The following is a 72,089-nucleotide window of genomic DNA, read 5'->3' as shown; positions in this document are numbered from 1 at the left end:
AAAATCATTACACATCCCATGCTCTGCATGACATACATAGGTCTTGTTCAAATTCTTACAATACCGACACGACGGATGAGATCTGTATAAATTCATAACACCGCCGAATCAACAATTCATTGGGTCTATACTTCTGGCAAGAACTATCACCTCATTATGAACCAAACAATGGTCTTAGCCCCTTAATTTACTTCATATACTCAGATTGCACTGATCTCGAATTCAATGATCTCGTCTCACCCATTACGAACTGCTCAGGCAATAAGCCACCCCAGACATATTCAAAAGCCGCATAGGATGCCCTAATATGCCAATAGGCTCCCAATTCGAACGCGATACAAAAAAAACGAACTTTGGAAGGAATTACCAATCCCAGCACTAATACAGACTTTCCTTAGAAAACAGGAAACAAGGCATACAAAATAACATATAGAAAACTATACTCAACATCACACTGTTGCGGCGTGCAACCCGATCCAGATAACATACTCATGGTGGCGTGCCACCCGATCCACACATAGATCTCACATAAGGAGATGCACATCGAGCCAAATTTGCTTATTACAACAAAATACCGAGTATCGGTCGTAAGCATGCTAAGTGCATAATAATATCTCTGAGGGACATATAGCGTTATAAGCTACAAAACTCAAGCACAACTGAGGTGCGATGTACAATCTGAATTTCAAGAGCCAAGATGCTCATATAACGTCATTCCTACACAGATTCTCAACACATAGCAATTTCTCAAGTCGTCTCACAACTCACACGGCGCAATGTATCACTACGCCAAATATCTGACAATGAAACATCAACCTAACTACTCCTCCATGAGGACCGCATTACTAAAATGCACACATCTGGCCTGATATAGAGCCATTATTCACATTAAATCTATCCACCGACTGCAAGCTGATTCTGATCACACTGACTAGTTTGATAACCTTTTAAAGGTCCATAATAACTCCCATTTTTCTCATAACACACAAGAACAACCATCACAATCGGAGTAATCCTCCCCAGTTCACAACCCAATAAGCCAAGTGCCCTCCAGGCATGAATCTTCAATTTAACGACACCATCACAAACTTCATACTTGGTTTACATCTTTAATCAATCAAGTGATCACATGCCACACTTATATAATCTTCCCGTGGGACACACTCCCACAACCTACCACAACAATATCTGGAGCGTACCTCCCAACCACCGGTCGCACTAACGCTGAAGAGGGATCCAGAATCATTAACCAGGACGCAAAACCCTTTTTACAAAACACCGATCTTAGGTGACGCTGAAGACAATACCAACTTACCGTAAACATCAAAACTTATCTCCTGCTCATCTGAGCTCATGACATCTTGTCAAAATTTTCCTTCACTCGTGCCATTCTCGGCCCAATTTCCACAACCAGAACTGATTCACCAGCATGCATCATATCGGAACTAACATAGTACATAACCGCATAATCCGCTAACCAATAGCAAGCTCCCCAACTTGGCTCGAAGCCATAGATCACACCATACTATACTCTTAACGCATATACTCCATTGTTGCCTCAATACCATAGTGAGATTAAACTCGATCCTTCATAAGCTTGTGGAAACACAAATCATTTAGAATTTTTAACTCTTCTGCAAATCTCGCATTCACTCACACAACAGTTAAGCCCACTCTCTAGGCGATCCAATTTAGATTTCAACACATTTTATTTACTTGCAATTGAGGTCTTCTAATAGATAACATAAGGATAACACAACTTTAGAACACCCCGCAGGAGATGACCCACCTGATTTGCCTCCAACTAACATTTTTGCATACCTTCCACCGCCATAAGCATTACGTAGTCACTTGATCTTCCTGAGTCTATACTCATACCGCAACATGAAATTTACTTCACTTCCAACTAGGAGACATGAAAAGATTCTTCACACGCCCATAACTCGGGCTATAACTTGAATCGCAATGGACTTCAAGCATCTATTAGTTCTTCCATCATTCAGTAGACCCTCCTCGTAGCTTCCAAATCATATGGATACACCTCGCAGTACTAACATACTTATCACATAGCCACAACCATCATTTCCTCTAACAGGGGCACTACCGAACATATAAATTCAAAAACACTTGTTCACACAATCAGCACCTCGATGCTCCCGCCATAGGCAAAGATCCAACCTCAAGTCCTCCAGACTGGCCCACCATAAACTCACAGGGATAACACATCGCCCCTCGATCAGGGATTCACAAGCCATCAAGGCACATCTGATACTGAGCGCTCATGCGCGCGTACGAACACGTGGAAGGAATTTCAAGAGTTTCTTTTCAAGCTGACACAGGGACGCACGATAAGAAACCAAGAATGTGAAGTTTTCCTAAAGGTTCTGCAGCCTCTCGAAGATAAATACAGACGTCTCTGTACCGATCCGCGAGACTCTACTAAACATGCTCATGACTCGTGAGACCTAAGTAACCTAGGCTCTGATACCAACTTGTCACGAACCAATTCCCGAACCTGGTCGTGATGGAGCCTCTCATGAAGACAAGGCCAGCCATTCAACCCAATTCATCCTTTTAAGACAATTAATTAACACAATTATAGTATAAACATGGTTTAATAATATCCAATAGCAGAAAGTATAGATAAAATACGGAAAATCCAACCCAACTCAGCCCTAACCGGGGTGTCACAAGTCATGAGCTACTACAGAATCTGCTATAGGTCTACACAGTGCGAAATCCGATACAACAGTTTGAAGAAAACATAAATGATAGAGGATAAGAGAGACAAGGGGCTGCGGACGTCAACAGCTACCTCGTAACTCCAAATCACTGCCAAGCCTGGAAGGAATCAGCACTCAGGTGCGGACTCTGCTATACCTGAATCTGCACACATGGTGTAGGGAGTAATGTGAGTACTCCGACTCAGTGAGTAACAACAATAAATAATGGCTGACAGTATGAAATCACGTAAAGGCACTAAGCAGTTCTATATCAAAACAGTAAAATCATTTAAACATCTGTGGATAAGGAAATCATGTGAAATTCTTTAAACCAGGTAAAACAGATATAATCAGTATAAATCAGCTCCTCAAGCATTTCAGTTCATTTATTCGTTCTTATCCTCAGTTGTCAATTCATATACTTCTCACGATAACCGAATCAATATATATATATATATACTGTTGCGGCGTGCAGCCCGATCCGCATATCGCTGTGGCGTACAGCCCGATCCATAATAATAATAGTCGACTGTGCTCACTGGGGGTGTGCAGATTCCGGAGGGGCTCCTTCAGCCCAAGCGCTATATAATTGTTGCGGCGTACAGCCCAATCCATATAAGTAATTGTTGCGGCATGCAGCCCGATCCATAATCTGTATAATATATATATCTGCTGCGGCGCGCAGCCCGATCCATATCATATAAAATATCCTCACTAGTGGGTCCTCGACCCCTCTCAGTCATTTAAAATCACAGCCTCTCGGGCATAATGTACGGTCGGGATCTAAGCCCTCATATCTCTTTCTATTTATGTTTAAAATTTCAAAAATCTGGTTCATATCATTCTTAAGAAGTTGGAAACATGACTGAGGATATAAATTCTTTAACAAAGTAAGTGAGGAAAACCAGTCAAAAATCCCCTAAGGGTTCTACAGGTCGGCACCAGGCCCCAAGCATGGCAACAAGCCCAATTCACAACAATAAAGTATATATCTCAATCAAAAATGTAGTAAAATATCATTCGGGATGGACCAAGTCCCAATCCTCATAGCGTTGAACCTCACGCTGGTCACACAGCGTGTATCTCAACTTAGTATAGCACTACGTTGTGCAAATCCGGGGTTTCAAACCCTCAGGACATCATTTAAAATCATTACTCACCTCAAACTGGCCAAAACTCTAGTTCGCTATGCCCTTGCCTCTCAAATTGGCCTCCACGCGCGTCGAATCTATCAAAAATCAGAACGAATAGGTCACAATATGTTAAGGGAACAAAGCCCAAGCGAAAACATTCGAAAAATATCGAGAATCTCTAAATTAGCAAAACCCGAGCCCCGGGCCCACATCTCGGAATCGGGTAAAATTTAAATTTTCAGAACCCTCATACCCTCACGAGTCTAACCATACCAAAATTATCCAATTCCGATACCATTTGGTCCTTCAAATCATCATTTTACATTTTTGAAAGGTTCCACAATTTTCTTCCCAAATTTCATCTCAAATCACGAATTAAATGATGAATTCAGTGATAGATTCATGTATTCTAGCCAAATCTGAGTTAAAATCACTTACCCCGATGAATTTCTTGAGAAACCTTTGAAAAATTGCCAAAATCCGAGCTCTCTAGGTCAAAATATCAAATAAAACCCAAAACCTCGTATTTATAGAGTACCCTTCGGATTCCGACACCGCTGACCACACAAAAATGACCGCGGTCCGCGCAAAATCAGCGGGGTCCATGCAGAAATGTCCGCGGCCGCGCAGGCCTTGCTCTGCAGGGACAGACTTTAGTATTTTGGCCATAACTTTCGCTACAGATGTCCAAATTGCGATATATTTACCTTTCTGGAAACTAGACACGAAGGGCTACAACTTTCGTTTATTGAATCACCTCAAAATTTCTTGTGGAACAAATGATATGATCTTCCGAAGCTGGACCAGCAACCTGCAGTCTTGAGTGACCGCGGCCGCGGCCACTTTGGCGCTAGGCCAGCGCGTCCCAGCGCGAAAAAGAGCGCGGTCCGCGCCACAACTGCTGCCCCCTCCATTTTCTAAGTTCTGGGGTGTCCGTACTCGCTCAAAACTCACCCGAAACACACCCGAGGGCCCCGGGACCTCAACCAAAAGCACCAACGCATCCTAAAATTATTCAACCTCGTTCCAATCATCAAAACACCTCGACTAACACCAAAAATCATCAAGTCACATCGAATTCAAGCCTATGAATCTCAAGAACTTCCAAATTCCATTTTTGATCAAAAACCCAACCAAACCACGTCCGAATGGCCTCAAATTTTGCAGATAAGTCCAAAATGACATAACGAAGCTACAGAAACTCTCGGAATTCCATTTCCAACCCTCAGATCAAAATCTCACCTATCAACCGGAATTCGCCAAAATACTAACTTCGCCAATTCAAGCCTAATTCTATATCGTACCTCCAAAACCACTTCCGATCACTCTCCTAAGTCACAAATCACCTCCCGAAGCTAACCGAACCATTGAAACTCACATCCGAACCCTCTAACCCATAAGTCAACATCCGGTTGACTTTTCCAACTTAAGCCTTCATAAAAGAGACTAAGTGTCTTATTTCTTATTAAAACCAATCTGATTTAACTCTAACACTCCGAATACCGATAACGAAACATGAAGAAGCATAAAATGGGGGAAACGGGGCGGTAACTCAATGTGACGACGGGTCGGGTCGTCACATTAAACCTTAAAACTCAACATCATCAAGAACTCTCAAAGTACATAACTTTTCAACCGGAAGTCCAATTCACGTCAAATAAACTTCGTTTTTCACCAAATTTCACAATTATATTTCAAATACTATAACAAGTTTGTACCGGGCTCCGAAACCAAGATACGGGTCCGATAACAATGGTTTTAAACATTAATTCTTTTCTTTATTTCTTAGATAATTCAGTAAAATAATTTCTTTCAAAATTGATTTCTAAGGCTTGGGACCTCGGAATTCATTTCCGGGCATACGCCCAAGACCCATATTTTACTACGGACCTCCCGAGATCGTCGGAACACAGATTTGGTCCGTTTGCTCAAAATATTAACCAAAATCAACCATAATTAAATTTTAACTTTAGAATTTCTATTTCTCATATTTTCACATAGAAGGCTTTCCGGATATAGGTCCGGACCATGCACGTAAATCAAGGCAAGGTAAAAGGAGGTTTTTAGGCCTCGGAATACTGAATTCACTTGCAACACAAGTGATGACCTTTTGGGTCATCACATTAAAAAGTAAGTGTGTGTATGTGTGTGCGTATTATATATATATATATATATATACGAACATATTATATATATATATATGAACATGAACATACATATTAACAGAAGTGTAAACATAAAAAATAGAACCAATTAAGAAATTGAAAATAGTAAAATAATAAAAAACATACCATGATGAAATAGAAAGATGAACGAATAAAAATTTAACAAAAACATACATGAATGAGCACCATCTGGTGAAACACTGTGTTGTTGCTTTTCCAAAGAGCCGTTACATTTTTTTAATGGTTTTACAGTTACTTCTTCAGTCATATAACCTTCAAAAAAGAGGTGTAAGACTGTAAGTTCAATGTGTGTACTTTTTTTAAAAATAAGATTAAAAGGAAAAAATGAAAGCAAAAGTAAAAAAAAAGGAGAATAAAGATAAATAGAATCCCTACCAAACGAAAGATACTACATCATCTTTCTCATTCCCAACTTTATATATAGAGAGAGACTATATCTCACTAAATTAAAGGAAGGAGCTAGAAAAAGGACAAAAAGGGCAAGCCGCCAGCGGCCAGCCAACACCAAACTAAACGGGCGAAAAACATAAATAGACAAAATTTAAGAATTTTTTTTACAAATATAGCAGCAACAGGTATTTTACATACAAGGCAACTAAATAATTATATTTCTAGCAGAAAGCTTTAAACCCTTACCTACAATCACGCATCTAAAGTGTTTATTTCCTTAAATATAAAACCAAAGGGTTTCAGTTTCCCATCTAATAATGGAATTGCTTTTAATTATGGTTTTATTGGTACTTTCTCTCTCTCTATTTTAATCATGGTAACGTTTTATTTGGTGGTATAAATGTGAATGCTTGTATAATAGTGCATACTTCGATGAATAAGTGATCTTTATACTATTTAGCTATTATACATATTATATAATTTGTATAATACATTAATATTTATTTTTTTAATAAATATATTATGAAGTATAAATTAAACATTATTAGTATAAAATATTATTTATTTGGAAATACATAGTATATAATTCTTTTTCAAATATGATAAATATATACCATGTATATTCGGAATACTAAATTTTATAATATAAAATATACCACATATTTATTGTATAAATATTATATAAAATACTATTATCATATATAAAGTATAAAAATGACTCATGAATGCTTCACGTTTAAAGCCTTTCATTTTATTTAGTGATTGAATTTTGTGCCGCGGGAGAAAATAGTGAAAAGGAAGAGAAAATCATGGCATAAAGTACATATTAAAGGGGGGATTACTTTTTAGATATTTTTTTCAGAATCTTTGATATATTTGGATAAGTGTTATTTATGGAGGAGAAGAAAAAAAAATTATGAAAGAGAGAGGGAAAAGGAAATGTAATAAAAGTGTATTGATGTAGAGGGATCCCTTAATTAATGAGTTACCAACGTGAAAGTGCTAAAAAGGTAAAAAAGAATTGCTAGTTTTGGAATAAACAAAGTTTACTATCATTTATGAGAATAATTTTTTAAAAATGAGCAGCCATGTAAAAATCTCAAACCAAATCAGCTCAACTTTATGAAAATCCAAGTTTTAAGCTCAACATAGATCAAAACTCAACTGAGAAAGTAGATAAGTTATGGGAAACTACCAGTTATGTCTATTTATAAGTAACTTATTATAAAAATTGATCAATTCATAAAATATTACTAATATTAGCCAATTAGCTATTTGTAGCAAAAAAATATCAAATTTTTGTTTTTTCTTTTATGTGAGTGTTATTAGAATAGATTGGGTACATCTTAAAGAGTTTGAATCTCACTTTTTTTTCCGAATGATTTGGTGGAGTTTGAGGAGGTTTGAATTGAAAATTCAAAGTAAAAGGCGAACATGAAAAAAATGATATGTGTATCACATGTATATCCATGTACACTGTTAAAAATTTGGCTAAAACCGATCGATTTTGGTCGGTCAAAAAACCAACCGAATAACCGAACGAAGTCAGTCGGTTTTCAAAATATTTTATTTTTTAATTTTTTTTACAAAACCGACCGACTTCGATCGATTTTTTTGGGTGCAAAAATGCGGGAAATTATTTTAGCATCCTGCGAAATTTATTTTTTAAGAAACCGACCGAAGTCGGTCGGTTATTTTCGCGCGAAAATGCAACTAAAGAGTACAAATAAATTAAAACAAAGTCTTAAACTAATAGTCTAGTGGTAGAATAGTATCATGCCACAGTACAGAGCCTGGTTCGAGTCCCAGATGGTTTATTTTTTAATTGCATAATTAAAAATATTGATTGACTTCGGTCGATTTTTTTGATAGATTTTTTCTTTTTGGGTCGTTTGTGAAAATTAATTTACCAACCGAAATTGTTCGGAAATTGCGACCGACTGCGGTCGCTATTTTGTACCAACCAACCTAATTTCGACGAATTAAAGTTGGTTAGAAATCTATCGATTTTTTCAGTTTTCCGACCGATTTCAATCAGTATTTCTGGACGGTTTTAGGTAGTTTTCTAGTAGTGGTATACCTATGTGTGTATGATACATGTGTGATACATGTTTGATACATGTATCGCATAAGTATTTTTGAACTCGATTTAACTATGAATTTTGATACCAAATCAGTTCAAATAACCTTCAATCTTCCTCAAATTTTGTATATTAACTCATCTATATGTTTTCAATAAATTTCATCCATACTCATTGAAAAGGGTCCTTTTTTGCTTAGATTTTTGGAATCTTGTACATATTTTTTTTTTGTATTTCATCACCTTCTTTGCCACCTTATCCATGAATTTCCTTACCGACTTGCTTCTAATGTTGCTGATCACGTTTAAAAATATGGAAGGAGATCTTTGTATGTGATTCTCGAATAAAAACAATCTTATGTATTTGGGTTTTCAATTTTTAGATGTGCTTAACTAGTTTTGATAAGTTTATAATTAATGGCTTGAGATTGATAACTTGGTACATTAGGACTTATTTGGGACATTTACGTCAGATTCCCAAAAATAAAAGATAATGGATTACACATTGTGGAGGATTAGTATTTTCAGACTGAATGCTCAAATCTTGTAAAAAGACATTACCGAAGATTTTGAAGTTTTATATACTAGCAGTGCATAAATAATTACACAATTATATTATTTAACAAGATATTTTTAATTAGCAGTAATTGGTATACTAAATAATGAGTAACTTACAATAAAAAGGTTAAGAGTGAAAATTCATTACATTATAGGTGTATATAACTTATATGCATGGGCTAAGCTCCATAATACTTACATCTCACAAGGATTTCCTGATTAGCTATAATTAATGGTATAGTTGTTCCCTTATCGACCAGTATAAAGGCAGTCCGGTGTACTAAGCTTCTGCTATACGCGGGGTCTGGGGAAAGGCCGGATCACAAGGGTCTATTGTACGCAGTCTTACCCTGCATTTCTGCAAAAGATTATTTCTGCGGCTTGAGACCCATAACTTCCTGATCGCGCGACAACAACTTTACCATTTACGCCAAGGTTCTTTTTTTTTACAGCAACTAGTTGACCAGTATGTTTAGTGAACTACTATTGAAATCGACGTTTATCTCTTATAGGCATGGCTGAATTTAGCACTAGTCATTAATACCCAGTTCCATGTGTTGGACTTTAAGTCATTGGGCTTTAAAGATTAGAAGTGTGAATTGGGAAATGATGGGAAATAAAAAATTTGGAAAATTTGAATCAAGTGAACTTTGTCAAATGAACTTTGTCCCTCATTGGTGAGGGACAACTACACTTGTGTGTATAAATATAGGATCACTTTTTAGAGCTCTTAAAAGAAGTTGTAGAGAATAAAGTCACGCGTCATCGTCGTCGCTCGGCTCGACTTCGGATTTGGATTTGATCGATTGATGAGATTAATTTTTTGACAAAGTTTATTTAATTAATTATTTAAGAATTAATTAAGTGCCAGTCAGTTCATTAACGGAATTAACTGAAATCCAAAACGCAGAACTGGTTTTCCCTTTTGTACACATTATGAACAGACACCTCTTTCTTTCAAATATCTGTTCACACCTCTTCCGACAATTGCCTATAAATTCTAAGGCATGGCTTCATTTTCACACACTGGAAAAAATATAGAACTTCCTTCTGAAAAACCTGCATTCTACTTCGCAGTTTCTCTTTCAAATTTGTAAGTGTGATTTTGTTTCGTTTTTTGAGTTCATTGGTATCCTGCAGTTTGTATTGTCACTGTTGTAGGAAGGTTTATTCCGTTTCATCCTGGGAGGATTTAATCTATTACCTTGACAACTTGTGAGGGGGGTTAAAATTCCTTAAGGACACACAAGGAAATTGTGGACTCGAAATATTTCTTATAGTTTACTATTTTTCCCGTTTCTTCTAACGGTTTTTTTTTTCTAATTTCTGTTTTAACACAGTAGCGACAACACTATGGTTAATTAATGCCTTACATCCATTGCTACCAAAGATATTGTTAATTATTACAATTTCTAATTATTGGATAGTTGAGATTTTTCGGGGTTGGTGGGAATTAAATTAGTTGGATAAACAATATTTTATGTAAAGCGAATCCACATTTCTATCTACTTCAACTGCTTGTGGTATGTGTTCGCAGTTTCCATAATAATTCAGCCGTTCCTCTCTTCTTTCCTTGTGAGAAAAATATGTGTAATATTTTTGCGCTTAATATTGTGAACAACAATTTTTTGCTCTTTTTATTTTCCTTTTCTTTCTTCAAGTTTTTATCTCAGCAAATGGAATATAACTTGTATAGTTGTATCTTTCTCTGGAAAGAAATTGAAAAAATTTAGAGACTGGATCATGATTTCAAGCTTTTGAGTTTATGATTATAATTAAGTTATTGTATTTTAAATTAATAATTTGGAACTTTTTGTTTTGTCTGAGAGTTAATATCTTAGATTAGCTCAATATTTTAAAGTTAAAATTTAGATATTCAAAATTTATACGAAGAATATTATAAGTTACAATTCTTCTTATAGTAATATAATGAAAAATGCATTTTAAAATTATTTACACGTAAAACGATACAGTTTGAATTTATACGTGATTTCTAGACAAGTGAATTAATTTCATCCTGAAATAATAAAATAATTGAAGAAATACGCGATACTTAGCCTTGAAATGAAGACGAAATAGCAGAAACAGTAATTCTGAGAGCAGGGCTTGCGTGTCCGGGATCCGATCAGATCTACCAGCGACCGATTTACGGAACAAAGATCTAAGCAAGGAAATCAAGGAGTAAGAAGATAAAATTGTATAAAGCTTTGAATTGACTATAACATAAGTTTGCCAAAAAATCCGTGTCCTTTACAATGATAACAGAGCTCACTATTTATAGTTGCACCTAGGGAACAAGGTCATAGGATCATGCGCTTCTTTAATGTCAATTATGAGGCCATTGAAGAATGTGTAACGTTGAGCATAAATGATAAATTCTTTGTAATGAGCAGTGGACTAAATGCTGTAGAATATTCTCCATTAAATGTTACAGGCAGCATGTATTTATTACATTTTTACGAGCGTCATTCTTTTCGATAATAAATGGAACAGTTGTCTTCGGTTTTAACTATCCTCCGCCTTCGGCTCCACGTGTCTCTCTCTTACGCAACCACTTAGCATAACATATTTTACCCTATGCAGATAGTCCTTCTGTTTTCCGGTGGCATAACTTTGTATCATTGGAAAGTTGGTAGAAACATTCTTTTTGGCGGGAATTACTCTGATCCCTCAGAAAAGCTTCTAACGATTGATTATACGCACGTCTCTCCGTATTTAATGCCCCGAACGCGCGTCATCCCATGATTCAACACAATTTTTGTCGATTATCGAGGTAATTATGGCCACGAATTTAGTCGCCTAAACCTTTACTTATACGCATCAACCTCCTTCATTCATACTCTATAATTCTCCAAACTCTCTCAAACTGTCTTCATTCAACTTGTACTCTGTTCTTCAACCTTTCTTTAACTCTCTTCAAACGAGAAAAGCTTTTCCCTCTTCCATAACGTAAAATGGCTTCTTCTTCAAAAAATACCAGTTCCTCAAAGAACAAAAACAAAGCCGAGGATGCCACTCCTCGAATAGTGATCTCTATCATCCCTAGAAGTCTTGTTACAACAAAAGACTTCGAAGAGAATTTTTCTTCTGTTAGCCCTCATACATGGGCTGTTAGCAAATATCCTTCTTCTATCCGTCCTTCCAGCATTCCTGCTGTGAAGGAAGATTGTCATCGTTAGGATTTAGACATTATCGCTCCTGACCTAGCTGAGTGGGTAAGCTTATCCAAGAAAGGTTTTACGTACTTCTATACGTATCCTTTCACTTTGGGGACATTTTCTTTGAGTGGAGAGCTTGACTCCGTCGCTGAGGAGTTTTGCCTCCGCTATCAAGTGTGTTTGGCACAGATGAGTCCCTCCGTGTGGAGGACGATTGCTTGCCTTTGCCGTTTATGCCAGAAAATGGGGGAGGAGCTATCTTTAGCTCATGTGATGAACATTTATTCCCCCATGATCTTCCGTGGGGAGATGATCAACTTCAGCAAGCGAGTCCACCATGCATTGCTATCCAGCATGAATGATGATAACGATCGTGGGTGGATGGAAAGGTTTGTCTCAATTGCCACCAGTGACATCATCCCGGCCTCGGCACCTTCCTTTCCGGAATTGTGGAACTGCACTCGTAAGTATATAATTTGCTTTTACTCTTATAAAAGATCTTTTTCTCATCATTATTAACCTTTTTTTCCTTTACCTACCTCAGCAATGTCATGCCCCAAACCTGGGCCTGGACATAACATGGCACTTGGTGCCTGACAACATGTGACCGAGCGAACCAACTAGCTGGCTGAATCAACAGGCGATATCATAACATACTGAATACGGAAGATAAACTAACACATGCTGATATACTAAAAGTCTGGATGATATAAATCAAAGTGCGAAAATACTAAAACAAGTCTGAAACATATATATAGCCAACATTGCTTAACATGAAAAGTCTGAGACTCTGTCTAACTGTTCCTCTAGATTATGAAGCCTCTATTGAAGTACTAAAAACACTGTCTATTTGTAAATACTGAAAGACTATAAAGTAATGATAATGCCCTGAAAGAATTGGGGATCACCAAATAGCTGGTACGAGACTCCTAGCGCTCTAAATCGTCAACCTGTAAATCAGTACCTGCATCGTGAGATGTAGGCCCCGGGCAAAAGGGACATCAGTACATTTGAATTGCACTGGTATGTAAAGCAACTGAAAGAAAGAATTAAAAATGCTGAAACTGAAACTAAGCTGATAACTGAGAATTTATAATTGATAACTGAAATGATAACTATTGAAACTAAAACTGAAATGATAACTGGTAACTGATAACTTAACTGATAACTGATAACCGATAACTGATAACTGAACTGATAACTGATAACTGATAATTGAACTGAAAGGAAGTAAGGATATGAATACTCCCTCTTCTGAATGATGAACAACCTGTTTATCTGAATAGTAAACTGCGGCATCAGGCCCAATATATATATGTGCAAAAACTACAACCTCGGGCCCAAGTATACATATACATAACTGCGAACTCGGGTCCAAAATATATAAAGCATAAACTGCGGCCTCAGGGCCAAAGATGCATAAAGCATAAACTGCGGCCTCAAGCCCAAATACAGGTGTTCAACAATCAGGGATTTAAAATCAGGAACTGAGAATCATATTGCAATACATGATAATGAAATATTGAATCACACTGAGTCACATGATACTGGAATACTGGATCATACTGAGTTACATAATACTGGAATACTAAATAGGACTAGACTGAGACATGTATTCTTGAACTGATTATGAACACTAAACTTCAACTGTTTATGACATGTTGAGTAAGCTATACTGAGACTTAGGACATCAAACCCAAGTCTATATTGAATACGAACTGAGCTCACAACATTTAGAATGAAAGTCATGAACGAGTTATGAAGCTAGAGAATAGAAGTTCTACAACTATTCAAGGAACTACGCTTAACTATATTTCAGAGACAATTGGTACGTCGTAAAAGAAATGTAGTGTAGGGAGAATCATTAACATTCCCAAACATGGAGAGTTAGCCTCACATACCTTAACTTCCTGCTCTTGAGCGTAATACAACATTCGTCAATCCTTTCAACTTTAATCTATATCAATACAAGTCAAAGGGATTCCATATTAGCAATAATACTCATGTTTTGGTTACTTAGGCATTTTCTCAAACACTTGGTTAGAATAAAGTTTCATAGTCCTTATTAATGGTGTCTCTACACCTAATAAGCCATTCTGTTGATCCTAGATAAATTCTAAAGTCTCAAATGGTTATAATCAACATTATTCTTTATCACCCATAAGGTAACAACATCTTTAACCAATAATCAAAAATCAACATTCCAAACCTATAATCGTTCATACTTTTCTATCAAACCCATCAACTCATATTTCATGAACTAGAGTCTATAATTATTAATCCAATGCTAGAATCAATTAGAGGGTGAAGACATTACCTTTTTGAAATTCAATCCCCTTGAATTTGAGTTCTAGGGTTCCTTCTCCCAACAGCGATGTCCCAATCGAATATCTAATGAGATGGAGGGTTACCCATATTAATAAGATGTTAGGAAATTGAAATTAACTTAGAATCACCATTAGAACTTACCTTGGGTGGTGGAAGGACCCTTAAGGAATTAGGTTTTTGAGAGTTACCCTTTCTAAAGCAAATTTTTATGTTTTGGGGCTGTGGGGGATGAAATATGGCTTTAAAATGACCCCTACAAGCGCGCTCGCACACCTGAATACCTGACCCCGCTACTGAGCGTGCAAAACGGCAGTAACACTGCCTCAAAAGAAGCGCGGTTGTGCTAGGGGCGCGCTATAGGGCGTGCATATCGCATACTATTCTGTAAAATGCGCATAACCTTCTGTACAGAGATCCGTTAAAGCTGTATAATATATCGTTGGAAAGCTATTTCAAAGTATTAAAATTTTTGTGTTTTGAGTTTTCCTAAATTTCTTACACATTTTTAATAAAACTTGCTTGAAGACGGACCTTTTGCAAACTTAGTCGATTTTGTCAAATCTTATGCACCTTACTTTCCATCTTGATTTTGAAACAACTATTTTCACCCATAATCATCCCGATGAGACTTCACATGTTCAAAATATAACTTTACTACTCTTTTAACTCATTCATACCTAAATCGAATTTACGGTGTGTTACATTTTCTCCCCTTTGGGATCATTCATCCTCGAATGATTGTCCTGACTGTAACTTCTACTAACTCCGGACCTTAAACGGGTCTGGTGGAAACATGAACTTTCATTAACACTCGTATACTAAACTGAATGAATACATGATTACTGAACTGTTGTGATACTGAACTAAACGACTACTGCATTGACTGAATATTGGTCTGCCATAGATACGTGAATACTGAACTAACATGGATATATGAATATTGAACTGGCACAAATATTTGAGTAATCTGAGTACTAAGCTGGCATAAATGTCTAAGTATTAGACTAACATGAGCAGCTGAGTATTGAGCTGGCATGAGTATCTGAGTACTGAACTGACGTAAGTATATGAGTACTGAACTGACATGAGTATCTAAGTACTGGACTGACATGAGTATCTGAGTACTGAACTGACATGAGTATCTGAGTACTGGAAACTTGAACGTTATAACATGATACGTGAAATACTGGTTGTACCACCGCTAATTCTGGTGGCAACTCCAACTCATAATCTATTTGACCGATCTTTTATAGGATCATATACGACGTTATATATTTGGGACCGAGCTTTTCCTTCTTCCTAAATCTCATAACGCCTTTCATAGGCGAAACTTTCAAAAACACCCAATCATCAACTTGGAACTATAACATTTTCAAATGCTCTAGAATCAACTTGACTTTCTCCATAGTCTGATAGACTAAATTTGGTCCCAACAACTCCTCTTCACCAACTTTGGACCAACCAATTGGCGATCTACACCTTTGCACATACAGAGTCTCGCACGTGCCATTTTGATACTAGAATGGTAGGTGTTATTATAAGCAAACTCAATGAGAAATATGTGATCATCCCAAATACTTTTAACATCAAGGACATATCCTAAACTGTTTGAATATTGCGCTCTGCCTGGCCATCTTTTTAAGGATGAAAAACTTGTGCCTAATCCTTTCTGAAAGAACTTCTAAAAGTTCATTTTAGACTGAGCACCACAATCCGAAATGACGAACAACTGAGTCATATACATCAGACGATTTCCTGAATGTACAACTTGGTATAATCTTCTACCGAATCTGTAGTTTTTTATTGGCAAGAAGTGTTCTGACTTGGTAAGTCGAGTTACAATCACCTAATCAAATGTTACTTTCAAGATGAGTAAGACAATACTGTTATAAATTCCATATTTACCATCTCTACTCAAAATATGTATATTCTATGATAAAAACAGTAGACTTTCTACTGCTTACTTTCACTTGCTAGCAATTCGGACAATTGGCCACAAAGTCTGCAACGTCCTTTTTTCATGTCGTTCAACTAATAAATCTCCTTGGTCGTGATGCATGTTTGGGGAACCTGGATGGAAATAATACCTGAAATTATGAGCTTCTAACATGATCTTCCCTCTTTAAGTCCATCTATGTCTGGAACACACAATCTGTCCCAGTACCTCAAAGTACCATCATCTCCCCCTTATTCAAAAGCCATCATCTTATACTTATGAATCTCCTCTTTCAACTGCAACACATAGGGACCATCAAATTGTTTCTCCTTCTCTTCGGCTACTAAGGGGGAACAAGTTCTGTTCTAGACAACAACCCCATCATCTTCGAAGTCCGAAGTCAAACTCATATCTTGGCTGGTGAACTTCCTTCACCAGAGTTCTCTTATCTACCTCAATCATGAGTTATACTTCCCAAACTTTATCTTCTTAAGCACTTACTGAAAATACTTATAGAATTGTTGTGAGCTAAGTCTTTGACCAGTATTCCAAAATTAGAGTCTTGTGCAATGGCATTACCCTCATAACACATAAATAGTCATGATTTTATAGCTTTTTTGTGATCAATTTATCATCAATAACTAAGCTCAGTGATCATTCTACTCACTTTGTGTTTCTTACACATGCTAGACATAATCCCCATGGTAATTATACAATTTTCCCTCATTACCGAACTGATTTTCTTTTCATATCCCATGCTAACTATTCTGGTTTCAAATCTCTAACTGGACTTACTGAAAATTTTCACATCATCCCTTAGACCAAAGGTCTTATACTTGTGGATCCTTCTCTTTTTGTTGATATCCCAATAACTTTCCTTATTTTCTGCAATTCTTTGCACTTTACGTCAATGACGACTCATCTTCCAACTAACTTCTGAGAAATCCTTCTTACTAGGAAAGACTATATTACCTATATAAATGGAAAGCTAATGTATTCACAACTATCATACACAATCTTAATGATTTAACTCTGCTCACTCTGGCACTCCTGGAGAAACCACATTTCGATAATTCCTAAAGTCTATTCTTCTATAGTTTGCTCTCTTACTGCTAGCTGATTGCTTTTCCCACTATCACTGTACTTCGGATTTAACTTAAATTTTTTGGGTTCTAATACACGTTTGGTATTTCAAATTGTCATCCACTCATAGAGTTAACCTGGCTAAGTGAATCAAATTGTACCTCTACTAGTTCTGCTAAAAATTTTAATCCACTGTATCAACTCAAAACTTAATTATTATTCTTTTACTAAACACCTGCTAGAATCACATTTTCTTGTTCTACTTTGGATGACTAGATCGAGGAATAAAGTTATTTCTAACTTCCCTCATCATCTGACCCTATTCTATGGTCGCATACTATCCTTTTTTTTCTAAACTATGTGCATAGATAACACTTAGGGAATTCATCTATCTTAAATAAAATTAGAATATATAACCCCAAACTTTCTATATAATACAAAATCATATCATACTACAAACATCCTCGATAATCACTTAGTCACATAACCTAAGGGGGAACTGTCATATCTTTTATCTTACATCAATAGCTGCTTCTTATAGTAGCCTACTAGCGTGGTACTTTCTAGTTCTAATACGAATAAATCTAAACAACTTAAAATCATTCACTGAAATTCGTTATTGGCTGCTTTTGGTTCTCATTGCATACATCATATCTTCTAGTCATTTGCATGAGTTGTATGAATCACATCTTTGGTAATAACAAGCCTTTCTAACTCCTAGGTATTTTACCCTTAGGCTCTTTTCTGTCCAAAGCTATAGTGACCAATGTTAGGGTCTGACATCTGAACTATCATCATCCAACTTGTGGCTCCATTTCCAAGAATTAAAAGAAATTGTTCTCTAAGGTAAAACACATACGATTACCATACACAAACTTATCCTTCAGAGTATATCATTATCTGATAAATCACTTACTACACCATCCGGCGATTCTTGGGTCTTAATTCGAACCTAAAATATGAGAAGATTTCGCTATGATCACTATTACTTACATTTTCTTTTAGCATCCATAGGCATCACTATATACTCACCAGTCACCAGAATTTTAATACACTGAAAATTGGAGATCTGGTAATTGAATAACTGATAACTGGCATCCTGAATAACCATAAACTTGCTAACTGAAAGATTGTATAACTGGTAACTGAGGGAAACTGATAAACATAAGACATCGTAACTGTTTTTGTACTTTCTGATAAGGTTATGCTTTAATCTGTACTACTATCCATTGCATCCCACTTTTAACGTCCTCTCAAGTCTCATATTTACCAACCTGTACTCCATAATTATACCCCAATGGGAAATTATCCTCTCTAGGACCTTAGGTTTCTCCCGCGTGTCGCTTGGGCATCCAATACGTTTGGAATTCGATAGGAAGAGGAAATTACCTATTGCTCTAAGTTTCATGGCATGATCTAGAGTAGAAAGAAATGAGACAATCCTTGATGTCTTGGTAGTTAACAGTTTATATGAGTGGCCGACACACACATATAAAGGAAACTCCACTAGACATGGCTTTATAGACTCCCTATGACTCTTAAACCTAGTGCTCTGATACCAAGCTTTGTCACGCCCCGAACCTGGGCCTGGACGTAACACGACACTCGGTGCCTGACTACATGTGACCGAGCGAATCAACTGGCTGGCTGAATCAACAGGTGATATCATAACATATTGAATGCGAAAGATAAACTAACACATGCTGATATACTGAAAGTCTGGATGATATAAATCAAAGTGCGGAAATACTAAAACAAGTCTGAAACATATATGCAGCCAACATTGCTTAACATGAAAAGCCTAAGACTCTGTCTAACTGTTACTCTAGTCTATGAAGCCTCTATTGAAGTACTAAAAACACAGTCTATCTGTAAACACTTAAATACTGTAAAGTAATGATAATGCCCCAAAAGAATTGGGGATCACCAAATAGCTGGCACGAGACTCCTAGCGCTCTAAATCGTCAACCTGTAAATCAGTACCTGCATCGTGAGATGCAGGCCCCGGGCAAAAGGGACATCAGTATATTTGAATTGCACTGGTATGTAAAGCAACTGAAAGAAAGAATTAAAAATGCTGAAACTGAAACTAAGCTGATAACTGAGAATTTATAATTGATAACTAAAATGATAACTATTGAAACTAAAACTGAAATGATAACTGCTAACTGATAACTTAACTGATAACTGATAATCGATAACTTATAACTGATAACTGATAATTGAACTGATAATTGATAATTAAACTGAAAGGAAGTAAGGATATGAATACTCCCTCTTCTGAATGATGAACAACTTGTTTATTTGAATATTAAACTGCGACCTCAGGCCCAATATATATATGTGCACAAACTGCGGCCTCGGGCCCAAGTATACATAAACATAACTGCGACATTAGGTCCAAAATGCATAAAGCATAAGTTGCAGCCTCAGGCCCAAAAATGCATAAATTGCGGCCTCAGGCCCAAATACATGTGTTCAACAATCAGGGATTTAAAATTAGGAATTGAGAATCATATAGCAATACATGATAATGAAATACTGAGTCACATGATACTGGAATACTGGATCATACTGAGTTACATAATACTAGAATACTGAAAAGGACTAGACTGAGACATGTATTCTTGAACTGATTATGAACACTGAAACTTCAACTGTTTATGACATGCTGAGTAAGCTATATTGAGACTTAGGGACATCAAACCCAAGTCTATATTGAATACGAACTAAGCTCACAACGTTTAGAATGAAAGTCATGAACGAGTTATGAAGCTAGAGCATAGAAGTTCTACAACTATTCAAGGAACTAGGCTTAACTATATTTTAGAGGCAATTGGTACGTCGTAAAAGAAACGTAGTGTAGGGAGAATCATTAACATTCCCAAACATAGAGAGTTAGCCTCACATACCATAACTTCCTGCTCTTGAGCGTAATACAACATTCGTCAACCCTTTCAACTTTAATCTATATCAATACTAGTCAAAGGGATTCCATATTAGCAATAATACTCATGTTTGGTTAATTAGGCATTTTCTCAAACACTTGGTTAGAATAAAGTTTCATAGTCCTTATTAATGGTGTCTCTACACCCAATAAGCCATTCTGTTGATCCTAGATAAATTCTAAAGTCTCAAATGGTTATAATCAACATTATTCTTTATCACCCATAAGGTAAACAACATCTTTAACCAATAATCAATAATCAACACTCCAAACCTATAATCGTTCATACTTTTCTATCAAACCCGTCAACTCATATTTCATGAACTAGAGTCTATAATTATTAATCCAATTCTAGAATCAATTAGAGGGTGAAGACATTACCTTTTTGAAGTTCAATCCCCTTGAATTCGAGTTCTAGGGTTCCTTCTCCCAACAACGATGTCCCAATAGAATATCTAATGAGATGGAGGGTTTACCCATGTTAATAAGATGTTAAGAAATTGAAATTAACTTAGAATTACCATTAGACCTTACCTTGGGTGGTGGAAGGACCCTTAAGGAGTTAGGTTTTTGAGAGTTCCCCTTTCTAGAGCAAGTTTTTATGTTTTGGGGATGTGGGGGATGAAATACGGCTTTAAAACGACCCCCCACGAGCGCGCCCATGCACCTGAAGACTTGACTACGCTACTGACCGTGCAAAACCGCAGTAACACTGCCTCAAAAGAAGTGTGGCCGCGCTAGGGGCGCGCTACAGGGCGCGCATATCGCATATTATTCTGTAAAATGCATATAACTTTTTGCACATAGATCCTTTCGAGCTATATAATATATCGTTGGAAAGCTATTGAAAAGGCATACCATTTTTGTGTTTTGAGTTTTCCTAAATTCCTTACATATTTTCACTAAAATCTGCTGGAATACAGATTTTCTGCAAACTTAGTCGATTTTGTCAAATCTTATGCACCTTACTTTCCATATTGATTTTGAAAGAACTATTTTTACCCCTAATCATCCCGATGGGACTTCACATGTTCAAAATATAACCTTACTACTCCTTTAAATTATTCATACCTAAGCAGAATTTACGGGGTATTACAAGCAACTCGGTGGGTTCCCCCTAGGGTTGAGGGCTTGGACCAATGGGTTCAGAAAATTTTGAACGCTTCTATGCTCAAAACCCGCTCATGGAAAGAGCTATCCCTGAAGTATGGGTGGAAGGCCAAAAATCATGGTAAGTTTTAACTTATCACGTCTTTACCTTTTCTTATGACAAAGTTATCTGATTCTTCTCTCCTGTTGAATATAGGTCTACCTTAGGGCTCAGTTGTCATCCCCGATGAGGAAATTTTGGTTGATTTTGCTGATGCGGCAAGGCTGCTGCAGAAAGATTTTTCACAAACAAGAGTCTCCGGACATGCTTCTAGTGCAAGTACTTCTTCTCGGAGTCCCCGGCCGGAGAATAAGCAACCAAAAAGAAGGCATTCCTGCGCGGTCGGTGAAAAGAATAAGAGGGCAAATAATGTTGCCCCCGAGTTGTCTCTGGAAGTCATGATAACGAGCCCTCCGCCCGGGCCGACCATAGACACCGTGTGATTGACGATGGTGGAGAAGCTAGCAAGAAAGGAGCTTTTTTTAGAAGACGATGACCTTCCTCAACTCAAAAGACCGCTCAATATGTTGAGTTAGTTACACCAACCGAGGACGACATCTCAGCACTCTAGGGGAGTATGAAATGGTAGAAAATGCCAACTCCCACTTCCGAATACCAGTCGCTGCACCCGGTATTTTGGGGATGAGTACCGGTTCCCTTCGGTCTTTGATTGACCAGCAACCATTAACCAGCACTGTATTTGTCGCAGCTGCTTCTCACCTTTGAACACCATCAGCTTCATCTCCATCTTCACCAACACCAGCAACTGCTACATCATCTCCACCTCACCAACTCTTCCACCAGCAGCTGCTACATCATCTCCACCGGCCGCATCTATCCGAGAAAAGGGTTTTCTTCTCCGACAATCCCCAGTTCATGGTGGAAAAACTATGCTCCCTTATCAGAAGATCCACAAAGGAGGAGGATCGTTACTCTCTCGGTCTCCACCAGATGTAATTTGTTGTCCCGGTCGGTGGAACTTGCTAGCTATTTTAAGCCTTTGGCTTCAAAAAAAGACTAGAAAAAGATAAGGCTCTCTCGGGAGAGTGTTTGTTGAACAATGCCATGCACAGTGCCGCATCGGTACATTCTTCACTTCTTTTGTCATTTCTTTTGTCTTTGACAGAAAATATCCTGAGTTTGTATTTCTTGTTTTGTAGACCAATTTCCTTGCTTCTGAGAGTCTCTAGAGGTTGATTCAGTAAAAAGAAGAACTTACCCCCGCACGGGATCAACTTTTGGCCGAGCGGGAGCAAACTGTTGCTCGTCTCTCAAAATTGGAAGCCAAAGCTGCTGAGGATGTTGTGTTGGAGACCCAATTGCAGCAAAGCGAGCAAGAAGTGAAAATCCTCAGCCAAGAGATTGGTCCGTTGAGGGTTCAATTTGATGAGGCCAAGGCCAAATGGGCCGAAGTCCACAGTGTCATTCTTGTTGCAACCGATCGTGAGACTGCCTCCGCTGAAAGATTGACCAACTTAGAGGCAGCCTTGAACTCCAAAACTGAAGAACATACTGCTGCGGGGGTGAAACATGCCTAATTGAAGGAGAAGTATAGGAAAACTATTGAGCATAATAGGATTTTTAGCTCAACTCTCCATGACCTCAATGTTTGCCTCAAATCCATTAGATTCGCCTGGGAAAACCTTTCTGCCGAGGTTACCCAACTCAAAATAAAAAACTTAAGCGCCAAGCGGCTTCCCTCATTGTTGAGAAAACTTATGTTATGTGTACAACATGAGGAGAACAACCTTGGAAGAGGCTTAAGCGGGTATCATTGACTTTGATGCTGAAATCACTAAGGCCCGTAAGCTTGAGTCAGCTGCTAAAAGAGGTCTCCCGGCTGAGCCTGATGCTTTAGGTTCTTCTTGTTTCAGTTCCGAAACTTGGAGAACTGAAGAGGAACTGGAAGGCGAAGATGTTGAAGGCCAAACTGATGAGGGCCAAGATGTTGAGCCATCAGTGGATCTACCCACTTCCCCTGGGGGCGCGGACACTTCTCTTCCTCTGAGTTTCAGAGATGCAACAGTTTAGCTTCTTTGTGAATAAAAACTTCTTTTGCTCAAGTATTGCATGAGAGCTTTTCCTCTGAGTTTCAGAGCTTTTATCATTACAGCACTAGCATTTGAAGTATTTGTTTAACTTTCAAATAAAAAAATCAATTCATCGGCCAGACAAGAAACGAGATGGAAAATAAAAGGACTGATAAGATGTACCTGCATCTGCACAAAATATATGTAGAAGTGTAGTATGAGTACACCACAACGGTACCCAATAAGTGCCAAGCCTAACCTCGGTAAAGTAATGACGAGGTCAGGTCAAGGCCCTACTGGAGATAATAAGAAAACAAGACAGAAGACATAATGATATAATGAAAATGACAAAGGAAGTGAAACAATAAAGAATCTACGGAAAGTTAGCAATACGGAATCAAGGTAGTTAATACAACACAGAAAGGGCCTTACCGAGGTACCGCCTCGTAGTCCCAAATCATAAAAGTAACTCACAGTTTTTCCTTATATTACAGCGGGAGCCTTTACATAAAGTTCTGAAAATTATTTTTCCCGAAATAGCACCCCGCGTTTAACCCACCTTATCATATCGTATGGCTTCTAGTAGTTGCCCTACTAGACATGCGTATCAAGCACACCTTATCTTACCGTATATGTTTCAACACCCAGACCTTATACCACCACATGCATATCAATAGTAACAATGACACGGCAGAAACCTCGTGCAAATAGTAACAACAACACGGTAGAAACCGTGCAAACAACCAAACAATCCTCTCAATAATAACATGAATGACAAAATATAACAACTCAATAAAATGATATTTCACAACTTGCACTTTGCCTCAATAGAAACCACAGCCTTTGCAATTCAATACCAACTCATTAGCAAGATATTCCAAGAATAGTAATTTCAAGTAAAGATTCAACAGTTAAATAATGAATACGGAATAAATGAAAGCAAGTAATTCAATTAAACATATAGGGCAATTTTCAAATAAAAGGTACAACAAGTAGACATGTGAAATTAGACTAAACATGATGACTATAGCATATTGACGTAACTCAATTAAAGAATGAAAGGAAACTACAAAAATAAAAACTGAAAATTTTACATGTAGCCCGTGTACGCACTCATCACCTTGCACACACGGCTTTCATATTTCACAATTATCACAACAATACCAAATTCTAAGGGGAATTCCCCCCACACAAGGTTAGACAAGTCTCTTACCTCAAACCAAGCTAAATCAATCAACTAGAAGGTCTTTCCCTCAATTTTCCAACTCTAAATGTCTCGAATCTAGCCAAAACAATTTCATACTATAATATAACTATAGAAAACTAATTTAAATAATAAAATTATGATCTTAGCCAAAGAATTCAAAAATCGCCGCAAAAAGTCGACCCGAGCTCGCGCCTCGGAACCCGACCAAAACTATAAAATCCAAACACCCATTCGATATCGAGACCAACCATATAGAATTATTCAAATCCGACCTCATTTTGCCTTTCAAAACTCAAAAACTTAGTCAAAGAACTTCTATACTTTTTCCCCAATTTTCCAACTCCAATCCTTAATTACATGATAATAATAATGATAGATTAGTATAATTTAACTAAAATCGAGTCAAGAACTCTTACCCCAACAATTCCTCTGAAAATTCCTTGAAATTTCGCCTCAAACTAAGCTCCCAAAATCCCAAAATAAATTATGAAAACAAATCCTCGAATTTCCCCTTTCTGCCCAGCAACTTCCTCTTTTTGCGGCCTTTGGGTCGCTTATGCGATGCCGCACTTGCGGATAAACTATCGCATGTACATATTCCACTTAAAACCAGGCCCCCTCCTCAAATTCCACTTTTGCAACGGTCGTGCCTGCAGAAGCGCGCCGCACCTACAAACCAAGGCCTGGGTTGGCTCCTCCGCTTCTGCGATGGCCAAGACGCACCTACGAGACCGCACCTGCGGCCAAGCCCTCCACAAGTGCGAAAACACCAGAACATCAGCACTTCAGCAATTAACTAAGTCCAAAAATGATCTGATTCACACCCGGAGCCCCTAGGACCTCGTCCGAATATACCAACAAGTTTCAAAATATATAACGGACATACTCGTGGCCATAAATCACATCAAATAACACAAATTCTACGAATTTCAATCCAAATTCAAGCCTATGAACTATAAATTTCCGAATTCCGAAACCAACGCCGATTCATACCAAAACAACTCTGATTGACACCAAATTTCACACACAAGTCATAAATGACATTACAGACCTATTCCAATTTCCGAAATCAGAATCCAACCCCGATATTAATAAAGTCAACTCCCGATCAAACTTCCAAATTTCTTAAATTTCCAACTTTTGCCAAACTACGTCGAACTACCTATGGACCTCCAAATCAACGTATGGACACGCTCCTAAGACCAAAATCACCATACGGAGCTATTGGAACCATCAAAACTCTATTCTGGAGTCGTCTTCACTCAAGTCAAATTACGGTCAATTCCTACGACTTAACCTTCCAACTTAGGGACTATGTGTCCCATATTACTTCGAAACTCATCCGAAACCAAAACCAAACACCTCCGACAAGTCACGTAACTACAATATAACATAGATGAGGCAATAAATAGGGGATCGGGGCTAATACACTCAAAACGACTTGTCGGGTCATTACAGCTTTGAATTGACTATAACATAAGTTTGCCAAAAAATTTGTGTCCTTTATAATGGTGTAACAGAGCTCACTATTTATAGATGCACCTAGGGAACAAGGTCCTAGGATCATACCCTTCTTTAATGTCTATTATGAGAGTCATTGAAGAATGTGTAACGGTGAGCATAAATGGTGGATTCTTTGTAACGGGCAGTGTACTAGATGTTGTGGAATATTCTCCATTAAATGCTACCGGGTGGCAGGTATTTATTGCATCCTTATGAGCGTCATTCTTTTCGGTGACAAATGGAACAGTTGTCTTCAGTTTTAACTATCATCCGCCTTCGGTTCCACGTGTCACTCTCTTATGCAACCAATTAGTATTGCATATTGTACTCTACACAAAAATATTGATTCAATTTATATAAATTGAATCGCAAAAAGTGAAAAGATTCACATAAACAATAAACAAGAACGGAGGAAGTAATATTTTGATTTGTTGAATAATTTCACGAGAGTGGAGGTGTTGTTTCGTTGCCTATTGCTTAGATTTCCTTAATTCTAGTTTTGGAATTTGATAATGCTGGCAAAAGAACCATTCTATAAATGATTAGCCTTTTCGAAGCTCCGTTTACTTCGTGGTTTGTGTTCTTGTTAACTGTGATGAATGCTTTTGGACTTTTCTTTTGCATATCAGCTTCAAATTATTGAAATAGTTTCCACTATTCACTATTGGTACTCTTTGTTTTATTCTTTGTCTTTTATTTCTTCTGTCTAATTTTTTTTAAAGGGATTAATCCTTGCTCTTTTTTATAAGATCGAAACTAATGGTTAAGGAAGAGGTGAGATATTCATGGTTCACATTTCTCATATTTAAATTATTTTAGTTTACTTTTTAGCAATTTGGAGTTTACTATACAACATACTATAATTACTATTGAATCACAATATATCTTATTTGAGTATGTTAAATATTATGTCTATATTCTTGGCATAATATGTAGTATACCATAATTATTGTTGATGCCCCTTTTATAAACTACCGCGTGACTGTCTTACGCAAAAAATTAAAGCACATAAGCAAATCCATAATATAAACTATATAGGTTTAAATGCATTCTTAGCATTTGTTCTCTTATATTTTAAAAGCTTTGAATTGATATCTACTATTTGTTGGAATTTTAATAAACTTTTACATATAAATTTATTTTTCACTTCAAAAGAGTGGGTTCAAATGAGCGCGATAGCCTAAAGTTATGTCCGCCCCGGTGCAATGATAAAAAAGTTGGCCAAAAATCTTCATTCCCTGTCATATTTTCAACTCTTTTTCCTCAAATTCTCACAGCTGTAGATCTGTAATATATAAACCAAGAAGATAGAAAGAAAATGATCGTTATAAAAGAAAGGAGACCGGGATGAAGTTTTGTGTGTGTGTGTTAATAATGGATGAAAGAGGAAGACGAAAGGGGTTTGCAAGGAGAATCGGAGATGGAGGAAAGGAGATATCAAAGGTTTAAATAAATGAGGATGGGTAAAGGGCAGAAGGTTTGGTAGAAAAGTATGGAGTCATCAATAATGGAGCTTATATAAAGTGAAATAATTTCATATTTTAACTTATGTGTCGAGAGGCCTTTTAGTAATTTCATTTAACAAAATTGTACTCTTTCCTCAATTTCAATTTAGATAATGTAGTTTGACTTGACACAAAATTCAAGAAAAAAAAAATTTAAAACATATGGTGCTAAAAGGTTTAGGGGCAAAAGCTTAGTGGGTGCATGGTAAAGTAGGTAAAATGAAAAGTTTAAAATTAAATTGTTTCTAAATATAAAAATATATCATTCTTTTTAGAACGAATTAGTGATGAAAGTGTGTCATTTAAACTGAAAAAGAGAGTATATTTGGGATTTCACTATAGTATTGGAAAATGCCAAAACTTACCTTTTATGACTTGGAATTAAACGGGGAAATGAAAGTAATGACTACTAATTGTAACACGAGACAATACGATACTCATGCTGGGTTTCGTAGGTGCTGGAAAATGTCAATTCTAAGCCATGCTTAACTTCTATTGTTTAATAATAGTCCTAGCATATGCGCACGTGTCCTTATCTTAATGAATAAAAAATATTAAGAGAAGCACATACATATTATATTTAATATTATATTTGAGTTATATAATAAAAGTTATATAAAAGTATAAATTTTTGAAAATGATTATTTTTATCCTATTTAGCTAATTAACCAATAAAAAAGAAACTTTGTCTCATAGAAATTCTCAATCATCTAAATAAATATATTTAACTTAATATCTTTTTCAGTTTTATAATTTTATAACTCCAATTTTCACAAATTTTCATTCTTCCTTTAAGGTACAACAAGAACATTTAATCCTTGAAGATTTAAGAGTTTATCTAAAAAATATTGGAAAGCCATATATTATTAAGTTAATTCTATAAGATACGATATGGTCTATTTTTTGCGAGCAAAATTTAAAGTCTATTTCTTTAATCAATAACAAATACTATACGAATTATTTGCAACAAATTAGAGAAAAAACTAATATCGTAAAATAGAATTCATTAATCTACACTTCCTTGTTCTAGAGGTATTTTTTCTTTGTCCGAAGCATATAACCATGCTCCATGCATCCAAATTCTACAGTCAAATGTATCAAATGTTATATTTTGTATTAAGTCTTGTCTGTAGCCGTTCATTTGCCTTCATGTCAGCTAGTATTGTAAAAAGAAATTTGAATATATCTTATAACAATATATAGCTTTTACCATTAAAAAATGAACTCATGAAGATAAAAATAAAAATTTATTGTATAATGCCCCGATAAAAAATAATAAAACAAAGGGATCCAATACTATATAATATAACATCCTAGATCTGTTTAATGAATCTAACATGTTCAAAATCACACAAATATTATTAAACTATGAGATTGAATTATAAAATACTTAAAAAAGCATAAGCTCCTGAAAGTAATGAATATTAATCTCATTAACCAACTTAATAAAAAAACCTATTTCACACAAAAGATTTTAAGAATCATAGCTTCTTATCATTGAGCACTTGCCTAATTTTTCCTTGACAAGTTTTCTTCTCCTTTTCTCAATAAATGGCTCCTTAATGATATTTAGAGCTTGCCTAATTTTTCCCGGACAAGATTATTAAAAAATAAATAAATAATAACAGATAGTTTTCTTCTCCTTTTCTCAATAAATGGCTCCTTAATGATATTTAACTATTCTATATTGTTGAGTTTATTTTTGAGAAAATTTCACATTAGAATAATTGGGCTCCCTATTTTTCAATTTTATAGCCCATATTTCAATTTACAATCAACTAGCCCAAAAATAATAGGCTAAGATTCAATATCCAACTCCAATAGGTTCTCAAAATTACTATTTAATTTTTAAAAAAAGATTCTTCAAGCTTTTAAGTTAATTTTCGAATCAGTAACTGTGACTCAAATATTAGTTCAACAAACCAAATTCATTTGGGTGGTGAAAATTGGATTTTTAACAAGCTTAAATATGTGAGTTTAAATTTCGAATTTGATTCTGTGAGAAATTTGGAGTGAGTGTTATTTAGACTTGTTATAAATAGTATAAGGAGGTTGTATGTAAAATATGAAGTCATTTAATGGAGATTTGGACTGGTTTTGAACAAGAAATGTAACTGAAAATCGTGGAAGAAGTTCATCTACAGACGCTTGTTAAAAGGTGTATAAAAGTGTATAATAGTGTATAATGTGTGTTTCTACACTCATATACAAGATTATACATAATTATATAAAAAATTGACTTCGTCTTCTTCCTTGCGTCTTTTCTGAAATTTAATTCGAATCTTGCTCAAATCTACTCCAAATCACTTCAAATTTAAATTTTAAACTCCTTTTGATATTTTCAATCAATTGGAACAACACCCAATCCAAACAACTAAAAAATTCAATAAAACTCATTTTTGAAATCAAAGCTTTGAATGGTCTTTAATGGTAGACTTCTACTCTTCAATTTTCTTACATTGCAACCAGGTGACACAAGAGGAGAAGCAGAAAATACACGGCCCCTTAAAGCATACGTAGAAGATGTGAGAAGAAGAGAGAGTGAAAGCAATGGTTATGAGAATACAGATTTAACTCTATAGCTTTTAGAAGCAATGGTTGTAAGAACACAAATTTTGCTAGTGCTTTCAATTTATGTACAATGTGGACTAGGTCGGGTAAACTTAAAAACGTAAAAATTACACGGAGCGCCCTATTTGGTCGCCTCCATTTAACCTATACCCATTTTTAATAAAGTTTTAACTTGTACCCACTTTTTAAACAATTTCAGCCGCATTTCTCCTCCTTCGTTTTCTTTCTTCAGCCCCCTTCTTTCTTCTGCTGTTGTTGGTGCTGCTATGAATATACAGTAATACAAATATTCATAAATACAGTAATTGACAATTCACCGAGTTGCTTTTCTTGCTCTTCTCCTTTTGTCTGGTAAAGTCTTAATTCTCTTTTATGTCAAATCATCGCCTTTTTTTTCTTTCTTGTAGTACTCAAAAAATTAAAGTCTTGTATGTCTAGTTAATTTATACAAAAGTGAAGCATTAACTCCTAATAGAATTAACATGATGTAGCTTACATGGTTTGCCCTTCTACTGGACAAAGTATTACTAAACTGTGTGCCAACTATTGCTCAGCAAGGAAAGGTTGCAAACTTTTCTGCAGTAATGGCTTGAGAATTTGACAGCGTTGTCTTAAAACTTTCACTTTTTATAAAAACTTCAACACTAAATAAGCTGAAGTTTTTACAAATGAACTAAATAACTTCAGCATCTCTGCTAAAGTTTTTGAAAAAGCTTATCCACGACAAAAAAACTTCAGTTTATTTAGTGCTGAAGTTTTTATAAATGAACTAAATAACTTTAGCATCTTATGCTGAAGTTTTTGAAAAAGCTTAATGACAAAACTAATGAATCCAGGACAACAAACTTCAGCTTATTTAGTGCAATTACAAACAAAAACTTCAGCAAATAGAGAACAAAACTTCAGCTACTATGTTTAAGTTCAGCAATTACAAACAAAAACTTCAGCAAATAGAGAACAAAACTTCAGCTACTATGTTTAAGTTTAGCAATTATGTCACGACCCAAAATCTCACCCGTCGTGATGGCGCCTATCGTGGTACAAGGCAAGCCTCAACTCAACATCTCAACTCAGTAGAACTTTTAAATAAAGGCGGAAGCAGTTAATATTAAATAAAATCTTTTAGAACAGAATATAACTCCAAAAGTACTAAACAATCCATCCCCAAAACCCGATGTCACTGAGTGCATGAGCATCTAAATGATAACAACATCCGACTGATAAAATATTGTCTGAAAATATAGAACAGTAGAATATAAAAGGAAAGAAGAGTCAAGGTCAGCGAAAGCTATGCACCTACCTCAATAGTCTCTTGAGTCTGACTCCTCAATCAGCAACCGTCGTGACCAGAAGTGTCTAGATCTGTACACGAGGTGCAAGGGGTAACGTGAGTACACCAACTCAGTAAGTAACAAAAATAAATAAGGAACTGAGAAGTAGTGACTAGCTATACAAATACAGTTATCTCAATAACTTTCAAATAAGAGTAGTCATACTTTCAATTTAATAGTTTAAATCACATCAGTACGTACTCAATAAACCAGATATCAAATTTGACTGAGCAGTAAATAATATCTTCCAATAATTTTCAAAACAGTGATATGACATCTGCAATGCAACAGTAATGAAGTAAATGTATTTTCTCAGAATAAAAGTCACTCTGTCCTCCCATTCATTCCAACCTCACAATCACTCATTCCTCACATTCACTCATTCCTCTGAGTCGCTCAGCACTCAGCACTCGCACTCAGTAGGTACCTGCGCTTACTGGGGGTGTGTACAGACTCCGGAGGGGATCCTTCAGCCCAAGCGCTATAACAAGCCACCTCGTAGCATAAATCACTCAGGCCCTCGGCCTCACTCAATCATAAATCAGTAACAACATGCTGCAGCGTGCAGCCCGACCCCATAAATATCCTCACAGATCAGGCCCTCGGCCTCACTCAGTCAGCAATCTTTCCAGTCTCTCGGGCTCTCAAAAATCATATAAACAACCCAAACAGAGGTAATGTCATGTATCAACAATGAACAGCAAGAGACGGAGGCATAATAAGCAAGAAAATCTATGACTGAGTACAAAACAACAATTAACATCTAATTTAGTAAGTACACGACCTCGCAGGTTTCAATAGTGATCACATAAGGCCTAAACATGATTTTTAACATGAAGTACAGTCAATTTCCACGAAAACAGATGGAACATGTATTAAATAGTAGGCCAATTAATTTCACAATCTCGCGGGACGGACCAAGTCACAATCCCTATGGTGCACACCCACACGCCTGTCACCTAGCATGTGCGTCACCTCCAAAATAGTCATACGACACAATGTCCGGGGTTTCATACCCTCAGGACCAGATTTATAACCGTTACTTACCTCAATCCGAACAAAAATCCTACTCTAAAATGCCTTTGCCTCGCAAATCGATCTCTGAATGCCTCGAATCTAGCCACAATAATTCGATTCAGTCAATAAAAAATATAGAAATTAATTCCACATGGAATTCTACATTTTCCATTAAAAATCCGAAATTGCACTAAAAATTTGCCCGTGGGGCCCACGTCTCGGAATTCGATGAAAGTTGCGAAATATGAAACCTCATCCAACCCCGAATCTAACCATACTAAAATTACTAAATTTCGATAATATTTCGACCCTCAAATCCTCAAATCTATCCGAGAGAGTTTTCAAACTCTTCCAACTAAATTCACAGATTTAATGCCAAAACTAGTAATAGATTCGGGTAATCTAACCAAAATAAGTTAAGAACACTTACCCCTTTGTTTTCTCTGAAAATCTCCCGAAAATCGCCTCTCCCCGAGCTCCAATTTGGTAAAAATGGAAAATTCAGAACTTAACATTCTGTCCAGAAAATTTCGGGTACTGTTCACGAAATGTTCACGGGGGTACTGTTCATGGTACTGTTCACGAGTACTGTTTATGGTACTGTTTACGGGTACTGTTCACATGCTGTAAAAAATCAGCAGTTGTCTAAAGAGAAAATTCAGCAGCCTTTTTATATCCGTTAACCTTCCGAAATCCACTCGAGGCCCTCGGGACTTCAACAAAATACACCAACAAGTCCTAAAATATGATACAAACTTAGTCGAAACTTCAAATCGCATCAAATAATGCTAAAAGTGTGAATCATACCCCAATTCAAGCCTAATGAAACTAAGAACGTCCAACTTCTATATTCGATGCAAAAACCTATCAAATCAAGTCCGATTGACTTCAACTTTTGCACACAAGTTATAAATGACATAACGAAGCTATGAAAATTTTTAGAACTGGATTCCGACCACGATATCAAAAAGTCAACTCTCGGTCAATCTTTTCCAAAAATCTTCTATTTTCCAACTTTCGCCAAAATGCGCTGAATTGTCCTACGGGCTTTCAAATCCAGATCTGAACATGCTCCTAAGTCCAAAATCACCATACGAAACTATTGGAATCATCAAAATTTCATTCCGAGGTCGTTTGCTCAAAAGTCAAATCTCCGGTCAAACTTAAGAAATCTTTGGCCTTAGATTTCTAGATTCTGTTAAATGGCGATAATTTGATCTAGGGACCTCCGAATTAGATTTCGAGCATATGACCAAGTCCCAAATCACGATAGGGAACTAACGGAAAGGTCAAAACTTGGATCTGGGTTCGTTTACTCAAAATGTTGACCGAAGTCAACTCAGTTGAGTTTTTTTAAAGCTCTAGTTAACAATTTAATCCATTTTTCACGTAAAAACCTTCCGGAAAATTATATGTACTGTACACGCAAGTCGAGGACTTATTGATAGCACTTTTTAATATCTTAAAACACCGAGATGATTATTTAATTTAAAGATGACATTTTTGGGTCATCACAAATTACAAACAAAAACATCAGCACACTTCGTTCAGCACACTTGCTACTTCAGGCCTGTCTACTAGACTGCTGAAGTTTTGCGTGATTGCTCTTGCTACTTCAGCCCCGTATGTTGAAGTTACGCGAAAAAGTGAGTACGCTTGCAATTATTTTCCAAAGCGGGCACGAGTTAAAATGTAACCCAAAAAGCGGGTATAGATGCAAATCCCCCCTTAAAAACATGGGTCATTTTTTGTTATGATGTGAAGTCATGTGTATTTTCTTATAATTCTTTCTTTATTTTTTACATATTTAATTGGTACTTATCTTTTGAAAAAATCATTTTCTTCCAAAATAATTCATTAGCTCGCTATACAAATAGTATTACTATCTAATTAGAAATTACTGACTCTTACGCTTTAAAAATAATCTTTGTACTTTCTCGATATGAAAATATGATTTAATAACCTTATATAATAAATTATTTAACAAAAAGGTGGTAAGTAAATTTTTAGCCAAATAAAAAAATTTAGCCTAAATAATGTAGTTCTATCAAAGTTTTATTATAAATTGTATTTGAAAGAAATTATCTAAAGAAACAACATACTGAAAAAGGTAAAAATAAATTTTATGTTTAAAAAAATGTCATATATACAGGAAAAATCCACGTGGCAGGCGAGTGCACCCACACTCTTTGCCACATCAGCGTCCAGGGGGTAATGTCTCTCAAAAGTCCAAGTTGAGGAGGGTAATTAAGACTACGAATAGTTTAAAGCTGTAACTAATAATCTGTGTCAAGTTTAGGAGGGTTTTTAAGGTATTTTACCATGTTCTTTTGATACAAAATAGTGAAATACACAATAAAAAAATATGCATATTTATATGTTGCAGTTTAAGTAATATTCACTTACCTAGACGGACGTAGATAGTTACTAAATGTGTAGATCACATACATAAACCTTTTCAGTTTTTTTAAAATCTAAGAATATAATTAAAAAGATTGAAAAGAATTATCATGGTAGTTCACAGGATGACCTCTGCAACTATTTTAAAATTATTACTAAATGATTAAATACAAACCCTGTTGGTTTCCAAAAAAACGTACAATGCGAACATGAAAATGTCAGATCTTATATTTTTAAGAAAAAAGTGCTCCTCGAGGCAATACCGAATCACGTTAGAAAGGCAAAATGGCTTAAATGACATCTATACTCGTCCCACTTTGTCATGTCGGTCCTCAAACTTAATAATTTGTCAGTTGAATACTTACACTCCTTCAAACCGTATATAATAAACGCTTATGACACGAGGCCGTCAGTGCGTGTAATACAATCTCCTACACGTAGGACGCCACGTCAAGAAAATTAAACCACGTAGGCTCCAAGTCATTTATTATGGCCACATAGGAAAATAAAACAAGAAATGATTATTATCCCCCAAACCCAAAATTTCCCCTCATTTTACACTTATCTGCTTAGTTAGGGCTTAGAAACTAGAAAGTATGAACCACTTCTTTCTCTCCTCTCTTCTCCGTCATCTTTGCCGGGATTTTTATGTCCAAAGCCCACTTAAATCCTGTATGCTTCTGCTTTTGCCGGGCTGCTGTCTTTTTTATCTTCTTTCTTTTTTTCTTTTTCTTTTTTGAAAATGGAGGAAAATCAATGACGGAATAGAGAGGGGCTCAGATCGAAGAAAATCAATAGCGGAATGGAGAGGAGCTCAAATCTAAGAATCAATGGCGGAACAGAGAGGGGCAGTAATTATATAATTTAATTTTTGTCTTTTTGTCACGTTGGTAGATGTATGTGCTCCAGCATAATCCTTTTTTCACTAAATACAAAATAAGGTAGTAGGGAAAGAACACAACTGCAGATCTATGACTCCTTATTCTTTTGAAAATGGAGGAAAAGAGCCTGTAGGTGCCTAGAGAGGCATATTTGGAAATTGGTCAGCATCCATACACTATGTGTAAGCCAAAATTTGCATATTGGAAAAATAGAACAAAGTAGAGAAAATACTGGTTAGAAAACAGGTTAGTGAGCTCTTTAAAAAAGGTGGGGGCGACTTGGATCTATAATATTGAAGACAAGGCAAGAGATTAGAGACACTGACATGGCTGCAAACATCGGTTGCTCAGAGACAGGAGAAAAAATTATCACGACACCTCAGATTTTTGCTACAATTATTATTAATTCTTATTTCTTCTTATTTTAATTATTTCTGGTTCAAAATATTCATATTCACCCACATTATCCGCATGAATTACACTCACTTTGTCCAGCTCAACCATTATTTTGCCATATATGCTTGATCAACGGTTAGAAGGATTTAAATAATAGGCTTTTTGATCAAGTTAAAGTGTCTGAATGGCAAATTGTTAAGTTTGGGGACCGACATGACAAAATGGGACAAGTATATGTGTCACTTAGGCCATTCAAACAATAACAACAGCACTCAACAAAATTACCAAATCAAAATTGAATTGATAATAGTACTAAAGCAAATATAATCACGTAAGAAAAGTATCTTTCTTTAGCAAATATGAAGACGTAATTATCTAGGAGCACTTAGGAAAAAAGATAAACTTTTGAAAACAAATACTTCAAACAAATATTAAATTTATAGTATAAACTAATTGTAGATCAATAATATGGCACTTACTTAGCGAGAGTTCACTTGAACTTTGCAAAAGTATCTACATCGTGTAGGCCATAAATTTTGTATTGTGTACGAGATAATTCAAAATTTAAAATTATAAGAGGAAGAACAAATTATAAGTACCCAAAAATAAGAATAAATCATTGATTGATCTCAAAGTCACCGGCAAATCTTTCAAATTTACAACTTCAATAAAAAAACTCAGAAAAAGGAAAAATATTTGATCATGTGAACGTGTTTCCTATCTTAAACTTTCAATTCAAGACGAAAGAGGTTTAGAAAATTTGACGAGCAAATACAATACCTTTTACTGGGAAGATGTTATAAATAGAATTCTATTTAAGGTGTATATCTATATTTTAGAGAGATATTAGGGATTTTACTTGGTGGCTAAGTCACTCTTTTTCTATAAATAGAGGGGTCCTATTCCATTGTAATTCATCCCAAAATCAATAAGAATTCTCTCTCCATACTTTTCTCTGCAATATTCTTCTTCTTCTTCTTCTTTTATTGTTCATAACACGTTATCCGCACGAGACTCTAACCAATTGAGTAGAAGCTTTGAGATTGAGCATTATAATTGTCAATTGTTCCATGAACTTTCTTCATGATTAAATTCTAGATTTAAGGTAAGTATTCTACCGTATTTTTCTCTTTTATTCTTTGATTTTAAATACAAACAAAGACAATAAATTTTGATTATAACTCTAATGAAGTTAGTAAGAAATTATAACCACTCGAAGTGGTAAAATTTCTACGTCTTGCCATGATCAAATTTGTGTATGATTATGGGCACAAGAAGTGCATATCCGTCCCATTGAATTTGCTTCATTCTCATTCCCTTAAGAGAATATGATAGCATTATGTGATAAGTCTGAAAGAAAATAAAATTATTACCGTGAAGGTATCAATGGATGTGGATGTGGACGTGGCAATAGACGAAATTATAATCGTCATTATGGTGGTAATGAGAATAATAAGGATTCTCAAAATAATCCTTCACTCTGTGAAAGTAATGTTTGTCATCGATTTGACATGAAATTTTGTAAAGAACATATAGATGATTATGGTCCATTCATGATGTGAATGTGAGTACATCTAATTTATGAATACATATTCATTCTTAGAAGAATATGAACGTGCTAGTGGTAGTAAACATGCCACACTCATCTCTAGAAAGAGATTTGAGATGATATAAGAAAATCATGTCATTATTATGACATGAATGGTCATTGATCACGTACCTATTTGTGATTATACCAAATATTTTGGCAATGTGATTATTAAAAGACAGTGGTAATGCAAGAAATCGATCTTACATATAATTTTGATCATGACCATAATGGTATAACTTTCTCCTTAAAAGTTTATTCACCATATAGATATTGATGAATATGTGGTAGTACCAAATTAATTGAGAGCTCTAGAAGAGCCAATTATTACTATTTTGGAGGAACACAATTGATTATCATGTCAATTTATTGTGTCGTAGTAAGTCTCAAAGAAACTTAATTGAGTTTCTAAAGTATTCGCGAAAGCGGTTGGTTATATTGAGACTATAAATAAAGGAAAATTTTAATTAATAGAACTAGAAAGTTCTTTATGAATCCCATGGGTAATATTAAAGAACTAGAAAGTTCTTTATGAATTCTCTTATGTTACTTGTTCTCATTAATTAATAGACCAACAAAAATTGGGATTGAATCCCATGAATGCTGCAAATATCAAAGGTGAATTGGGGTCCATTCACCTGCCATGTGTACCACATAAGATGCATCTATGAGATGGTTACATGTGCGATTATTATTAACCCGCAACCTGATCGGTGTTTGCGAGGTAACTAGCTCAATAATTTAATTTCGAGCATAATTTCCAGATTTTCTATTCAAGACAGTTCATCTTGATAAGTTGGTTTACAACACAATTAGTTTAGCAAAATGATTTATTGAGTGCCTCCACTTAATAGCTAAATTATTGCTTATAAGAATAAAGGTATCTATATCAGTTTGATATAGGTTATATACGAAAGTATATTACATTCTCCCCTCACAAATGGTTTAGGGTCAAGAATCAAATAATTCCATATTATTATTATTAATGTGCAGTGTGTATTTTGATTAGCACCATAACGCACAAAGATGAGTTTCCAAAATTGAGGAAGCAAGTTAGTTTTTCTAACATAAGAGGGAGATATGATAAACAATTGAGAAAAAGTTACGTGGAATGAATTATCATTTGTACATTTTGATCCTCGAATAAGATAATATGAACTTGAAGTTCATCAAAAGATAATTCATTTTCAATATATTGCAAAGCATGCCAGACGCATTTGCTGACCCAAGAAAAGTAACTATATTGTCATTGTAAATGCTCCTATTAAGTCCGAGAAGGACAAAGTCTATGATGCGCTTAAATCGTATAGACAAATCGGTTTCAAATAAACTTCTTGATAAAGAAGATGAGCAAATGATCAAAATGATCATAATAAAGGAGGCAAGTGATCTAGAATATCATATGACATAACACTTCATAAAATCTCAGGAGAGATTCAAGTACCTGAATATATGAATGAAGAGATCTCTATGTTATGTCTATATGAAAATAAGGAGGTTGGAATCGATATAAAATGTTTGTCGACGACATCGATAATATCGCTAAATATATATATATGAGGATCTTAAGCCTAGAGAAAAAATTCAAGTAGAATTTGGTTTCATATGAAAGATATGTAGTTTTGGACATGTAGTTCAAACACTCGAAACTATAAAGTCAATACGTGTGTGCAATCACTTTCATGTATTTTATATGTCGGCATGACATGAAAACTTGATATATATCTAAAGTCTATTTAAATGGCTTATATGACTATACTTATGTCACGACCCAAACCGATGAGCCGCGACGGGTGCCTGAGTCCTACCTGTCAAACACCCATAATCATGCGTTTAAGACATGAACCTTTATAACATCTGTTTAACTACGAAGATAATATATATGAAGGAAATCTGCCAACAAGGCATATGTACGTATACATGCAGAATACAGTAGGCGAGCCGGCAAGTCTGCTATAGACAACTACACATCCAATAACTGAAAGCCGACAAGGACATATACAACCCAACTAGACATACTGTCTATAGACCTCTATAACTATACAAAGACGGGACTGAGCTACGTCATACCCATATATATATATATATATATATATATATATATATATATATATATATATATATATATATATATATATGTATCGTACCAAACTCAAAAGAAGCTCTGGATCAAGTGGAGCACGCCAACTCTCGCTTATCAGGGATCCTAAGAAGGGGGACCGTCAGCTTACGTACCTGCACCTGCAGGCATGAAACACAGGCCCCGTGAAATAGGGCGTCAGTACAAAAAATGTACTGAGTATGTAAGGCATGAAAATTTGTATGCAAAAGACATAGATGAAACATGTAATACAGAAACACATCTTTAAATCTGAATAACTTTGTACATTTTAAAACGTTTATAATGTCAAGCACGTGCGTATAAATGTCATGTCATGCATAGGTATGGGTGTACATAATATCATCAAGCCACTGAGGACATCCCATCATATCATCTCGGCTACTGTGAGCAACATCATCAACATATACCAGTTGATCAGGTAGTGGTGTGTATATAATGTCGTAATCTTTTCCCATATCCCATATACTTATATTTACATATATACGCATATATTATGCCATCTGGTCATGGGTCAATGCAATGAGTGAAATGCATGAAAAATACGTAAAAATCTCAATATTTCTTCCGGATAAACTTTTCTAACTGCGTATTATTCTGAGACCCATGAACAGAAGATAATAATGATTCTCATGGGGAATCAAGAATATAAACACCCCTACTATTTCTATGAATAGAGTAATTTATAGAAACTGTGTATTTGCTTGTTTTTTCAGTATAATTTGGACCATGCCAATAGAAAGAAGGGAGGGCCTTAACATACCTGGTGTAGGGAAAACTCCGTATAATATTCTTGGCGAAAATTGCACCGTACTCTTCTAGAACCAGAAAATTCCACGTTTCTACTATTCCAACATATGAAATCTCTTTGTGAAACACCCAGATGGTACACTCAAAAATAGTACAGCTAAATATGAGTACTATAAAGATAGGCACTGGAATCCTTGAAAGGATAAATGTTACCTTAGTATGGCTCCCGTCCCTAGTAAAAAAAGAATGTTAGGCAACCCGAAGAGCCAGCAGATGGAGGGGGAGCTAAAAGCAAAAAGAATGTCCTATTGAAATTTTCAAAATAAAATGTTAGACAGAAATGTTAGCAGGAAATGAGAAGAGAGTTAATGAAGTGTTATGAGTAAGATGTGATGCATGGATGACAACAGTAGAAAAAAAACGGTATTATAGGATCATTCGGAGAGTGGGCCCATAACCTGAATCCCTGCGCTTTTAGCCTTTTATCCGAAGTATGGACTATTCACGATCTTCTGCCTTTGAGTATCTCGTACATTGTTCAGCTTTACCTTACTTATCTTAAAATGTCGCATCGTATATTCTATTTGTTTCATGACCTCCCTTCCACATAAGTATAATTCACGTCCATAACTTGAAGCTCTATAATAATACTTGCACCTTTGGTGATACACAATCCGGTGGAAACTTTGTACTGACTTCTTATGAGGCTGGTACTACTGGCTTTATCATAGGGTCGAGAGCCCTCCAAGTAGGCTATCAGCTCAGTGGAAGATGTTGGTGCGCTCTATTTGCTTCGGAGTTGCTTGTTTGGTTAGTATGAGTTAGATGTGTATTGTTTGGTATGGCGGAACTCTGTCCAGACCTTTATAAAAATTATGTATTCTTAGAGGCTTATGGACAGATGTCATGTACGTAAAAGATTGTATGGCCTTGTCGGCATATGTTTAGTGTTCAAGTGGTTATTTTGGTCTTAGATGCCCATATTCTTATGTATAAGTCCGCATTACCTGTTATATTCTACCTATTTCACGACAGCCTCTCCAGCTCAGTTATCTATAATAGTATGATATGAAAAGATACGTTATATTGGTACTCGGTTGAGTAAGGTACCGGGTGCCCGTCGCGGCCCATCGGTTTGGATTGTGACAACTTATATGATAATCCCTAAAGGATTTAAATTGCTTGAAGCATATACAATTCTTGATATTGAAGTACCACATCCTTAGTGCAATTTGTACACATATGTATCTTGCTATAACTATAAGCATGATAATGTGACAGCGAGAATACCTCTATAGAGATATTGAAAGCCATTCCACGAAATTATATGAAGACATTATATATCTATCAAGAATGATGATTTCAAGGTGCAATATATTCTTTCAAGTTAATATGGTTGATTTGTTTATCAAATCTCTACCTACGATATTTTGAAGATGGTGCACAAGATTGGGATGCGAAAGCTCAAGGATGTGAATTGATGCTCTCATCAAGGGGAGTTAATGCGTGTTGCACTCTTTTTTCCTTACAAGATTTTTTTCCACTGGATTTTCCTTGCAAGATTTTTAACGAGGCAACCAAAAGGCGTATTGTTAGATATGTGTACTCTTTTTCTACAAGAATTTTTTTTCCCATTGGGTTTTATTTTAGATAAGATTTTAACGAGGCACATTATTTGTTGAATAGACATTCAAGAGGGAGTGTTATAAATAGAATTCTATTTAAGATGAATGTCTATATTTTAGAGAGATTAGGGATTTTACTTGGTGACTAAGTCACTCTTTTATTATAAATAGAAGGGTCCTATTCCATTGTAATTCATCCCAAAATCAATAAGAATTCTCTCCCTACTTTTCTCTACAATATCCTTCTTCTTTTATTGTTCATAACAGAAGATGAATACTTCTGCATCTCTACCAAACTTTGAATCCCTCTCCGAATATAATTTATTCATTATAAGATTTTCTTTGGGATATATATACTTTATATAGTTATAAAGAGTCCTAAACCTAAAAAGAATTAAAAGTCTTGATTTTTTATATTCTTATAATAGCCTAATTAAGAACTTAAGTCAAAAGGTCCTCGAGTGAAAATAGTCTTAGTGCTCGAATTCCTTTTCAAAGAAATCAGTTTGAATTAATCGGTTAAAATATTTTTGCTTTTCTTTACAGATCTTTTGTATTGTATCATTCAAATAAGGAAAAATTTAACATACAAAATTTTGTTGATTTTGAAGTCCTAAATATTAGAAAAATAAATTAGATGGCTATTCCTAAATATTAATAAAATAATTAAATGACTATTTTATCTAGTGTAAAATCTTTTTTTACAGAGTAAAATAAGCAAATGATATTTCACTAAAAGGATTTTATGCTTTTAATATAATACTAGTTTCTGGATACGTGCGTTGCACGTGAATCCCGTGTGAATTATCACAAAATGTTGCAGAATAATATACTAAAAATTATTTATAATGAAATTACAAAAATATTGTACATTTTCTGACAAGAGAAGTTAAATATTCAGTATCTACTATTTATTTACATACCCGCTTTTCTACCATTCTATATATATTTTAGATAATGGCATGTAGCTAGTTTGGGTATTATGAAAATGCAAAAATCTTATGTTAATACTATTAAAATTAAACTCATTATTTTGATTTTTAAGGACAAAATAAGTAATAAGTTGTTATTTTTGGTGAACACTTAGAATCTCAAAATGCATAAATTAATAATCATCATATTTGTATCGCGCCTCCCGAGTCCAGCATAACACCCCGGTTGTATAAATATGTACATACAAGGAATTTCTAGAAAAAAATATATGAAAATCATTATTGACTTTATTTCGTCTTCTAATCCCCATATTATAATTTTAATATAACTTGCTCACAAGCCAAACTAAATAAATTGCATCCGTTCACACTACAGTGGGTCAATGGATATTCGAAAACCGATTAAACCGACCAAACCGCACCGCATCGAACCGATTTTTAGGTTTATTTTTAAGAAACCGTAGGTTTTTATATAAATATATAACCGCACCGATAATTAGGGTAAGTTTTTTATTTTATAAAAATAAACCGAAAAAATACCGAACCATACCGAATAAATTTTACATGTAAAAAATATATTTATTTAGTAAGTTTAAAAATAATAATGCATTAAATTTTCTTTGAGCCTTGGAATTATGAAAAGTATTACAAGCCAACAAGTAATTAAACTCAAAATACTAATTCCTAAAACTTATTATGCTACTTCTAATTAAACTAAGTTATTTCAAGTATCTTTTTTATTGAATATATAGTAATACAAATATTCTAGCGATTATGAGTAACTCAAAAGTATTTTATCGATTATGAGTAACAAACTACAATGTATTGAATATGTTTCCTTTCATATAATTTAGATTTATTTTTTTGAATATTTAATCTTCTATAGACTTTATTCTTGATTCCCAGCTTGGTATATCTCGTGTGATTAATATTTTCTTTGCCTTTGTTTGATTTCTTTTAAACTGTTGTAGAATAGTTGATGGATCTATACTCTAGCCATCTTTTTTTTTAATTCATCACTATTTAAACTGTAAAAATGCCTAGAGAGTTTTGCTAAGTCCTATAAAGAACGTATGTTATTGCAATTCTACTTCTACTGGTGAATTTTACATGATATTAAAAAAAATACCGAAAATTAATTGTACCGTACCGATACCGAAGAGAAACCGACATGATTGGAACGGTTTCGAAAAGTCTAATTTTGGTTATACATAATAGAATAACCGAAAAATTGGTATGGTACAAATTTTATAAAATAACCGGCCGAACCATTGACACCCCTACCCCTACACTACAGACATACAACCCTTATTTAATACAAAGTTTATCAGAGGAAAAAACTTATCTTCTACAGAATCAACGCATAGTTATAGAAGCAAATTTAGAAGGTCACACATTTTGCAGTAGCTTTAACTCACTCAACTTCTTGAAAGGTACATCTTTCAGCCCTTTGTAGGTTTTTCTTCTAACAGTATTATATTTCTTTCACTTTCAAAAAATAATGAAAATCAAGCAATTATATCAAATATTTACCAAAGTGGCTAATAAGAGCTACCAACACAATCTAGGAAAAGCCGTGCATATAACTCACAATCACAGACACTGTCTTGTTGTAGCAACTTGTCGAAGATAGATTAAGCAATAAAATTCATAAGATATTATAGGCAAAGAAACCAACATATATTATGAAAGAAAAAGGACCATGTGATGAATATTGGTTTTTCGCATATTTTTAATAGATGTATTGATGAAACAAAAATAGATCAATAAAGACATAAGTTATAAATTACAGTAATTTGCTAAGGGAAAACGGTACAGAAACTTGCACATATCTAAGAGACATTAGGCGAGATGCAATGGAGACTAATGTTGTCGCCATCTCGACTTCTCTTTCCAAGGAAATCATCTAAAACCCTCTCTTTGGTTACTGGAGATTTGTGTAGTGTTTTTTTCCCCTGTAAAGATGGATCTTAAAAGTAAGAATTTAAGGGGAATTGAATGGAAGAAAGTAATGAGGAAAAAAGGTCTCTCCAACCGTCATTTTATCTCTGAATTTCACCATGTATAGACATTTAATAAATGATTATGGTCCATATATGCATTAAAATATTTTGATTAACTGAATTTAGTGCATTAATTACTCAAAGTACTCTTCAAATTCTTTAGATAGAACTGTACGCTAATGACTTTTCATTTCATCATTTATAATTATTCTATTTATTAGATGGTCAATTTACTATTTGGTAGTTTTAAAATATTGTAGAAATAATGTTTGGATGGGGTAATTATGTTGATCTACTTTTGAAGGGTATTTTCGTAATCTAACTTTCAACTTTGGGGCTTCCCACTTTTATAATAATAATATAATAAATAATATGATGATGATGATAGATATAGATGGTATAGATAGATTGACCTTGTGAACCCAAACAATATCTTTTGGTTAAAAAAACTACTTTTGTTACTTTTCGGTATAATCAATTGATATTATCTACTGACTCGATTAATCCATATTCATGCTGCATAGGGTTCATTAAAGAGAGAGAGAATCGTTCCCTACTAGAATTCGTTTTATTTTTTGGGTTATTTTTTGTAAACTCAAATGCTTTTTTCCTTGTCTTTTTGTTCATACTTCGCCAGCAAGATGAAAATATCCATTCATCCCTCCACTAAGTTGTGGTGGAATGGTTCGTACTCTTTCATTCTTATTCATGTCCTAATTTGAGCATCGAGGATGGAATATATCGGCTTTGGCGGGGAATGCTTTACTCCAAAAATGGAATTTATAAGGGCAAATCTAGTTTGATCGGACCACAAAACGAATATCAAACAGTGGGTGAAAAGCAAAACAACAAAAATATTCGTTTGTCCATAAAAAAAAATTTGAGATCTGAAAGCTCGATTGCTTACCTTGAAAAGTTCGATGCTTACCTTGAAAAGTTAGTGTGAGCAATTCAAGAGTAACCAAAGCAAATTGAATGAACTCATGAAGTCAACTTGCTTTTCAAGAACGTTCACAATTGAAAAAATTGCCCATTCCTTTTCAAGAGTGTACAGTCTATGTCCTCAAATAATTGTCTTAATTAGAATATTTAAATATATTTGGACCCTCTCAAACGTTAGGGTTGGAATATTGCAACTCTTATATAACATCATGGAAGGTCCGAATGAATTGCTTAACACAACAAAACTTACTAAGCCCAAAGCTAGATTGGAAAAGAAAACCTCCGACTCTCAATGGATTTCCTTGAATATTCTCTTCTTCTATTGATAATTCTTTGTTTCACTTATTTTATTACATGGTACCTCCGAAAAAGATGGACAAAAACTTCAGCTCCAATATATTGGCCATTCGTTGGAATGTTGCCAGCAATTATTTTGAATTTTCATCATATCCATGATTATATAACGAAGGTTCTTACAGAAACTGGGGGCACATTTGAGTTCAAAGGTCCTATATTTGCTAATATGGACATGTTGATTACTTGTGATCCTGCAAATATCCATCATATCTTCAGTAAAAACTTCTCAAACTATCCAAAGGGACCCGAGTTTCGTAAAATATTTGATATATTGGGAAATGGCATTTTTAACGTTGATTCGGAATTATGGGAGCTTCACAGGAAGATCACCATGTCGATAATGAGTCATGCAAAGTTTCAAACATTGTTAGAGAACAACATGTGGGGCATTATGGATAAACGACTTCGACCAATTCTTGATGTTTTTGCTGAACAAGGCAATTCGTTTGATTTGCAAGACATTTTACAGAGATTAAGTTTTGATTCTATCACCAAGTTGTTACTTGATCACGATCCAAGAAGCTTGTCCATTGACGTTCCTCATGTGCCATGCGAAAAAGCATTCACCGACGCTATTGATGCACTTCTATTCAGACACATAATGCCAGAGAGCTGTTGGAAATTGCAAAAATGGCTTCAAATTGGTAAAGAAAAGAAACTCAGTCAAGCATGGGAGGCTTTTGATGAGTTCCTATATCCTTGCATTTCACATAAACAAGAGGAGCTAATGAAGAAAACGGCCAAAGACGAAGATTTCACATTTTTAGCTGCATATATTAAAATGTATAATTCATGGAACAAAGGAGATTTGGGTACATTACAAAAATTTCTTAGGGACACTTTCTTGAATTTAATGTTAGCTGGGAGAGATAGTACAAGTTCAGCTCTCACTTGGTTTTTTTTGTTCTTGGCTAAACATCCCTTAGTTGAGACAAAGATTAGAGAAGAAATTCAACAAAAAATGCATCTTAAAAAAGATGAAAACCTCAAGTTTTTCAACAAAGAAGAAATGCTGAAATTGGTCTATCTACATGGTGCCTTGTGCGAAACTCTTAGGTTTTTTCCATCACTTTCTTTGGAGCACAAAGTCCCACTTGCACATGACATCCTTCCTAGCGGTCACCATGTCACTCCAAAAACAAAAATGATTATACCGTTCTATACAATGGGGAGAATGGAGACTATATGGGGAAAGGATTACTTAGAATTCAAGCCCGAGAGATGGATTTCTGAACAAGGAAAGATCAAACATGAACCATCTTTCAAATTTCCGGCGTTTAATGCGGGTCCAAGGACTTGTATAGGGAAGAATATGGCATTCACTCAGTTGAAAATAGTGGCAGCCACCATCATACACAACTACCATATCCAACTAGTGGAAGCTCAAAATATTTCTCCCACTACTTCTATTATCATGCTAGTGAAACATGGTCTGAAGGTTCGTGTCGTCAAAAGAGTATAGTAGGTGCATGTATGTACGTATGTCTTACGTACAATATTATGTAGAAAATAGTTATAAAGATGTACTCTGATTAATTGATGGAATCAACCTCTTTCTACATGGAAGAGATATAAAACTATACTTTAACTCTTCCAGAAAATCCGAATAAAGTTGTTCTCTTTCTTTAGTGATCTTCTTTTAGGGTCTCTTTTTCTGCGATATTATTGAAATTTTGCTTCAATTTCCTGGAAAGAAAGTTTATTATGTATTTTGCTTCAATTTCCAACCCGGAAAGAAAGTTTATCATGCTTATAATTTAATGCACTTTTAGTTCTTTACCAAATGTGCAACTTTAGTAAATTTGAAAGTTTTACACTGGTTGAAAACGAATAATTTAGCATTTTTAGTTCTTTATCATTCGACATACATTTTTCGAATTGAATTGAACACCAATTATATTCTAATTAGCATCGATAAACACAACTGCACCAGTAGAACTAACGCAATGGCCACTGTAATATACCCCAATATACACAAAATGCTGATGGTGATTTTTGAAACACTCCTATAAGTAAAGTGGGTCTGATCCCTCTTATAAGCAAACAATTGAAGTGCATGCGTGAAATGTTAAATTTTTTGGGCTAAAGACCTTATTTTCCTGCCATATATTTCACTTTTTCTGTTGTTGTATGGAGGTCTTTTGAAAAGACACCAACAAAATCCCCACCAAAAATGCTATGAAACTCTTCATAGCTTTAGATATGTAATAAAGCCAAGACGACAGGAAGAACATGACCGTTATAAAAGAAAGAGAACGAGGGAAAAGTTGTGTTATTATCTAACTATTTTCCTTTTAAAAAAAATATAATAGATAAAAGAGGAGGACAAAAGGGGCTTTCAACTTGCAAGGGGTTGTAGGAATATAAATTTTAAATGTGTAAATAAATAAGGATGGGAGAAGGGCAGAAAATTTGGTCGAAAATATGGAGTCATAACTCATAAGTAATGGGACTTCAGCTAGCTAAAATTTATTTCGAGGGGTCTAGTTGTATTTTAATTGCTTTCTTTTCTTTATTTTTCGTTTATGACTCATTTTGGACATGTTGGCTTAATGAGTTTGATGGTCTAAAGTTAAATCGTTGTAAGAGAATTTAAATGTAATTAATAAAATTCATATATTTTAATGGCATTGTATTGGGAAAAATTGAGTTTACATATTGAAGTGATTGAAAGATGACGTGTCATGACATGGAGGCTGGTCAAAGGATGATGATTAGCAAAGAAGCACGAGTTGCAACAGATACGAGCAGAGGCACATGAAGAGGCATGAGCAGTTATTCAGAAGACTCAACGCTCGTTATTTAATCCAAAAATCAAGGAAAATGAATCTGACAATACAAGAGAGTACAAATATAGTATTTAATAAGCATTAAATACTAAAAACGTTAGGGAATATGTATTGAATCACAATGATTATGTAACGTAGCATTTAATGCCTTTAATTGTCTATAATGGCCTTATTATGACAAAGGCATAACGTATAACTTGGAGATAGCAAAAGAAGAGAATGGATCATTTGTAAGGACACGAAATACTATCTGAATACATTGGTTTACTTTGTTTTCTTCTGATTATCTTATTGTTGGCAAAATCACTTTCCTTTATTCATTCTTTGATTATCAGTAACCCGAGTTCTTCTAAATTAAGGCTTTAACCAAAATTCCACTTTTTGGTTAAATAAATTGGTTCCATTACCGGGAATCTGATAATCTACTCTTTCTTAGCCTAACCTTTTTTGTTGCATCAACTATGTCGAACATCAATGAAAACACCCAAGGAAACCAACAACTCCAGGAGAATCCACAGGATGACCACATCCCAATCCCTTCTCTACAAAGCTCCCCTCGACGATCTCGAGAAGGCACTCCTGATAGATCTCACGCAAATGGAAATGTTCAATTCAAAAATGATGAAGCTATCAATGAAGCTTTGCAAAAGCTAATCGCTCAACAGGTCAATAAAGCTCTTGAGGCCTTTGTCAGCCAATTACCCGTTGCACCACCAACACTCACTCCAAATAATAACACTTTGGAGAACCCTCGTTCTGGGCTTGCTAATTCAGGTAGTGGTGGAATCCCCAGCGAGTCATTCTGATTTACAAAATTTAGTACTAATATTGCAGAAACAGCTTAAGGAGCAAAGTGACCGCATAGAGCAAATACCTGGAGTATCGCCCGTAATCAAAGGGATAGATATGGATAAATATTCACAACAACCTTGGAAGCCAAGTGATGCTCCCCTCCCAATTCCAAAGAATTCAAAATGCCCGATATTCCAAAATACGATGGAACAACTGATCCACAAGACCACGTGACTGCATTCACAACAGGCGTAAAAGGCAATGACTTGACCAAACAAGAAATTGAATCAGTATTGGTCAAAAAATTCGGTGAAACACTCACTAAGGGAGCATTAACATGGTATTGTCTTTTACCTGAAAATTCCATAAATTCTTTTGCTGAGCTTGCAGATTCATTTATCAAAGCACATTCGGGAGCTCAAAAAGTCGAAAAAAGAAAGGAAGATATTTTCAAAATCAAGCAAGGGGACTCAGAATTGCTTAGGGAGTTCGTGGATAGGTTCCAGCGTGAAAGAATGACGTTACCGTGCGTACCTGACAATTGGGCAGCTATAGCCTTCACTAGTAATTTGAATGAAAAAAACTCTGAAGCCACGAGGTGACTTAAGGAAAGTCTTCGTGAATTCCCAGCAACAACGTGGAATGACGTTTATAATAGGTACAACACGAAGCTAAGGATAGAAGAGGATACTATCTCACGATCTCAAAAAGAAGAAAAGATGAGTTCGAGACGGGCGAAAACCGAAAAAAGGTCCGGTAAAAACATGTACGAACCATATATGGGTCCAGTAGGAAAATATTCACGGTCAAAACAGGACCATCTGAGGTACGATCATAGGTCGAGGAATAGCGAGTCGGGCTCGTCATCAAGATTTAGGAAAGATCGAAACGAGCGAGAGTCACGGGATGATGATAGAAATTTGAAAGCAAGGTTTGGCGGTTATAATTTTAATGTAAGCACTTCCGAGCTCGTAGCTGTTTTAAAAAGCATGGGTGATAAGGTACGGTGGCCAAAAGAAATAAGATCGAACCCAAACAAGCGCAACCCTGATTACTGGTGCGAATTTCACAACGATCACGCGCATTAAACGGCAGACTATAGGTTGTTGCAAGGTGAAGTTGATCATCTATTAAATCAAGGGTATCTCACTGAATTATTCAGTGAGAGAGGTAAGCAAGCATATATGAAGAATAGGCAGGAGCCCCCAAAACCACCTTCTCCCAAAAGGATCGTTAATGTGATAAGTGGAGGTGAAGACTTCAATGGTGTGACGTACACAGCAGCCAATAAAGTCTCCAAAGTCACAATTACCCACGAGAAGCGGGTGCGACATGTCTTAGAGGAAGAAAGCATTACGTTTGATGATGCAGACGCGGATGGCGTATTATCCCCACATAACGATACACTGGTAATATCTTTACTTGTACATGATACTAATGTGAAACGAGTTTTGATTGATCTAGGTAGTTCCATGAACATTATTTTGCTAAGAGTACTACGTAAGATGCAAGCCGAAGATAAATTAATACCAAAGGCGCATACTCTGTCTGGATTTGACAATTCCAGCGTAGTGACGAAAGGGGGAGTAATACGTACAATATTCGCAGAAGGAGTTGTCAAGGATACAAAATTTCAGGTGGTAAATATGGAGATGGCTTACAATATGATCCTTGGGAGACCATGGATCCACGAGATGGATATCGGTCCGTCAACCTTGCACCAAGTTATTAAATTTCCATCACCATGGGGAATATGTCAAATCCGTGGGGATCAACATACATCCAGAAGCATCAATTCTGTAGCAGATTCAAGTACGGGAAACGAAGAAAAATAGCAATTACAGAATCCAGTTGAGGGTATCACAACACAAACCTCAACTGAACAAGGACGAATAGACATGGACTCAAGGCCAGATGTCATTCAAGAACCAAAAGAAAATGAAAATATCAAAACAACGATTGAAGAACTGGAAGCTGTAATATTATTTGCACAATGGCCTGAAAGGAAAGTCTACGTAGGGGCCAATCTAAGCCAAGACATGAAAGGTAAGTTGATTGAATTTTTAAAAACTAACGTGGATTATTTTTCTTGGTTCCACTCTGATATGACAGGAATACCACCGGAGGTAATGACTCACAAATTAAATGAAGACACATCGTATCCCCTTGTCAAACAAAAGAAGAGAAAGCAAGGAACTTTCAAAAATCAGGTGATTCAAGATGAGGTTCAAAAATTATTAAAGATTGGATCTATCTGTGAGGTAAAGTATCCTAATTGGTTGGCCAATACTATTGTGGTACCGAAGAAGAATGGTAAGTGGCGAGTTTGTGTAGATTACACATACCTTAACAAAGCTTGTCCTAAAGATTCTTTTTCATTACCACATATAGATCAACTAATTGATGCTACTGCAGGACATGAATTGTTAAGCTTTTTAGATGCGTATTCAGGATACAATCAGATCAAAATGGATCCAATAGATGAAGAAAATACTTCATTTATAACAGATAGGGGGACTTACTGTTATAAAGTAATGTCTTTTGGTCTCAAAAATGTTGGTCCAATATATCAAAGACTAGTGACCAAATATTCCAAGAACATTTGGGAAAAACAATGGAGGTTTACATAGATGACATGCTCGTTAAAACTCAACATTCAGGGGATCATATATCGCACTTGTATGATACATTTCAAGTCTTGCAGAAATTCAATATGAAATTAAATCCGGAGAAATGTGCATTCGGTGTTGCATTAGGTAAGTTTTTGGGTTTTCTTGTTTCTAACCGTGGTATTGAAGTGAATCCCACATAGATTAAGGACATTGAAGAAATTCCTGACATGCTTACAAGTAGAAAAGAAGTGCAGAGGTTGACAGGAAGAATTGCAGCCTTGGAGAGATTCATTTCTAAATCATCAGAAAAATGCTTTAAGTTCTTTTCAGCTCTTAAAAAGCAAGATCAGTTCGAATGGACTGAGGAATGTTAGCAGGCACTCAAAAATTTGAAGGCATACCTGTCAAATCCGCCATTACTCGCAAAACCAAAGGCTGGGGAAAGATTGCTCATCTACCTTGCTGTCTCAGAAGTAGTGGTAAGTGCTGTTTTAGTCCGTGAAGACCAAGGTAAACAATCTCTGATCTATTATGTCAGCAAGTCTTTATTAGATACGGAGACGCGGTATCCTCAGTTAGAAAAGCTAGCACTTGCATTAATCATGGCATCTAGAAAATTAAGGCCTTATTTTCAATGTCATCCTATCACTGTAATAACTGCTTATCCATTACACAATATATTACATAAGCATGAGTTGTCAGGTAGGTTAGCCAAATGGGCTAGAATTAAGTGAATATGACATCGCATACCAGCCTAGAACCACGATAAAATATCAAGTGTTAGCAGATTTTGTGGTTGATTTTAGCCAAGGAATGCAATTGGAAGCAGAAAAAGAATTACAAGTGTTTAACGGCTCTAATACGGGAATTTGGACCTTATTCACTGATGCTCTAATGTAAAGGGTGCAGGCTTGGGAATTGTTTTGGTACCACCTACGGGTGAAACCATTCGACAAGCCATTAAATGTCATTCTATAACTAACAATGAGGCAGAGTATGAAGTTGTGATTGCAGGTTCAGAACTAGCATGAGAACTCGGCATTAATCAGATTGTGATCAAAAGTGATTCGCAACTCATAGTTAATCAAATGCTGGGGACTTATACGGCCAAGGAAGCACGGATGCAGCAGTACTTAGAGAAGGTACGGGATTTGGTCAGGCAATTCCAAACCTGGAAAGTTATGCAAATATCAAGAGATGAAAATGTCGAGGCGGACGCCCTAGCCAATCTCACATCTGCAGCAGACGTGGTAAGCAATGAAAATGCTTCCGTAATTCCTTTGTTTCATTCAGTGCTCGATCCAGACAAAAATGAGGTAAATTTTAATAACTTAACCTGGGATTAGAGGAACGTGATTGTTGCTTTTTTGCAGTATGGAACCATCCTGAAGACAAGAAAAAAGCTCACGTGCTTCGGAAAAAGGTTGCTCGATATTGTTTAAAGCAAGACAATCTTTATCGAAAAATGTTCGGTGGACCCTTAGCAAGGTGCCTCGGGCCTTCACATATGGAATATGTAATGAGAGAGATACACGAGGGGCATTGTGGAAATCACGCTGGAGGAAGATAACTGGTAAGAACCATGATTAAGGCAGGTTATTACTGGCCTAAAATGGAAGAAGAAGCGGAATATTTTGTGGCTAAATGTGATAAGTGCCAAAGATACAGTAATAACATGTATAGACCTGCGGAGTTGTTACATCCGATCATTGCACCGTGTCCATTTATGAAATGGGGAATTGATATCGTGGGTCCACTACCACAAGCAAAAGGACAGGTAAAATTTTTGCTTGTACTTACTGACTATTTTACTAAATAGGTGGAAGCATTACATCCACACCTTATCATCCAGTGGGTAATGGACAAGCTGAGTCAACAAACAAAGTCATTATCAACAATTTAAAGAAGCGTTTGGAGGAATCCAAAGGTAATTGGCCAAAATTGTTACCTGGTGTTTTATGGGCATACCGCACAACAACAAAAACAAGTACGGGAGAAACACCATTTTCATTGGTCTATGGAGTTGAAGCTTTAATTCCAGTTGAGATAGGAGAGCCAAGCACAAGGTTTACACAAGCGTCAGAAGAGTCTAATGGCAGAGAAATGTGCATAAATCTTGATCTACTTGAAGGAAAAAGAGAAGCAGCATTAATAAGAATGGCAGCACAAAAGCAGGTCATAGAACGATACTACAATCGAAAAGCACGCCTAAGATTCTTCAAGATTGGGGACTTCGTGCTCAAAAAGATTTTTCAATCTACGAAGGCAGCCAATGCGGGAAAATTAAGTCCAACCTGGGAAGGACCCTACAGGATTCATGTCATCGCAAGGAAAGGAGCATACGAACTGGAAATGATGGATGGCAAGATACTGCCTTCACATTGGAATGTTGTTCATTTGAAGAGATACTATTTCTAAGGAATACCCACGGTCAGGTATCTATGTTTTAAAATTCTATTTTTGAATTGTTAAAATTTTACTAACGATTTTAGATGATAGGCAAAAAGCTAGCCCATACTAAATGATGAGTCACGACCTGCAAGGCACGTAGAATAAATTAAACTTCCCAGTGTAGAGTTACAATTATTCTGATAGAAATTCAAATGGGTTAAGCAGTCTTCATCTATAATCGCATCTTCGAGTCCCGTATGTTTTTCCTTTTCAGGGAAAGGACCAAATGAGAGGAACAATCAAGTGCTCGAGGCTTCATACTTCAACGCTCAAATACTTGGGGGGACTATATAATATACACAGGCATGTGTATAAAGAAGGCAAAGAAGGTTGGGAAATAGCCTGAAAAGTTCACTCATTGAATGAGTCAAGTGCAGAGCAAAGTCACGAGCTAAGGCCAAAGAAAAACCTTACCATAGTTAGAGTAAATGCAATGTACTGAAACGGGTTATAAATAAAAACCTTGTATCTATTTTTCTTTTTTAAATCTGTTATAAGAAAAATAGTTACGAGAAAGTTATAGATATAATTCAAATACATGTAAAGTGTTATTCAAAACTAGACAAAGTTCAAATAAAACCTTGTCAAAGTTATTTCAAGAAACATGTGTATTCCTATTTCTTTTATCGTATATTAACACCATTATGAAATTGAGACGTCTTCTTCATTAAGTGTCGAATATAAAAGGGCCCTCTTTTATAAAATTCATGATTAATTTAAGTATTCATGAAGTTAACAGAAGCATTTTTGAAGAATAAAAATGTAAGTTATTCAGTAAGTCCTTAGAAATAAAGGCAAGAATAAACAAAACAGAAGTTCAAATAGTAATGTAAACTTCTTAATATTAGAAAGTTTAGACTAAGTATGAACTTAGTCATAAACCAAAAATTATTTATACATATTGCCCCATAAAAGGTCTGGGGACTTAAGTTTCCAAAACAAACCCTCAAATGAGACCAAGGGTTATAACCATATTTCACCAAAAAGAAAAAAAATACAACACAAAGGAGTTCAAATAAACTTTTCATTGACTTGATGAAGGGACTGAAGCATGGACCTCAACAACAGTGGGCTCAGCTTGGCTTGAAGGAGTGGGGATACCCGTATCTATTTCAACATTTTCAGAACCTTCGGCTACGGGAGAAGAAAAATCTTGGTTTTGCTGAGCCTTCTCAATAGTCTCTTTGATCTTGGCTAACTCAGATTCCAAGTTAAAATTCTCTTGGCTAGCTTCAACAAGGGTATCGCGGTGAGAATTCAAAAACGCCCAACTCACTTCAATGGCAGATTTATCTTCAAGGATCTCGTAGTCTCTTTCCCAATCAGCAATTTCATTTTTTAACTTTTCATTTTCAGCCAAGGCAGATTCATAAGAAGCTTGAAGAAAGGCGTGAGAATTTTCTAAGGAACAAACCTTATCAGAAGATACCCGGAGGTCTTCCTGAGTTTGGGTCAAATTTTGCACAAGTTCACCAGCATATGCTTCCTTCTCAGCCAAGAGATCCTTCAACTCTCTGATCTCTTCACTTGCCTTAGAAAACTGCTCGGAAAAAGAGGTTTCAAGACGAGCCTTCTTCTTATCTGCTTGACTTGAGGAAGCCTTTTCAACTGCCAATTCCGAAGTCAAGGCCCGCACCTGCTGCTCCAAGGTACTCTTACTTTTTTCTAAGAATTCCACATCAATCTGAAGACTTTCATACTGTTCCTTCCAATTATACGCCTCCAATTGATAATCACGCACTAACTTCTCTAAGAGAGTAACCCTTCTCATAATCTCCGTGCCGATGAGGTTGGCCTAAAAAAAATAAGGGAAAGAGAAAGAAATGAGAATCCTGAAGATAAAAAAATGGCAAAGTAAAAGTTTGAAGAAAGGAATACATTCAAAGAAGCATGCACTAGTTATTCATCAAGGTCAAAGAACTATGGCTGTCTAGCTTAGTTCTCTCAATAGGACCAATTAAAGGCTTTAGCCACACGTTAGCTTGACCTGATTTCCTTAAAAGGTTACCCTCAGCGGGGACTTCAATAGTAACTTGCCTCATAGCACCACTCCTACTTGAGGAACCAACCTCAGTACGATGAATGGGTGGAGGGGGAATTGTTGAAGAAGGAACAGTAAAAGCAGTAAAAACAGCCTGGGGAGGAACGGAAACAGCCACGATCGGCAAGGAAGGAGTCACAGGAATGGTAGTAGAAAAAGAAGCCAGGAGTGCTTCATCAGAAATTGGACCTAATCTTTCACTATCAAACCCGCGGTCAAAAAGCTGCTTAACAGAATCATGAGCAGCAGCGGGAGCATCATCAACATCATCAGGGATCACTACCGGGGCTTCAACAGACTTGGTAAGAGGAATAGAACGGCGGGGGGATGCTTCTACTTCATCATCGAAAATAATACGTCTACGAGCCTGTGGACTTATTATCAAGGAACCCCCGTCTTCATCTTCTTTGGAGATTTGGTCATCAACGACTTTTCTTTTCGATGAAGAGCCCAAAATTATTTCTTTGGCCCTTTCCAAAGAAATACGAGAAGTCGCAACGCCTCGGCACTAATCCCTCGAACTGCAAATCCTGATAGAAAGAAGGATTAAAATCAGTTCAGGAAAAAGACACTGAGGATTTAAATAAAAACTCTTAGTAAAAGAATTTTTCCTTACCATGAGTTTTTACTTTCCAACCAAAATGGTGAGAAAGATTTTTTCCAAGATCTACCCTTCACTAGGGCTATATTCAGCAACTTTCGTACCCAATCGCGGAAATTGGAAATTTCTTCAACAATTCCCATGGTTACTGGAAAAGAAAAGCAAAATTAGAATAATAATCTTCAAAACTGAGGAAAAAGGTATGAGACAGTTACTGAAAAGAAGACTCACGTGCAAAATTCCACTTCTCAGGGAAGGGAACGTTCTCATCACCCACTAAACCAATAGTGGGGGCAACAACAAACCTGGCATACCAGCCACGGTCTCTGTCATCTTCGGGGCTAACCAAAACTCTTTTGCTCCTTGCTACTAGTGTAAAAACACCATTGCGAAAGAGTTTGGGGGAGTAAAGATGAATTAGATGGGAGAAAGTAAAAGGCACACTGGCCATATTGTTCAAATGCCTCAAACAAACAACTACCCTCCATACTATTGGGCCAATTTGACTTAATCAAACATCGAAGAAACGACAAAACTCGAGAATAACAGGATCAATAGCAGGTTTGAATCCTAATGTGAAAGGGTACGTATAGACAAAGGAAAATCCAGTTAAATAGGAGGTGATTCTTTGATTTGGATTGGGAATAATGATAGGAAAGTCATGACTCCAATGACAGTCATTACGAACTAGAGAAATTAGACCTTCTGTGATTTGAGTTGGATAGATATCAGCACGATCTAAAGAGGACACTTGATTTCTGAAGGACTCCCTATCATTATAGAAAGATAGTTCAGCAGGAACTATTTCATCCACTGTGGGTTCACGAACAGGCTCATAGGGTTCTTTTCCTTTAGAAGAAGATCTTTGAGAAAAAAACCTCTGGTTCTAAAAGTAGGACTAGAACCAGACGAAGGAAGAGAAGAACCACGCAGAGATGAAGATCCTAAATTACGAAGCCTACCCCCTCTTCTACTCCTACTGGGGGCATTAGGGAAGCTATCAACTATGGGGACCCTTTTTGGGTTAGGGTTTGATGAAGACATGATAGTACGAGCAAGAAGCAAACAAAGATTCGAGAATTGGATATTCAGAGAACTTTATGAGGTAAAGACAAAGAAGAAAACTATATTTATACTAAGAAGCAACCATCAAAAGAAAAGGTACAATGATGGAAAGGTCAAAATGAGAACTGACGCTTCATGATTAGTGAAGCTGTGAAAAAAGCCCTAAAAAGTGTTGCAAAGTTGCAAAACCAGTAAAAGGGTGCCACTTGTGAAGAACATTAAATGGAAGTGATAATTGAAGCGTCGATTCTATCATAGCGTTAATGGTGACAAAAATTTCCGCTTTAATGAATTCCACTTCCCAAATATTCAATTGATGAATAAATGTCAAGTGGGGGACTATCTATATTGGGAAAAATTGATTTTACATATTGAAGTGATTGAAAGATGACGTGTCATGACATGGAGGCTGGTCAAAGGTTGATGATTAGAAAAGAGGCATGAGTTGCAACAGATACGAGCAGAGACACATGAAGAGGCACGAGCGGTTATTCAGAAGACTCAACGCTCGTCCCTATTTAATCCAAAAATCAAGGAGAATGAATCTGACAGCACAAGAGAGTACAAATACAGTATTTAATAAGCATTAAATACTAAAAATGTTAGGGAATTTGTATTGAATCACAATGATTATGTAACGTAGTATTTAATGCCTTTAATTGTCTATAATGGCCTTATTATGACAAAGGCATAACGTATAACTTGGAGATAGCTATAAAAAGAAGAGAATGGATCATTTGTAAGGACACGAAATACTATCTGAATACATTGGGTTACTTTGTTTTCTTATGATTATCTTATTGTTGGCAAAATCACTTTCCTTTATTCATTCTTTGATTATCAGTAACCTGAGTTCTTCTAAATTAAGGCTTTAACCAAAATTCCATTTTTTGGTTAAACAGACATATTTTCTAATAGACAGATCAATCAAACGTGACAAAGAAATGTAGCTAATTTAAAAAAAAAAGAATTGAGTTGTCAAATTAAAAAAAAGGAATAAATGTTAATAGAGAGGATAAATCAGAAGTGAAAGTGAAGGTGTGTACGAGAGAGTTGCCAACTTCACTCCTAATTTTCAAATAATAAATAGCAATTACTAAATAAATTTTTCAATACCAAATAGCAATTTGAGAGAGAAATAAGAGATTTGTGTTAAAATAAATAAGAAGAAGGGTATTTGTTTAAGATTAGGGTAAATGTACAATTTTATAATTAAACTTAAGGATTAAATATAAATTAAAAAGGGGTATAAGGTGATTTAGGGGGTAGGAGGGCCACAATGGCTGTATATGGCGATTGCGCAATGGTGATTTCCGGAGAAGAACCTTTGGGTAACAACTTTTAAGAAAAAATAAGATTTAATACCGGGCCAGGACAGGATCGATTTGGATGGAAATTTTGGCGGGCCAGTGGGGCCGGTCCAATATGGGTGTTTATCGGGCGGGCGGGCTGAACAGGAAAAACTCTAGCCTGTTTGGTTAGCGGGCGGGCTATTAGCGGATTGGGGATAGCGAGCTCTTAGTGAGCTGTGTTTTTTCGGGGTTTTGTGGGCCCGTACGGGTTAGGGCTCAAACGGGCTCGAGCGGGCTGGGCTCCAGTTTTTTTCTTTTTTTTTTTTAAATTTAAATTTTATTTTTCTTATTCAATGTTATTGATAGTTAAGTATTTGCAATCTTTTAAGGGTTAGAATTAAACTTTGAAGTTTAAAGTTTTAAATTTGAAATTTGTATTTTAAAATTATAAAATTGAAATTAGAAAGTATGTGGCTACAAAAAATTATTTAATAAGAGTATAAGATCAATAGGTAATATAACAAACAAACTCCGAAGGCTTTTATTTATATTTTTAATACTTCAAATTAATTTGCAAGTTCTTTTTTGATTTTTTTATCTTTGAACTTGCAAATTAAAACTTAAAAGTTTACAATAATTATAAAAAATAAGAAATAGTACATCACATGCTTTGCATCATTTTTGTAAGTTCTTCCATGTCAACATGAGGTTCTTGGTTTCCGGCATTGGTTGAATCGGAACCATAAACCACTATATCTCCAATTTCTTGGTCCTCTTCTTCGTCTACCTCGTCACGCCCTTGATTTCGCCGTTCTGATCTTATCCAATCTCTGAAGCACACGAGAATTTCCAAAGTGTTGTTGCCCAATGAATGACGGGTATCTCCTAGCTACTACCTTGATTGGCTAAATGCGCTCTCTGATGCGTCTATTGAAATCGACACATTTAGCACGTCTTGAGCCATGGCCGAAAGAACAGGAAATTGATTTGAGTTGCTCCTCCACCAACCCAGTAGTAGAAAATCCTTTGTGAGGGGCTCTAGTGACTTTTGCAAGTACAATTGTAGTTCATCAATATTCCTGCTACTGGTTTGTTGATGCTCTCCTAGTGTAGACCAAATCTGATAATCTTGAACACAATCATCATCATCCATAGTTGTTTCAGATGTTGAAGGATTAGTTGAAGGAATATTTGCATCTATAACCGAAGAAGCATCAACAATATTAGCATAATAATTATATAAAGTTTGTAAATGTGTGTGTAGCTCAGAAATACAAGTGTCAATATCAGGAGTTTCAGTTGGGCCAATATCCATATAAGTATATAAAGCTCTAATTAATTGGCGACACTTTATCATTTTGACAGTAGGGTTTAAAATAGCACCAATTAGGTAAATATAGGGAATTGGGTAGAAATACTTTTTAAACTTATCTAGCATAGATTCAACAACAATAGCATATCCTTCTTTCTGCTTCATATTATGTAGTAAAAGAGAAATTTCAGCAATATGAACTAAACCATTTGAAATGGTAGGATAATAAGCTCCAGAAAACTCAAGTGTAGCCACATAAAATTTTTGTAAAAATTGTATAACATCATGAATGACTTCCCAAGTTCTAGATGTTAACAAACGGTTATGATCGGTACAATGAGAATTAGCAATTTTAGTTATAGGCATTCTATATTTATAACAACATCTTAAGAACAAATAAGTATAATTCCACCTAGTAACTTTCTTCAGGCATGAGTCTTGGTTTTAGTCCATAGTGTACACTTTTTTCCTTAAATGCATTTAATCTAGCACTTCTATTATTTCCTTGAATTACACCAATATCTCTCCTAACTAAAGTAATTTCATCTCTAAATCATTCAAGGCCACTCTTCACAATCAAGTTATAAATATGACATGCACATCTAACATGAAATATTTCAGGAATTGGTGGGTGTAGATGCAATTTGAATATTGTAATAGCAGCAGTGTTGTTAGAAGCATTATCAAATGACATACACAAAAACAATTCTGCAAGATTATAAAATATAGCAACTTCATGTATAGTATTACTTATAAATGCACCAGTATGACTTTGATCTTTATCATATTTAAAAGCAATAATACATTTTTGCATACAAAAATTATCATCTATCAAATGGCATGTAACAGTCAAATAATCATTTCCATTCACAACACGGCCAATATCAGAAGTAAGAGAAACTTTACAAGGAAGACTTACGAACAAATAACGTATATATGTCTGATATTGTCCAAAAAGCCTAAAGATATCAACTCTACAAGTACTTCTAGGAATACCTTTAAACATAGGGTTATAAATTCTTTGAAAATAAGTAACAAGATACGGTGAAGAAGCAAAACTAAAAGGTAAACAACCTAAAACAATCATTTTAGCTAATTCTTCCCAATCTTTCTTAATATCGTATTTCCCAAATAACCCACCAGTACTCGGGTTAAGTCTTTGTTGCCCAGATAACTCATCTACTCCCCAATCAAGAGGGTGTTTCTCTTTCATATGCCTACGAAGTTGGCCCGTTCCTCCTCCTTTACCGGGCTCATGTTTGTAATGTTCACTACAAATTTTACATTTTACATAATTTTTTTGATCTTCTAGTCTTTCAAAAAACATTCAACACTTACTTCTTAATTGTCGATTCTTCTTAATAGGGAGAGGAGGCCTACTTGTTGCACCCCTAACATTTTGAGTTTGACTAGCATTATCAGGTGTAGGTGGTGGTGTTTCAAGATTATCGGGTGATTGAATATCATCTAACAAAACATCTAAATCATTATCTACACTATAATTTTCTTGCATTCACTCATAATCAACATTTAAATTTTCAGGTGAACTTTCAGAAATATGTGTAAAGCTACTAGAAGAACAAACACTAGCTCTTGTTCTTTTTGAAGTTTTCTTACTACTACCTCTACTAGTGCATGCTTTTTTGGCCGCTCTAAGTAAATCCATTATATAAATTAAAGTATGAAATTAAAGTAAGAAATTAAATTAAGAAATTAAAGTAAGAATTAAATTAAGAAACTAAATTAATAATTCTAAATAATAAATTAAGTGTACACCAAATAAGAGAAAGAGATGGAACGAGTGTACCGGGATTCCTTTTGCCGCACTAATTTTGAATTTTTGATATCAAAATTCAAACTTCAATTGATAGACCGAAACTTGATATTTGATAATACTTGAATACTTGATACCATACTTCACTTGAATAATTGATATTTGATAATAATAATTTTGTAATGGCTAAACTAAATAATTGATGAAACTTGAAATAATAAATAATTGAGAATTTGAGATTTGAGAATTTAAGAACTATAATATCAAGAGAGAATTGAGACTTGAGAGAGAACTAGAGTAGTAAGAGAGTGAATTGTGAGAAAAAATGAAGAAGAAAGGAGACTATTTATAGATTTTAAATGGTTAAAAAAGTAATTTTGCAATTATTAGGGGTGGGAGGGCTATATTTTTAATGGGGAGCCGAAATTGGCCATTTTTGCAATTTTTGGCCGTTCCCCAACGGTCATTTCTCAATTTGACCGTTGGGAATGATCCAATTAAATTAAAAAAAAAATTCCAACGGTAATCGGGCTACTAGCAGGCTGCAGCCCGTGTTCAGCTCGTTAAGACATTTCGGGTTCAACGGGTTAGGGCCACCGTTAAGCTAAACGTGAACGTCCACAACCCGCCCCCCTAAACAACCTGTCCCAACCCATCCATTAATGAACAGTAGCTTGCTGAACCGGGCTGACCCGGGTTGAAGAGGGCTGAAAATGGGTCAGCCCGGCCTGATTAACACCCTTACGGTCCAACCAAGATCCAACAGAAGACCTACCTTTATCCCCGTCCCTCTAATCCCATCCCACCTCCTCCCGCTATTATGGGATCGGGTAGAATCGGGACCAAACCCCTACCTAGTCAGGACGGGATCAGACTGATCAAGCCCGCTTGTCACTCTTACCTTAGGTGTGTGAAAACAAAACAAAAAAACGGTTTCACGTTAAAGGGGATAAAGCATATATCAGGCATAACGTTAACTATTAGTTGTTTGATAATAAATTTTTAGCTTTAGAACAAAATTTTATTTGAATTTCAAGTTTTAATAGAAATGTTTTTATTAACGAGCTACATCAATTGTATCTATTAAAGCAACTAAAAGGATTAATATATTTTAAATTAGCTCATTTTCTTATTGTGGATGATCAATATAAACATAAATCATAAATTATAAATCATAAATTATTTTTAGCATAAGATACTTTGTTGACAAAAGGGCGAACGATTGACAGAAATGGTTCCATAAAGGGCTGATCTTTAAATATTATTCTAATTCTTGAAAGTATTTAAAGAAAAACATCCGTCCCCACACACACATTTATTTCTTATTAGGATTTCTCTAACAAATTGATAGATTTTATGTTATATTTACTCTGCCTATAGTGTTAAGTTTTCCCAAAATCTTTAGTTATGCATCAATAACGATAGATGCATTCGCCATAGTTTTAGTATTACAGCAAACCCAAGTCAAGTAAGTAAGCAGTGATTTGAACCAAAGCACAAGCTTTGAAATAGAAAGAAAGATAGCAGGAAAGCAAGAAAGAATCGTTAACAGGTTGGCATGATTTTGCGATCGTTAAATTATATTGTTTATTAAAATCTGTCATATCGTGATTAGTGAAGCTGTGAAAAAAGCCATAAAAAGTGTTGCAAAGTTGCAGAATCAGTAAAAGGGTGCCACTTGTGAAGAGCATTAAATGGAAGTGACAATTGAAGCGTCGATTCTATCATAGCGTTAATGGTGACAAAAATTCCCGCTTTAATGAATTCCACTTCCCAAATATTCAATTGATGAATAAATGGCAAGTGGGGGACTATCTATATTGGGAAAAATTAATTTTACATATTGAAGTGATTGAAAGATGACGTGTCATGATATGGAGGCTGGTCAAAGGTTGATGATTAGCAAAGAGACATGAGTTGCAACAGATACGAGTAGAGGCACATGAAGAGGCACGAGCGGTTATTCAGAAGACTCAACGCTCGTCCCTATTTAATCCAAAAATCAAGGAGAATGAATCTGACAGCACAAGAGTGTACAAATACAGTATTTAATAAGCATTAAATACTAAAAACGTTAGGGAATCTGTATTGAATCACAATGATTATGTAACATAGTATTTAATGCCTTTAATTGTCTATAATGGCCTTATTATGACAAAGGCATAACGTATAACTTGTAGATAGCTATAAAAAGAAGAGAATGGATCATTTGTAAAGACACGAAATACTATCTGAATACATTGGTTTACTTTGTTTTCTTATGATTATCTTATTGTTGGCAAAATCACTTTCCTTTATTCATTCTTTGATTATCAGTAACCTGAGTTCTTTTAAATTAAGGCTTTAACCGAAATTCCACTTTTTGGTTAAACAGACATATTTTCTAATATACAGATCAATCAAACGTGACAAAGAAATGTAGCTAATTTAAAAAAAAAAAAGAATTGAGTTGTCAAATTAGAAAAAAGGAATAAATGTTAATAGAGAGGAGATATCAGAAGTGAAAGTGAAGGTGTGTATGAGAGAGTTGCCAACTTCACTCCTAATTTTCAAATAATAAATAACAATTACTAAATAAATTTTTCAATACCCAATAGCAATTTGAGAGAGAAATAAGAGATTTGTGTTAAAAATAAATAAGAAGAAGGGTATTTGTTTAAGATTAGGGTAAATGTACAATTTTATAATTAAACTTAAGGATTAAATATATATTAAAAAGGGGTATAAGGTGATTTAGGGGTAGGAGGGCCACAATGGCTGTATATGGCGATTGCGCAATGGTGATTTCCGGAGAAGAACCTTTGGGTAACAACTTTTAAGAAAAAACAAGATTTAATACCGGGCCAGGACATGATCGATTTGGATGGAAATTTTGGCGGGCCAGTGGGGCCGGTCCAATATGGGTGTTTATCGGGCGGGCGGGCTGAACAGGAAGAACAGGAAAAACTCTAGCCCGTTTGGTTAGCGGGCGGGCTATTAGCGGATTGGGGATAGCGAGCTCTTAGTGAGCTGTGTTTTTTCGGGGTTTTGTGGGCCCGTACGGGTTAGGGCTCAAACGGGCTCGGGCGGGCTGGGCTCCAGTTTTTTTCTTTTTTTTTTTTAAATTTAAATTTTATTTTTCTTATTCAATGTTATTGATAGTTAAGTATTTGCAAACTTTTAAGGGTTAGAATTAAACTTTGAAGTTTAAAGTTTTAAATTTGAAATTTGTATTTTAAAATTATAAAATTGAAATTAGAAAGTATGTGGCTACAAAAAATTATTTAATAAGAGTATAAGACCAATAGGTAATATAACAAACAAACTCCGAAGGCTTTCATTTATATTTTTAATACTTCAAATTAATTTGCAAGTTCTTTTTTGATTTTTTTATCTTTGAACTTGCAAATTAAAACTTAAAAGTTTACAATAATTATAAAAAATAAGAAATAGTACATCACATGCTTTGCATCATTTTTATAAGTTCTTCCATGTCAACATGAGGTTCTTGGTTTCCGGCATTGGTTGAATCGGAACCATAAACCACTATATCTCCAATTTCTTGGTCCTCCTCTTCGTCTACCTCGTCACGCCCTTGATTTCGTCGTTCTGATCTTATCCAATCTCTGAAGCACACGAGAATTTCCAAAGTGTTGTTGCCCAATGAATGACGGGTATCTCCTAGCTACTACCTTGATTGGCTAAATGCGCTCTCTGATGCGACTATTGAAATCGACACATTTAGCACGTCTCGAGCCATGGCCGAAAGAACAGGAAATTGATTTGAGTTGCTCCTCCACCAACCCAGCAGTAGAAAATCCTTTGTGAGGGGCTCTGGTGACTTTTGCAAGTACAATTGTAGTTCATCAATATTCCTGCTACTGGTTTGTTGATGCTCTCCTAGTGTAGACCAAATCTGATAATCTTGAACACAATCATCATCATCCATAGTTGTTCCAGATGTTGAAGGATTAGTTGAAGGAATATTTGCATCTACAACCGAAGAAGCATCAACAATGTTAGCATAATAATTATATAAAGTTTGTAAATGTGTGTGTAGCTCAGAAATACAAGTGTCAATATCAGGAGTTTCAGTTGGGCCAATATCCATATAAGTATATAAATCTCTAATTAATTGGCGACACTTTATCATTTTGACAGTAGGGTTTAAAATAGCACCAATTAGGTAAATATAGGGAATTGGGTAGAAATACTTTTTAAACTTATCTAGCATAGATTCAACAACAATAGCATATCCTTCTTTCTGCTTCATATTATGTAGTAAAAGAGAAATTTCAGCAATATGAACTAAACCATTTGAAATGGTAGGATAATAAGCTCCAGAAAACTCAAGTGTAGCCACATAAAATTTTTGTAAAAATTGTATAACATCATGAATGACTTCTCAAGTTCTAGATGTTAACAAACGGTTATGATCGGTACAATGAGAATTAACAATTTTAGTTATAGGCATTCTATATTTATAACAACATCTTAAGAACAAATAAGTATAATTCCACCTAGTAACTTTCTTCAGGCATGAGTCTTGGTTTTAGTCCATAGTGTACACTTTTTTCCTTAAATGCATTTAATTTAGCACTTCTATTATTTCCTTGAATTACACCAATATCTCTCCTAACTAAAGTAATTTCATCTCTAAATCATTCAAGGCCACTCTTCACAGTCAAGTTATAAATATGACATGCACATCTAACATGAAATATTTCAGGAATTGGTGGGTGTAGATGCAATTTTAATATTGTAATAGCAGCAGTGTTGTTAGAAGCATTATCAAATGACATACACAAAACTTTTTCTGCAAGATTATAAAATATAGCAACTTCATGTATAGTATTACTTATAAATGCACCAGTATGACTTTGATCTTCATCATATTTAAAAGCAATAATACGTTTTTGCATACAAAAATTATCATCTATCCAATGGCATGTAACAGTCAAATAATCATTTCCATTCACAGCACGACCAATATCAGAAGTAAGAGAAACTTTACAAGGAAGACTTGCGAACAAATAACATATATATGTCTGATATTGTCCAAAAAGCCTAAAGATATCAACTCTACAAGTACTTCTAGGAATACCTTTAAACATAGGGTTATAAATGCTTTGAATATAAGTAACAAGATACGGTGAAGAAGCAAAACTAAAAGGTAAACAACCTAAAACAATCATTTTAGCTAATTCTTCCCAATCTTTCTTAATATCGTATTTTCCAAATAACCCACCAGTACTCGGGTTAAGTCTTTGTTGCCCAGATAACTCATCTACTCCCCAATCAAGAGGGTGTTTCTCTTCCATATGCCTACAAAGTTGACTCGTTCCCCCTCCTTTATCGGGCTCATGTTTGTAATGTTCACTACAAATTTTACATTTTACATAATTTTTTTGATCTTCTAGTCTTTCAAAAAACATCCAACACGTACTTCTTAATTGTCGATTCTTCTTAATAGGGAGAGGAGGCCTACTTGTTGCACCCCTAACATTTTGAGTTTGACTAGCATTACCAGGTGTAGGTGGTGGTATTTTAAGATTATCGGGTGATTGAATATCATCTAACAAAGCATCTAAATCATCATCTACACTATAATTTTCTTGCATTCACTCATAATCTACATTTAAATTTTCAGGTGAACTTTCAGAAATATGTGTAAAGCTACTAGAAGAACAAACACTAGCTCTTGTTCTTTTTGAAGTTTTCTTACTACCACCTCTACTAGTGCACGCTTTTTTGGCCGCTCTAAGTAAATCCATTATATAAATTAAAGTAAGAAATTAAAGTAAGAAATTAAATTAAGAAATTAAAGTAAGAATTAAATTAAGAAACTAAATTAATAATTCTAAATAATAAATTAAGTGTACACCAAATAAGAGAAAGAGATGGAACGAGTGTACCGGGATTCCTTATGCCGCGCTAATTTTGAATTTTTGATATCAAAATTCAAACTTCAATTGATAGACCGAAACTTGATATTTGATAATACTTGAATACTTGATACCATACTTCACTTGAATAATTGATATTTGATAATAATAATTTTGTAATGGCTAAACTAAATAATTGATGAAACTTGAAATAATAAATAATTGAGAATTTGAGATTTGAGAATTTAAGAACTATAATATCAAGAGAGAATTGAGACTTGAGAGAGAACTAGAGTAGTAAGAGAGTGAATTGTGAGAAAAAATGAAGAAGAAGGGGGACTATTTATAGATTTTAAAAGGTTAAAAAAGTAATTTTGCAATTATTAGGGGTGGGAGGGCTATATTTTTAATGGGGAGCCGAAATTGGCCATTTTTGTAATTTTTGGCCGTTCCCCAATGGTCATTTCTCAATCTGACCGTTGGGAATGGTCCAATTAAATTAAAAAAAAAATTCCAACGGTAATCGGGCTACTAGCAGGCTGCAGCCCGTGTTCAGCTCGTTAAGACATTTCGGATTCAACGGGTTAGGGCCACCGTTAAGCTAAACGTGAACGTCCACAACCCGCCCCCTAAACAACCTGTCCCAACCCATCCATTAATGAACAGTAGCTTGCTGAACCGGGCTGACCCGGGTTGAAGAGGGCCGAAAATGGGTCAGCCCGGCCTGATTAACACCCTTACGGTCCAACCAAGATTCAACAGAAGACCTACCTTGATCCCCGTCCCTCTAATCCCATCCCACCTCCTCCCGCTATTATGGGATCGGGTAGAATCGGGACAAAACCCCTACCTAGTCAGGACGGGATCGGACTGATCAAGCCCGCTTGTCACTCTTACCTTAGGTGTGTGAAAACAAAACAAAAAAATTGTTTCACGTTAAAGGGGATAAAGCATATATCAGGCATAACGTTAACTATTAGTTGTTGGATAATAAAGTTTTAGCTTTAGAACAAAATTTTATTTGAATTTCAAGTTTTAATAGAAATTGTTTTATTAACGAGCTACATCAATTGCATCTATTAAAGCAACTAAAAGGATTAATATATTTTAAATTAGCTCATTTTCTTATTGTGGATGATCAATATAAACATAAATCATAAATTATAAATCATAAATTATAAATCATAAATTATTTTTAGCATAAGATACTTTGTTGACAAAAGGGCGAACGATTGACAGAAATGGTTCCATAAAGGGCTGATCTTTAAATATTATTCTAATTCTTGAAAGTATTTAAAGAATAACATACGTCCCCACACACACATTTATTTCTTATCAGGATTTCTCTAACAAATTGATAGATTTAATGTTATATTTACTCTGCCTATAGAGTTAAGTTTTCCCAAAATCTTTAGTTATGCATCAATAACGATAGATGCATTCGCCATAGTTTTAGTATTACAGCAAACCCAAGTCAAGTAAGTAAGCAGTGATTTGAACCAAAGCACAAGCTTTGAAATAGAAAGAAAGATAGCAGGAAAGCAAGAAAGAATCGTTAACAGGTTGGCATGATTTTACGATCGTTAAATTATATTGTTTATTAAAATCTGTCATATTGACATGGCTTTGTGTTAACTGCATTCGATCTAATTGTCAGATTGTTCACTGTGATGACCCAAAAGGGTCATCACTTGTTTTAGAAATGAATTTTGTGTTCCGAGGCCTTAAAACCTCCTTTTTGTCTCACCTTGATTTGTGTGCACAATTTGGGCATGTATCTGGCACGCCATTATGTGAAAATCTGTGAAAAATGATGAATTTTGCATTTAAAATGAATTTAGGTTGACTTCGGTCAACATTTTGGGTAAACGAACCCGAATCCAGACCCGTGATTTGATGGCCCCAGAGGGTCCGGAGGAAAATATGAGACTTGGGTGTATGCCCGGAATCGAATTTCGAGGTCCCAAGCCGGAGAAATGAATTTTTAAAGAAAATTATTTTCTGGAATATATATGAGTTTTTGGAAATGAAATATGTTTGAAATTGATGGTATCGGGCCTATATTTTGGTTCCGGAGCCCGGTAAAGTTCTTATATATGATTTAAGTTGAGCCTGTAAAATTTGGTAAGAAACGGACTTGAAATGACGTGATTTGGAACCTTAGTTGTAAAATTTGAAACTTTGAAAGTTCATGAGATTTTCTTTGATTTTGTTGGTAAATTCATAGTTATTGATGTTATTTTGAGAATTTGATTGTACGAGCAAGTCCGTATGATATTTTTAGGCTGGTGTGCATGTTTGGTTTGGAGCCTCGAGGGCTCGGGTGAGTTTTGGATAGGCCACGGAGTGAATTTTGGACTTAGGAATTGCTGGTATGTTGCAGGTCTGCAGGCTTCGCAAATGCGAATAAAGCATCGCAAATGCGAAAAAAGGCCTGGGCAGGCCTGATCGCAAATGCAATCATTTGGTTGCTAAAGCGGGAGACTCAAGTCGCAAATGCAACGTCTGCCTCGCAAATGCAAAAAAATGCGAAGATGACAGCCTTCTGAAGGGTTCGCAATTGCGAACCTTGGTCGCAATTGCGATATCTGCGACCTACAAATTCATAACTTAGCCGAAAATCTTTCATTTTTCAAACTCTTTCAAAATAAATACTCTCTTGGGCGA

At 35.5% G+C, this 72,089-nt stretch overlaps 3 protein-coding genes across 3 annotated transcripts; 2 read left to right on the top strand and 1 right to left on the bottom strand.

Annotated features, from left to right (window-relative positions):
• The first annotated feature begins 46,764 nt into the window (after window positions 1–46,764).
• On the top strand, window positions 46,765–48,291 carry LOC104230962 (alkane hydroxylase MAH1-like). Its single transcript, XM_009783879.2, has one exon. It carries the CDS (start codon window positions 46,765–46,767, stop codon window positions 48,289–48,291), a length of 1,527 nt encoding a protein of 508 aa, XP_009782181.1.
• Window positions 48,292–51,594: 3,303 nt separating this feature from the next.
• Window positions 51,595–52,245, top strand: LOC138883617 (uncharacterized). The gene has a single exon (XM_070164312.1). The coding sequence runs from the start codon at window positions 51,595–51,597 to the stop codon at window positions 52,243–52,245; it is 651 nt and encodes a 216-aa protein (XP_070020413.1).
• Window positions 52,246–56,497: 4,252 nt separating this feature from the next.
• On the bottom strand, window positions 56,498–57,244 carry LOC138883616 (uncharacterized). The gene has a single exon (XM_070164311.1). The coding sequence runs from the start codon at window positions 57,242–57,244 to the stop codon at window positions 56,498–56,500; it is 747 nt and encodes a 248-aa protein (XP_070020412.1).
• Window positions 57,245–72,089: the final 14,845 nt, after the last annotated feature.

This window comes from Nicotiana sylvestris, chromosome 12 (assembly GCF_000393655.2).
Source record: "Nicotiana sylvestris chromosome 12, ASM39365v2, whole genome shotgun sequence".
Lineage (NCBI taxonomy): Eukaryota > Viridiplantae > Streptophyta > Magnoliopsida > Solanales > Solanaceae > Nicotiana > Nicotiana sylvestris.
This window is presented reverse-complemented; position numbering and strand designations above follow the sequence as displayed.

Bases quoted from the DNA above. Each gene is read 5' to 3' on its own strand.
- LOC104230962 (XM_009783879.2), top strand. From the start codon at position 46,765: ATGGATTTCCTTGAATATTCTCTTCTTCTATTGATAATTCTTTGTTTC.
- LOC138883617 (XM_070164312.1), top strand. From the start codon at position 51,595: ATGAAGAATAGGCAGGAGCCCCCAAAACCACCTTCTCCCAAAAGGATC.
- LOC138883616 (XM_070164311.1), bottom strand. From the start codon at position 57,244: ATGAGAAGGGTTACTCTCTTAGAGAAGTTAGTGCGTGATTATCAATTG.